This window comes from Bradysia coprophila (genome assembly GCF_014529535.1).
Source record: "Bradysia coprophila strain Holo2 chromosome IV unlocalized genomic scaffold, BU_Bcop_v1 contig_144, whole genome shotgun sequence".
NCBI lineage: Eukaryota > Metazoa > Arthropoda > Insecta > Diptera > Sciaridae > Bradysia > Bradysia coprophila.
This window is the reverse complement of record NW_023503373.1, coordinates 1,326,351-1,396,359: the sequence shown is the minus strand read 5'-3', so window position 1 is coordinate 1,396,359 and position 70,009 is coordinate 1,326,351. Positions and strand designations below refer to the sequence as shown.

The 70,009-nt window shown below is 35.3% G+C and overlaps 8 protein-coding genes and 1 long non-coding RNA gene across 15 annotated transcripts in view; 7 read left to right on the top strand and 2 right to left on the bottom strand.

Annotated features, from left to right (window-relative positions):
- LOC119071408 (pickpocket protein 28-like) overlaps positions 1-4,090 on the top strand; it is a 10,836-nt gene extending 6,746 nt beyond the window's left edge. Inside the window, exons 3-11 of the mRNA XM_037176287.1 lie at positions 2,052-2,194; positions 2,258-2,369; positions 2,422-2,530; positions 2,594-2,739; positions 2,796-3,078; positions 3,147-3,214; positions 3,299-3,397; positions 3,460-3,735; positions 3,796-4,090. Of these exons, the coding sequence (XP_037032182.1) occupies positions 2,052-2,194; positions 2,258-2,369; positions 2,422-2,530; positions 2,594-2,739; positions 2,796-3,078; positions 3,147-3,214; positions 3,299-3,397; positions 3,460-3,735; positions 3,796-4,090 (1,531 nt within the window). The remainder of the gene's footprint in view (positions 1-2,051; positions 2,195-2,257; positions 2,370-2,421; positions 2,531-2,593; positions 2,740-2,795; positions 3,079-3,146; positions 3,215-3,298; positions 3,398-3,459; positions 3,736-3,795) is intronic.
- A 5,722-nt stretch (positions 4,091-9,812) lies between these two features.
- On the top strand, positions 9,813-12,155 carry LOC119071407 (pickpocket protein 28-like). The gene is made up of 10 exons (XM_037176286.1): positions 9,813-9,898; positions 9,953-10,095; positions 10,164-10,275; positions 10,350-10,458; positions 10,523-10,671; positions 10,727-11,009; positions 11,067-11,134; positions 11,204-11,302; positions 11,364-11,636; positions 11,700-12,155. The coding sequence occupies exons 1-10, from the start codon at positions 9,813-9,815 to the stop codon at positions 11,980-11,982; spliced, it is 1,605 nt and encodes a 534-aa protein (XP_037032181.1). The 3' UTR covers positions 11,983-12,155.
- Positions 12,156-12,321: 166 nt separating this feature from the next.
- Positions 12,322-24,767, top strand: LOC119071358. Its single transcript, XR_005086625.1, has 3 exons — positions 12,322-12,331; positions 15,199-15,205; positions 24,643-24,767. It is a non-coding gene; the product is annotated as an uncharacterized LOC119071358 (long non-coding RNA).
- On the top strand, positions 16,904-24,300 carry LOC119071183 (pickpocket protein 28-like). The gene is made up of 12 exons (XM_037175953.1): positions 16,904-17,468; positions 20,536-20,641; positions 20,696-20,787; positions 20,842-20,984; positions 21,053-21,164; positions 21,224-21,332; positions 21,404-21,552; positions 21,608-21,890; positions 21,952-22,019; positions 23,436-23,534; positions 23,594-23,866; positions 23,930-24,300. Exons 1-12 carry the CDS (start codon positions 17,338-17,340, stop codon positions 24,210-24,212), a joined length of 1,848 nt encoding a protein of 615 aa, XP_037031848.1. The 5' UTR covers positions 16,904-17,337; the 3' UTR covers positions 24,213-24,300.
- Positions 24,768-25,916: 1,149 nt separating the features above from the next.
- On the top strand, positions 25,917-29,731 carry LOC119071406 (pickpocket protein 28-like). The gene is made up of 9 exons (XM_037176284.1): positions 25,917-26,157; positions 26,213-26,355; positions 26,425-26,527; positions 28,269-28,377; positions 28,448-28,590; positions 28,646-28,928; positions 29,144-29,211; positions 29,294-29,392; positions 29,452-29,731. The coding sequence occupies exons 1-9, from the start codon at positions 26,072-26,074 to the stop codon at positions 29,729-29,731; spliced, it is 1,314 nt and encodes a 437-aa protein (XP_037032179.1). The 5' UTR covers positions 25,917-26,071.
- Positions 29,732-37,839: 8,108 nt separating this feature from the next.
- LOC119071325 lies at positions 37,840-38,699 on the top strand. Its single transcript, XM_037176210.1, has 2 exons — positions 37,840-38,116; positions 38,196-38,699. Exons 1-2 carry the CDS (start codon positions 37,970-37,972, stop codon positions 38,583-38,585), a joined length of 537 nt encoding a protein of 178 aa, XP_037032105.1. The 5' UTR covers positions 37,840-37,969; the 3' UTR covers positions 38,586-38,699.
- Positions 38,700-44,012: 5,313 nt separating this feature from the next.
- On the top strand, positions 44,013-46,582 carry LOC119071191 (pickpocket protein 28-like). The gene is made up of 8 exons (XM_037175965.1): positions 44,013-44,197; positions 44,399-44,498; positions 44,562-44,653; positions 44,715-44,969; positions 45,032-45,289; positions 45,349-45,696; positions 45,764-46,129; positions 46,192-46,582. The coding sequence occupies exons 1-8, from the start codon at positions 44,175-44,177 to the stop codon at positions 46,472-46,474; spliced, it is 1,725 nt and encodes a 574-aa protein (XP_037031860.1). The 5' UTR covers positions 44,013-44,174; the 3' UTR covers positions 46,475-46,582.
- A 1,445-nt stretch (positions 46,583-48,027) lies between these two features.
- On the bottom strand, positions 48,028-50,139 carry LOC119071294. Of its 2 annotated transcripts, XM_037176167.1 has the most exons (6): positions 49,983-50,136; positions 49,866-49,919; positions 49,266-49,351; positions 49,058-49,196; positions 48,957-48,993; positions 48,028-48,715 (listed from the first exon to the last, which is right to left on the bottom strand). In XM_037176167.1, the coding sequence occupies exons 1-6, from the start codon at positions 50,041-50,043 to the stop codon at positions 48,322-48,324; spliced, it is 771 nt and encodes a 256-aa protein (XP_037032062.1). In that variant the 5' UTR covers positions 50,044-50,136; the 3' UTR covers positions 48,028-48,321. The 2 variants fall into 2 exon arrangements, with proteins under 2 accessions (XP_037032062.1, XP_037032063.1); XM_037176168.1 differs by lacking the exon at positions 49,866-49,919 and having other exon boundaries at positions 49,983-50,139.
- Positions 50,140-55,940: 5,801 nt separating this feature from the next.
- Positions 55,941-69,795, bottom strand: LOC119071174 (non-canonical poly(A) RNA polymerase protein Trf4-1-like). Of its 6 annotated transcripts, none has more exons than XM_037175942.1 (7): positions 69,666-69,795; positions 68,060-68,860; positions 58,340-58,818; positions 58,117-58,277; positions 57,480-58,058; positions 57,100-57,411; positions 56,569-56,997 (listed from the first exon to the last, which is right to left on the bottom strand). In XM_037175942.1, the coding sequence occupies exons 2-7, from the start codon at positions 68,419-68,421 to the stop codon at positions 56,956-56,958; spliced, it is 1,935 nt and encodes a 644-aa protein (XP_037031837.1). In that variant the 5' UTR covers positions 68,422-68,860; positions 69,666-69,795; the 3' UTR covers positions 56,569-56,955. The 6 variants fall into 6 exon arrangements, with proteins under 6 accessions (XP_037031832.1, XP_037031834.1, XP_037031833.1 ...); XM_037175941.1 differs by having other exon boundaries at positions 69,629-69,725; XM_037175940.1 differs by lacking the exon at positions 69,666-69,795 and adding an exon at positions 69,300-69,569.
- Between the last annotated feature and the right edge of the window lie 214 nt (positions 69,796-70,009).

Genomic DNA, 70,009 nt, shown 5'->3' with positions numbered 1-70,009 from the left:
TAAACTATAACGAAACACGGAACAACTATAGTTTCAGGTGAAGCCAACCGTTGAACGACGTGGAAATCGCAATGTAGATCCCAATACGCTTGAATTGACAGTATGCAACGCTCTTCAAGCATGAGTGGTACTCTATATAAAGTACTGAAACGGGGCAGAAGCATGAGTGGTACTCTAAATAGAGTACTGAAACGGGATAGTGTATCAAACAAATTTTGGCGCAATAGAATTTTTTCATGCATTCATTCATTCATTCATTCATACAGGGAATAAATAATTTCGGTGTGCTAACTCGCCTAGCTGGGTAATAGAGGTTTTACCACGTCAAATAGAGTAGCATTTTTATACGAATATAACCTTTACGTGTTACGACATGTTTCATTTTTATTTACATTGCCTAATCACGTAAAGCATTGTACTTAATTGAATATTGAATAACACCCCACTTATCAAATACACAACTTGGAACCTCGGAAGTAATATACTATTAGGAGCGTTAATAATGGTAATTTTGCTGTGACATAAAGAAAAAAAAGGAAATATTCGCTAACTTCGATTAAAGCAGTACTTCATTTTTTTCTATTACCATGCTAGGTGCTTTGGGTGTACTAAAAGAAACTATTAGATCCTTTAAATTGAAATAAGTAAAATAGTCGCTATGGAATGAGATGTTGAAACCCCATCTAACAAAAAAGCGAAAACTAAAAACGAAAGCAAGAAAAATAAATTCACCATAGCAGCCGGAAGTGGTCCAAAAACAAATCAGCTAATGCGTCGTCACCTATCTTTAGCAGTGATATGCTACTGCAATGTGCAAAATATCAGTATAAAATATTTGGAGGCTGATGGCATCACAATAGGTTTTGCACTTTTGTCATTATTTCTTCATATGAGTTCCAACACACAATATATTTAAGTGTACACATAAATGTATCAAAATTTGGAGGATTCTTGACGTCTGTCATTCGAGTGATAAGGCTGTAGGAAAAGGGATGGACTACCTCTTGTTTCTTCAAGGATTTCTTTATTACTGACGAATAAATATTCCAGACACAAAGTTGCTTACTACGATCCATAAAACTTATTTCAATGATCAGTTGCTTTGACCATTCCAACAAAGGCTAGAAGCAGTGCCATCAGTATTGTTGTATTGTATTGTTGTCATGTTCGTAGAAAAATGTTTGCGCTGCCAGGTTCTAGGCGTAACATATTAGTATTAAAATATCCTTGACAATGTCATTTCACCAACTCTTATAAAAAGCGTGATATTCTTTGAAATTTTTCAGTCACTTTCGCACTTAACAGATGACTGGATAATTATAATAAAACTTTTACTGTGGGGAATATCACCAGCAATTGACTCATTGGACGGTTTGGTTTAGTGTTGTACTGTGCAATAATTACAGTTACTACTTCTCTTCATAAAAGTTTCTTAGTTTATGTTTTAGGCTGTTTTGTCTCTCGAAGTTTTATGAAATTACAAAGTTATGAGAGCGATTCTTACTTGGAGTGAATTGAAAGTTACTGTTTAGTTAGAAAAATGGAAGTGACTGTGGAAACTGAATTCGAATTATTATTATTCGAATTCGCCTCGCTCGTTTGATAACATCACATCTAATGACAAATACTGCCACTTTTCGCAACTAGTTGCATAATAGTATGTTACGTCACTGTTTGTAAATATTTGTTTAGGCAAGTGTGAGCGAGTGTGAGCGAGTGTAAACGAGCCGAAGGCGAGTGGAGTAATCACACGTGCCTAAACAAGCATTTACAAGCAGTGACGTAACACATTTTACATGTTTGTGGACGGTAAGTGCATTTTCCCTGTCACAAGCAGTGATGTAAAGTGCACTTTACCGTGCATAAGCATGTAAATTACTATTATGCCTCAACCGTTTATCAGGCTAAAATGAGACTATTCGAAGAGTATTGTCGTTCAAATGCGGTTCATGGTGTCAGATATTTTACCGATAAAAAGCGTCATTGGATAGAAAGGTGTCTACAGTTTTGCCTATGGAATTATTTGACCAATAATTACGATTAAAATGCAGGGTTTGGTGGATGTTAGCATTTGCATTGGCTCTGCTTTGTTGTGGTTACTCAATTCAAAGTGTCTATATTAAGTGGTATAGAAGTCCCATTATTGCAAGTTTTGGTGAGAGATTAACACGAGTATGGGAAATACCATTTCCAGGTATAATTATGACCTTTACATTTTCTTGTGTCCATTTTAGTTTCATATATCTACTACTTTCAGCTGTGACAATCTGCCCCGAAACTAAAGCCAATATGTCACAACTAAATTTTACTCATGTATATCACCAAATAGCAGCCACGCAGAAGCCTCCATTTAACATTACTGACGAGGAGTACGTAAAGTTATATTTATCGTACAGAAATTTTGTGAAATTCTTAATTCAGGGACGAATTAATGGCGGCTGTGGTTCAAATTTGTGAATCACATTTAACAGAACATTTCGATTTCGGTACAAATTTTACGAATAGCTCGATAACAGACTTACTAAGAGATGTAAGCACGTGTGGCCTCTGCTCTAAGAATGCTATAAAAGATCGTGTTAATAATTTGTTTCAGACTGCTCCTAGTTCTTTCGACACATTGTATATCTGCAAATTCAGAAACTTGGTTGACTACTGCCAGAACTTTGAAGAAATTATGACCGAAGAAGGGCTATGCTTTACTTTCAACACACTGAATGGTTCGGAGCTATTTACTGAAGAGTAAAGATGAAATTTAGGAAATTGATTGACAAATAACCAACTGAATTTTTGTGTAGCCTAAGTCCCGATTACACGCGAATCGACCACAATATGTCTGCAATTTTTTGGAACCTAGAAGATGGATATGACACTTCGTTCGAAATAGACCCACAAACATATCCGTACCGCATATTTGGTTCTGGTCAACAATTCGGTCTTTTCGTTCTGTTGGCATTGTACGAACAAAATTTGGAATATATCTGTCGTGGTCCGGTACAAGGATTCAAAATTGTATTACACACACCCGGTGAAGTCCCGCAGGTGTCGAAACACTATTTCAGGGTGACGTTGCATCAGGAGGTATTCTCAATGTCAATTCCAATTAGTTAATACATGCAATACCAAATTTAAATAAAATCCATGATTAGGTGTTGGTGTCAGTAAAGCCAAACATGATAACTACATCGGAAGAACTGAGACATTATGAACCGAACAGGTAAGGCAATAAGATGGTTTTAAGTAGCTACGAATTTCAAATGAAAGTCAGGAAGTGGAATAAGAGAGTCCCTTTGGTTTTTAGGCGACAGTGCTACTTTGCATCGGAACGAAAGCTGCGCTTTTTGAAAGTGTACACTCAAAGAAACTGCGAGTTGGAATGTCTAGCGAACTTCACATTGCAGTATGAAAAGATTTCCTTCACTTAAACAATTCACTTGGTTAATTTCTTTATCATTTGTTTAGGGCATGTGGATGTGTGAAATTCTCCATGCCAAGGGATAAGGATACACCAATCTGCGGAGCTGCGAAAATCGCTTGTTACAATGCAGCAGAAGACAAATTGTTAAAGGAACAATTTACGGAAGGATTGACCCTTGAGCCTGGCGCTGAAAGAGTGAAAGCCTGCAATTGTTTACCTGCTTGCACTTCGATAACATATGATGCGGAAATTTCACAAGGTTCATTTGATTGGGTGTCTTGGTTTAATGCTTACAGCAGTCCTTTGGACGAATTTCCAGGGTAAAAGTACTTCCATAAATTGTCTGAAGTGACTCGCGTAACATATCATTCCACCTTTAGTTTGCAACCCGCTCGATTGTCGATCTTTTTCAAAGAAAGTCAGTTCATCGCATCGAAACGTATGTATGGCCCAACTGAATTGTATGGTCCAATTGATTTTCTGGCGAATTGCGGTGGTTTGCTTGGACTTTTCATGGGTGCGTCATTTTTGAGCATTGTCGAGCTGCTGTACTTTGTCTCATTGCGATTGTTTTGTAATTTACGTTCGCGCATGAATCGAAAGAAAGAAATTGCTGATTCAGCGGGACCAGGAATCGTTGTCGTAAAGCCAAATTCCGACGATAACGAGGAGTAGATAAAATACACCACACAATTTTCTTCACATTTTTTTGTCTGTCGAGTTTCAGAATAAAATTACACTTTAGATGTTATCTTCCCGAATTTTTTTTTACAGTGCTATGAAAAAATTATCATGGCTGGAGCGGCAGTCGTGCTCGCGCGTTTCCATAAAAAAGCAAACGAAGTAGCTTTGGGCGTACCACTATGTACACGCGAAAATTTTACTTTCGCCAAGCTGTCCTATGTCATTGCAAATTGATTTTTAAAATATTCTCACTTGAAATACAAAACGAACGTATTATAATCAAAATAGTATATCAAAATCGGTGGTCAGGAATCAGAGATATTGCATTGGAATGTTCTTGTGGATATGGTAGTAGTGTGCTAGCTGTGAGCTCCCATTATGGATTTTGGGATTCGAGTTGATTTCTCTGGTATTTCTCAACTTTCATTCTTTTTTATTCTTTTTTGATGTTTTAGGGTTAGTAGCGCAGCCCTTGTGTTTCAACTTCTAAAAAAAAAGTTATATCGCTAGTGCTAAGCTTCGATACTCAAAAAATTGACTTCGCGTTAGACAAATAGTGACACAACAATTACAGATTTTTCTGATCTCGTTCTCCTATTCTTTTTTAACAGAACACAAGAAAATATTTGAGAACGAGATCACCAGAATCATGTGCAATTTGTGTCTCGCTATTTTTTTTCGAATTTTGAATTGATTTGTAAACTGAACTCAAAATAAGGTTTCATATTCGGTGTGGTTTGAGAGTTTTTCTTGTTCCACAAGACCCACAGCGCTTTCAAAGCTAATACAATAAGTATGTCCTGTTGCCCTCTCATTCAATTTAGTTCGAAGCCATCAATTTCATTTGAGACATTATGTACACATTTTTCAGTTGAATAATTACTGTACCAACTACATAAATACCGAACGATTTAAATGCAAAGTGATACAAGTCAGGTTCTGTTTTCAATTGATCAATTAGTTTTGGTCTTTCTGTTAGAAATTATTACTCATTGCGTTAGGTAGGCTCTAAATGTTTGGCTCTCAGTACCGGACTGGCTCGAAAAAGCCCATCGGGGGCTCCATGCAACTCAATTTAAAAAGGCCCACAAATTAAAAATTCTCATACAAAAATCCAAAAGGCCCATCGGGAATTCCCCGAATTCACCATATGGCCAGTCCGGGCCTGGGCTCTACTTTACACACATCGAGTAGTTTTCTATCTTAGTTCTTGGCGTACGAAATTTATTCTACAAATCGAGTACATTGAGGATTTTAAATAGTCTACGGCCTACACAATATGAAAATATAATGACATTTTGGTGGACAAAACACCGAAGCCATTATCGAAAGTACCAGCTTGTTTGAACTAATTGGGTGTACAATTTAATTTTTGCGTAACGAAGCTGATATCATTCATTTTAGAAGTTGTATTATCTACCAAGACTGTGTCACACTTTTCTCGTAGAGATTTTGTTGGGATATTAGTGTAGCAAAAAATAGCTATTTTCATAATAAGGTAGTAAATGGGATTGTTTTGCGCATTAGATGTGAAATTGCCGATACGAGCGAAGCGAGTTCGGCAACACATCGTGTGCTTAAAACCCCCATTTACTACCGTGTTAGGAACAAGGTTTTATCTCCTGTAATGTCATGATCACCATAAAAAACAAATTTAAAAAATCAAACATGACGCCCTCACTCATTCATATTCCCCACAAATAAAACACACATCTAGTATACTGTCAAGAATTTGTCAATTTTCAGTGAATAAATGAGAAATTATCGAAGTTTTCCGTGAATAAATGTGAAATTATCGAAGTTAGCCGTGCGCAAATGAGAAATTATCGAAATTTTCAGTTAATAAACGTACCTTCTGTGAATGACGTGTTTAAATCTAGCCCATTTTGATTCTAAAAGTGGCACTCAAATTGTGAATTTATGACATTACAGGAGATAAAAACATTTTAAAGCCAGTAGCACACCAATTCTAAAATTAATTGATCGAAAAATGTAACAAAATGTTGCATTAACTCACTAATTCCTCAGTCCTCAAAAATTACTTCATTATTACTCTCATTTTCTTGTTTATTTACTTATTTGCTTCTATTAACTAACTTCGTTCCGGTCGAGTTTTATATAATATAATAAACCGTGATTGAGATTTTTTATTATATCTAATAGGTTGTGATTTTATATAATCTATCCTGCATAATTTACATTTTATGTTCGAAAAATAGGTCCCGCCTGTTGGGTGGGTCAGATCCCTTGACTCTCTGAACCTGAGCTTCTTAATAGATTTTTTAATTAATAATTGAATTCTGTTTAGTTTTACTGAAAATCTTCGTGAAGTTACAAAACGATATTAATTTTTGATTCACAACTTTAATTTCTGTTTCTGGTCTGGTTTTATGCTCATATTAGACCGTTATTGTCTATAAAATGATGAATGTCTTCAATAAAAATTAAACTGGTGTGAATTGCGGCCCTCGCTTCGCTCTGGTCGCAAACTTCACACTCGTTATTTTTTTGTGGTTTAATCGCTTTTGTTAACAAGACAAAATAAAATAACAAGAAACAATTATTGAAAATTCGTATAGCAACAGCAGCTACATCGTTAGACCAATACAATGTATCGTGAAACCTAACCTCAGGAATTCTGTATCAAACTTTTTTTTTAAATCGGTTCAAAATAACCCCAGTTACGGTGTGAAGAAAGAGCACACTGACAAAAAATATTTTTTCACATTACCTGTGACAGATAATCTTTCCAAAAAGATTACCTGCAGATGGTAATGTTACGAAAAGTTAGCTGACACTGGTAATGTTACAGAAATAAATTATCTGTGACTGGTAACGTGCCCCAAAGCTTCCTGTTAGTATATCTGTGAAGCATTACCTGTGACAGATAATGTGTCCGTCAAATATTAACTGTGGCAGGTAATGTACATTATCTGTGGTGGGTAACCTACATTAGCTGTGACTGGTTTGTTTTAGCTTATATCCACAATAAAACTATGAAATGTTACGAACTGAATGGCTCAGTGACAACGCACTAGACTCATGATCTGAGGGTCCCCAGATCGAATCCAGCGCGTGCAACTTTTTTTTATTATCAAATTAACTGTCGAAGTTAAGCTTTTACATTACCGGTCACAGCTAATTTTATAAAAGATTACCTGTCACAGATAATGTTATGAAAATACATTACCTGGGGACGTACATTACCTGTGATTGCTGTTTATTTTTCTGTCAGTGCAGATATAGCTTTTTCTGAGAACTCCTTCCAGATGGTTGAACCAATACCACCCATTTTCGACCTTGACCTGAGGCTTTCAATGCTACATCGAATAAAAAAAGTTTTTGAAAATCGGTTGAACTTTGCTCCAGTTATCGTGTTAATAAAGAGCAGAAAAGGCGTCTTCTGAGAACCACTCCCACATTGTTAAACCGATACCACCCATTTTCGAACTTCACCTGAGGATTTCAATACTTCATCGAATAAAAAAAAGTTTTTGAAAATCCGTTGAGATTTACTCAAGTTATCGTGTTAACAAATATCACAAAATTGTTACATTTAACGTTTTTTCATCACATTTCCATACATCTTTAATCATAGTGAACGTGTTACCTACGGTGTATTTGTTTCTGTAAAACCCATGACTTACAGTCAAGGGAATAAATGTTTGTGTTGCCTGTTGTTAACTAACATATTATATTAGTATTCATATCCTCTTGGGAATATGATTTTATCAACCCTTATAAATAGCATGGCCAATTTTTTCCATGTTTCACTGAAACATTGTTTCAGTCACTTTCGCATACTACACCTGACTAGATAATTTGCTTGCAAATGAAACTTTTGCATACCACACATCACCGGCTATTGATTTATTATTCAATTTAATTTAAATTAGTGTTGTACTGTGCAATAATTAAAAGTGTTATCTTCTCATCTATCGAGATGAATGACAGAAAACACAGCAGGTAAGATACAAACTGTTCCATTTTACAACAGTTTCTTAGTTTATTGTTTAGTTTCTCGGAGCTTTATGAAAAATTATAAGGTTTCAAGTGCACTCTGATTGATTGAAAGTTCGCCCCTAGAGTTCGACAAAGATTTCTATCTGTTTTTTTCTTCTTTTTGCTAATCTTTAGCAAGAAACATAGAAGTGACTGTGGAAATTGAATACGAATTATTATTATTCACAATTGGTATCTAGTGGCCTGTATCAAAGAGAGTTCACCATTATGTTTCAGTTGAATAAAATTATATCATTGCTGATGTCATTGACAAAAATAGACTTTATAAATTTTGGGACGTTGATACAGAGCTACCTTGTTTCAACTCTGAAAAGAAAACCTCATAGTCTGTTATGGAACACAAATTATGGTTTGAAAAAGTTGTGAATACAAAATGAATCTAACGTTGAAGAACTGATAAAAATCTCAGTGCCCAGCGTGAATGTACGTTTGCAAGGCGCCGTGACGCAATTCCACACTACAAAAAATTAAAAAAAAGGAAATTATTAGGGACTAAGGAACATATACTGACAATTACATTACCTGGTTTTTTCGGTTCCTTCGCTTCATAGAGGTTTTTCATGTTCTAACATGTTGTTTAGATGTAATGTGTGTTGCATGAAAAACAATGTATTATATCTAATGGAGCTGCCTAGGATCCAAAGATATCAAAGTGCGAAAATAATGTAATGTGGATTGCATACTGAGCTACTTTTCCGACTAGAATTCAATTCTAAAAAGTTGTTGACCGTCTAAACTTCAAAATTCATCAGCAAATATTATTTATGTGTCACTGTCAGAAAGAAATACTAAATAATGTTGGACAATATCAAGAACTGCGGAAATTCTGGCTTAAATCTCAACATCGTCATAAGGCCCGCCACCCAACATTCGAAAGGCACTGAAATAAGCTATCCAAAAAGCCACCATTAATTTATGAGATCGGTTTCGAGAGTGTGAGGTGAACTTAAAGTTTAGGAATTTTCCGGGTCACTTTTCGGGAAAATCTTTGCATCGACAACGTTTTGTTTCACATAAGAAACAGTTGTTCCACGAAACATTAGTATTTAATCAGACTTTCAAGAAACAAATTTCGAAGAAAGTTGTCAAGTCCGGTAGACATTTGACTTTTTCATAGAAACCGTTTTTCCAAACGGGAAAGTGATTTTCCAATTTTTAGAATAAAAAAAATAGTTTAAGTTATGCAAAGTCATATGAGATAAAGAAAAACTTAAAAAATAAAACTTAAATCGAGTGGATTGACACAGGGACCTGGAATAAAGCCGTCAATAAAGCTAAACGTAATATGTAAGCATCTGTCAGCCAGACAGTTATTTGAATAGATGTTAGCATTATAGAAAGATTAAACTTTTACTTCATTTGTTTTAACATTCATTTCATAAGTGTTTAATATTATGAATAAAAGAGAACATTTTGCTTACTATTCGAACATGGTTAAGGATACTCTTGTTAATACCCTCAAGATTACATTCAGTACTATTTAACTTCTTTAATAAAGAAAACTGATTCTTTTGATGATAAAAATTTAAGGAAGGACCTGGAGCCACCTCTCGAAACAGACGGTCAATCAGTGGAACTGAGTCACGGACCACATGCGAACGAACGATTTAAATATGGAAAATACGTTAAGGTAAAAGCCATATGACATCAGTAAAAAAAAAATTATGCCTCAAGCGTTTATCAGGGTGCAATGGGACTATTCGAAGAGTATTGTCGTTCAAGTACGGTTCATGGTGTTAGATATTTTACCGAGAAAAAGCGTCATTGGATGGAAAGGTCTAAAGTTTTGCCTATGGAATTATTTGACCAATAATTACGATTTAAATTTAGGGTTTGGTGGATGTTAGCCATTGCATTGGCTCTGTTTTATTGTGGATACTCAATTCAAAATGTCTACATTAAGTGGGATCAAAGTCCGGTTATTGTCAGTTTTGCTGAGAAATCGACACCAATATGGGAAATACCATTTCCAGGTATAATTTTGAGCTTTACATTTTCTTGGCTTACTTTTGTTTTCAAATGTACAATCTACTCATTTCAGCTGTAACGATCTGTCCAGAAACAAAAGCTGATACTTCACAACTAAATTTTACTGATGTTTTTCATAAAATGAAATCAGCGGGGAAGCCGCCATACAACATTACTGACAAAGAGTATGTAAACTTTACATTATAAAGTTCAAAAAACTGTTTCCTTAGATAACCTCTATAACATTCTTTCAATTTAGGGACGAGTTAATGGCGGCTGTGATTCAAATTTGTGACTCTTATTTAACAGGCTACTTCGAAGTCGGTGCAAATTTTACGGACAGCTCGATAACAGATTTACTAAGAGATGTAAGCACATCTCACGACTGCTAGAATCATGCAGTTAAAGATAGTGTTGTTAATTCGCTTTCAGACGGCTCCTAGTTCTAACGACACATTGTTTGTCTGCAAAATTCGAGACATATATGAAGACTGCCAACCATACTTTCACGAAATCATGACCGAAGACGGGCTATGTTTTACGTTCAACACACTGAATGGTTCGGAGCTATTTACCGAAGAGTAAAGGTGGAATTTAGGAAGTTGATCGACAAATAATCAAATGATCTTTGTGTAGCCTAAGTCCTGATTACACGCGAATCGACCACAACATGTCTGCAAATTTTTGGAATCTGGAAGATGGATATGACTCATCTGTCGAAATAGATTCGCAGACATATCCGTATCGCATATTTGGTTCTGGTGCACAAGATGGTATTTTCGTTCTGATGCATCTGTTGAAAGAACATTTAGAATATATGTGTCGTGGTGCGGTACAAGGTTTCAAAATTTCATTACACACACCCGGTGAAATACCACAGATGTCGAAACATTATTTTAGAGTGCCATTGCTGCAAGAGGTATTCTCAATGTCAATTTTGATTCAAAACTTAATTTTCAAAACAATGAATGATAAGGTATTGGTGTCAGTGAAACCAAACATGATAACTACTTCGGAAGGACTAAGACATTATGAACCAAATAGGTAAGGAAATAAAAGAATGTTGAAAGTGGAAATGGATAACAAAAAAGCCAACTTACCTTTCGTTTTTAGGCGACAGTGCTACTTTGCATCGGAGCGAAAGCTTCGCTTTTTGAAAGTGTACACTCAAAGAAACTGCGAGTTGGAATGTCTAGCGAACTTCACATTGAAGTATGAAAAGATTTATTTTATTAAAACAAATCACTTAATTGAATTTTTTTCATTTATTTAGGGCATGTGGATGTGTAAAATTCTCCATGCCGAGGGACAAGGATACACCAATCTGCGGGGCTGCGAAAATGAATTGTTACTTAAAAGCAGGAAGCAATTTGTTAAAGGAACAATTTGCGAAAAGATTGACTCTTGAACCTGGCGCTGAAAGTGTAACAGGCTGCAATTGCTTACCAGCTTGCACTTCGATTACATATGATGCAGAGATTTCACAGGCTCCATTTGATTGGAAATCTCTGACTATTGCTTACAAACTTGATAAGGACTTTCCTGAGTAAAAATATTTGCATAAATTTCAATTTTTGACTCGCGTATAACATTTCTTTTCCACCATTAGTGTACATTCGTCCCAGTTGTGGATATATTTCAAAGAAAATCAGTTCATCACCTCGAAACGTTCTGAATTGTTTGGTCCAACTGATTTTCTGGCTAGTTGCGGTGGTTTGCTTGGACTTTTTATGGGTGCATCATTTTTGAGCATTGTAGAATTGTTGTACTTTCTGTCATTACGATTGTGGTGTAATTTACGTTCGCGCATGCATCGAAAACGGAAAAACAAAATTGACGATTCAGCAATACCAGGAATCGTTCGGCCAAATGGAGATGATAAGGAGGAGTAGATAAAATACGAATTAGAACATAATTCTCTTCCAATATTTTTGTCTTAAATTTTCGAGTTAAAAAAAAAATAATAATAAGTTGCAATTTCCGCGTTGTAGGCGCTTCCCATATGATAACGTACATCATTAATTCAGCTGAAATACCCCGTAAAATTTGAGTTCATTACAATGCAAATTGCAAAAAATTACTTCATTTACACACCAACCAAGGCTGTATACTGTATACACAACAGTACAGCCTTGATAACACTCAATGAAAGAAAAATATCCTTTCACTGATCATGCAACACAATGACATACTCCGTAGAATGGATGTCGATGATTAGTGATGTTTTCGTGTAAAATGTCAGTGATTGAGTTGTGAGCATATTATTGTCAATTATGGAATAAACATACTTATCTATCTACTTTATTTTTTCTCGAGAAATCGTGGAATGCTCTTGTGGATGTGGTGGTATAGTGTTAGCGATAAACTCCCATTATGTTTCCTCATTTCCCAACCATCTTTGTTTTTTTTAATGTTTTAGGGTTAGTAGCCAGCACTGATATCGCTCGATTTTAGCTTCGATACTCAAAAAATTGACTTCACACATTTTTCCTTTACAAAAATAGCAGATTATTCTGATTTCTCCTATTAAAAGAACATAAGAAGTTATTTGAGCACGATGTTACATTAACTCACCAATTCCTCAGTCCTGTACATTTACTTCATTCTTACTCTCATTTTCTTGTTTATTTACCAATTCATTTAAGGTAAAAACTCATGGTTCGACAAAATTTTGATATTCTGAGTTTGAACTCAATTTTTTCTGTTTCTTTGAAGTAGTATGTCCAGAGCGTGTTCGGAATCATAGGAACAACCAATTCTCTATTAAAATAGCCTAATTATTTTTATTTATTGTAAACTTGTTTTTTGAAAAGATCGTTTTTTTGCTGGTTGCGCCTAGCAGCCTTTTTTTTCGCTATATTGAATAAATCTAAGGACATCAAAAAAAAAGCCTAATTACGTTAATTTTAATGTTAATTTCAGTTAATTATTAAAGTTTTAATACAAAACTGGCTTCGGCACTTTGGATCACGGTTTGACAGTGTGGAGAAAAACCGTAGTTCGACACGTTACTTTCTATGGAAGATTCAATGAATTTGAATTACTAAATTGGTACAAAATTTATTATTTATCATTTAGTTTCGATCTGAAAACACATTATTATATCGTTGTATATGATGAAAACCTGTTTGAAACACTTATTTAAAGCAAAAATCGCCTCCACACGGAAAAAATGAAGAATTTCTACTCAATTCACAGATACACCCGATGAACTTATTTTAGAAATTTTTCTTTGTTTTCAACGTTTTATTCAATCCACAAATACAAAACATATGAAATCACATTGAAACATACTCAATAATTGACGCTGTCGGCAAGTCGGCCACTTCTGTCACTTCACCGAACAATATTCAAAAATTTAATTTCCTAACACATGACGATAACAATTTCCACAATCTATATGTGGATTGAGACACTGTGGTATGTAAGTTAAGTGAATAAAAATTTCTAAGCTAAAATTGAGTGCTGTACATTTTTTACTCAGTAAATGGTTCACTAAGGCTTCTTTCACTAATTTCTACCATCAAAATGCAAAAACACTCAAATTTTGAATAAAATCATGTAGTTTGAGACACAAGAAGTAGTGTCGAACCGTCGAAGCATGATTTGTATAGCCAAAATTTCACAAAAATAATCATTTTTAGCCCTTACCTTTGTTTAAAAACATAAAAATAAGCATTGACGATCACATAAACGTGTTTCCAAGTTTTAAATTATTATTTTTTGTTCGATAAATCGTTAATCCAGTCCTAGAAATTCCACCCAAAAAGTCACTGTTTACACAGGTCAACATTTTCGGCTCTTTAAAATATGAAAACATATTCCATTTTGATAAGTTACGAATCATTTGATTAGGAAAATAATTGAGTTTATTGGAAAAAATCTCAGTTTGCACAAATTTATTGATATTCATACACTTTTTGCATCCAAAAAGTACGTATCTCAAAGTGTCGGAAAACGAGCCATTTTTCAACTGTCGAACCATGGTTTTTTACCTTATTATCAAAACGAAAAAAAAGGACTGCTCGCATACGGCGCGATCTTTTCAATCAACAAATATTACAAGAAATAGAATATAGTCGGGTGCGAGATGTCGTTTGGCTCATATTGGATGTGAAAACCAATTTTATCGTTGATTATTGTAGATTGAGCGACAAGGAATTCGGCATCCCATGTTAGCAAGTCGCCGACGCCATAGTGTGGCCTGTAGAGCCAATGCCGCTCAAAATCCAAAAATGGCTCTACAAAATCCCATTCTTGACCGATTTCACTAAACTAAACTGATTTAAATTCTCTGGTCGGTGCTTGACCCTACAAAAATATAAAAATAAGTCTAAATTTGTAGATGCGCTGTTAATCAAGTCAGTTATGCAAAAACGGGTATAATTCAGGCATATGGGCGTGTAAGAGCTCAAATTTCTGTATGAAACATTAGTATTACAGTATTACTTCGGTAATAATCAATCAGAGACATTCCGACAATATACATCATTGTCGTTTTTACCTATTTTAACTCTAATAGAAAGATGTAATCAAATTTGAGGAAGTTTATTGTACATTATGATGGTTCAAAGTTGACAGACCCCCATTATTATATAGAAAATGTACATTTTTTCACTTCGACTGCACCGATTTTTTCAAATTAAGTTGATTTTGTTTGTTTCAGTCTATTTCATCCTCTACAAGGCTTTGCAAAGCTTTTTTCAAAAAAAATCTGTGAAAATTTCAAAGAAGCCTGACAAACCCATTCAATCTATTGTGCGGTACTCAAAAGTATTCGGAAAAGAAAAAGTAATGATGCAGTTTGACTAGTTTTGGCAAGCTACATATGCCGCTAGGTGTGGATTTTCAAGTTGTTAAAATCGACCCACCCTACATATACGCTTCAACAATACGTTCGGTATAATTGTGTGACTCTATAGCCGAATGGCTATAGTCGCTGCTTTGTGTTCAAAAACCTTTTGGTGTCGGGGGTTCGATTTCTGGTCAATGCAAGATTTTTATTTATAAAAATTTTGCCTTCGTTAAAGGTAATAGGTTCTTAGCGTGCGAGAAAAATTTAATATCGCACTGCGTGCGAAAAAAAGTTAATATCGCACTGTGTCCAGAAATACAGTGAAATAAATACCTTCAAAACGACATTAAATGGATGCATGGAAAGGTGATGATTATGGACCGGAATTGCGAAAATTGATTTAAAGAATGTCTTGGCCAGAAATATGTCACTAAGTTTGATTCTTCTTAATAGTGCGTTTGAATTGGACTTAATTAAAAGTGTGATGTAACTTAATTTTTTTCTTTAAATATTATTGTTCCTCGTGTTAAATAGAATCTTTTTAGCAAAAAAAAAAAAAACGTTGGTCATAGTCATTTGTGTACCTGTTTTGGACGATTGATTTAAGGCAATTTCGCGGATTGTAGGCCGAACGAAGTGAGGTCTACAAGCGAAAGTGCCTTAAATCAGCCGTCCCAAACAGGTGCACATGTGAGTTTTCATGCAGAGGGCCGGAAACCCGAGAAAATTCGAAAAATTGCCCTCATTTTCGGCCCCGAAGCATGAAATAGACTTTTTCATGCTTCGGGGCCGAAAATGAGGGCAATTTTTCGAATTTTCTCGGGTTTCCGGCCCTCTGCATGAAAACTTACATGTGTACCTGTTTTGGACGGTTGATTTAAGGCACTTTCGCTTGTAAGCCTCACTTCGTTCGGCCTACAATCCGCGAAATCGCCTAAAATCAATCGTCCAAAACAGGTACACAAATGACTATTTCGAGTTAGAACACTTCGAAGTGCTATTTAAGAGTTTGTCCTGTATTTTGAGATCGGAAACAATTTCCTACGTTTGTTTTGTTATTGTGTCGCATAGTGGACATTATTACCTTTGCAATGATACCAGACTTCAATTTTTTTTAAAGAATGGAAAATGCAAATTTTCTAAAAAAAAAAACAAAAAATTTGAAGTTGGGCTTGTATGGCTTGTAAACAATCGGTGTGATATTGCTAGAGACGGTAGCAAGAAATCTGGAAAATAAGGAAAATTCCTTGTCCCCCTCAACCTACAAAAATCAACAATAAAATTGCTTTTCACATCCAATATGAGCGAGGCCACTTTTTTTGACAACTCGCACTCGACTAATATTCGATATTTTTAACGTTGCGAATTGGCAACTGGCCATTAGAATAACCATATGAGTAAATGTTAAGTAAGTGCATTAAGACGAATGAAGGAACCTCGCCCAGCCGTGGATTTGAACACGGATCATATTTACTAATTTGCTTCTATTAAATAACGTCGTTCTAGTTTACATTCACTTCATAAGTTTGGTTAATATACATATAATACAATAAACCGTGAACCAGAACTGTGATTGAGATTTTTTATTACATCGCATCTATCCAGCATAGTTTACATTTTATGTTTGAAAATAAATGTTTGTGCTGCCTGTTGTTAACTAACGGATTAGTATTCATATCCTCTTGGGAATATGATTTTATCAACCCTTAGCCATGTTTCAGACACTTTCGCATTCTACACCTGACTGGATAATTTGCTTGCAAATGAAACTTTTACATAACCACACAACACCGGCTATTGATTTATTATTCAATTTAATTTAAAGTAGTGTTGTACTGTGCAATAATTAAAAGTGTTATCTTACCCAGTCATCGAGATGAGTGACAGAAAACAAAGCTGGTAAGATACAAACTGTTCCCTTTCACAGAAATTTCTTAGTTTATTGTTTAGTTTCTCGGAGCTTTATGAAAAATTATAAAGTTTCAAGTGCGCACTGATTGATTGAAAGTTCGCCCCAAGAGTTCGACAAAGATTTCATTACTTTTTTTTCGGTAATCTTTAGCAAGAAAAATAGAAGTGGAAATGAATACGAATTATTATTATTCACAATTGGTTTCGTATTGGCCTGTATCAAAGAGAGTTCACCATTATGTTTCAGTTGAATAAAATTATATCATTGCTGATGTCATTGACAAAAATAGACTTTATAAATTTTGGGACATTGATATAGCGCTACCTTGTTTCAACTCAGAAAAGAAAACCTTACACAGTCTGTTATAGAACAAAAATTATGGTTTGAAAAAGTTGTAGATCTTTACATATAAAACCCAACGTCGGTGAACTACGACGTCGCTCGGGGCATCTCGGGACACCTCTGATCAACGTAGCTGACGTCCAGTAATGCCTGCATCCATGTGTCTGAAACCGCCGTCCAACGGCCTTGCAGATAGCCATGGATGGGAAGTTGGCCATGTATGTGAAATCGTCGTCCACCTCTATGACGGTGGCCCTACCTCTCGGACTGGCAGATGACCATTTACGGATAACCGTCGTTGAACGGCAAAGTGGCTCATTTCTAGGGTGGTGAGTTGTCCACTTAAGTGGAACATTTTTCAGAATATTGTCACATAAAATCTATTTATTTAAGAACCTATTTATTGCACATTAATTCAACGGACTATAGTCCCAGCTGAACACATAAAATTATAAAAAATACAGGTACATACACAAATCTAATGTCTCTTACACAACATAAAAACGGTCAAAGACTAAACAAAGCAAATTCAATATCACAAGTTAATATTATATCACATTTTCAGAGTGTTGTATCGAATTGAACACTCTGCACATGTTGTTCAACGGCTCATAGTTCCCGTACAACGTCCTGTGTTTCGCTAATCGACAAATCCTGTTGTTCCGTTACGTAGCACCCTCCGTTGTTCGTTGAGCATTAGTATTGAGCGCAATTGCGTAGCATTTATCTTTTACGTCAGCAAGTCAAAGGCGAAAAGCCACTATTTTGGTTGAATTTTCTGATAATTATTATCAGAACGAGTGATCAGAACAAAGATAAAAGAATGAGCAAACCCCCTTCTAGATCGATGGACATTTTTTCAAATTTTTCTAAACAAAATCGCGTACACCTCGTAAAATAGAGCGTACACCTCGTATGTACTTTATGGAGAGCCCCTTCTTATTATCGAGTTATGAACAAGATTCGCAAGACCCATGTGAAGAGAATGTATATGTAAAATCATAGAAGTTCAGCATAAACAAATGGGAAATTTTCAGGTCATAAATGAACTTTCTTGGAAAGACGCGGAGGAGAATATAAACCTTTGAGTAATCCCAAATCGAAAAATGCATTCAAAAGAACCGACTATCGTCGAATAGTTGATTTTAGTATCAGTACGGTTTTAGGTAGCTGACCTTTACGAGGTTGGTGTCCATACTGATTGAAACCAGCTGGCACAGTACTGTATCAATAGTAGTTAAATTCAATGAAAGTATATATACTCTATAGGTATGGTCTAATGTTAATGTCAATAAAGAACCCTGATGATGACTGCATGGCAGTTGAAACCTTGGTAGGTTAAATAAAAACAATTAGCACAATTTAAAACATAGTGTTTTATTGACCCGGTTTTTCGTTTAAAATCAAAAAGTACCGAATTCCGAAATTGGGCTGTGATTTCGCGCCCCTTCGTTTAGTTATATATTCCAGTTACTCTAATTAAGAAAAGTATAACGAAATGAAAGAAAAACCAAAGAATCTAATGTTAAAATTTGTTTGGAGCGGAGGAAATAGCGATTTCATAAAAAGAAACTCACCGCTCAATGATTAATTACCTCAAAGCGTATAATCACCGAAAACTTAACATTCACATTACCATTGGACATAGCAAGATTTAATGCACTTCTACACAAAGAATCGAAAAAGTTTACTCGATCTTGTGAATCAATCGTTCATGAAAACGATCTAATTCAACGAATTTCTTTGGCAATTCATAGGGGAAATGCCAGTTGTGTCATAAGTATCCTTCACGGAATTTTTTTTTTGAGAGCGTTAGCTGTGCAGAACTATTTTACAAGACAGCTGAATATTATGATCATATAGGCAGTCAATTTTCAGCATAAATTAGCTTCAGCTGTTTTTCAGCTGATCCATACAAACAATCACAACCGTTTATACGTCTTTATACGGTTTTACCACTATCATGCGCGTGCGTGTAGCAGCTTCAACCGTATGAACAAGGAAAACCAGTTTTGATTGTATGTGTGGATCAGTTGAAAAACAGCTGAAGCAAATTTATGCTGAAAATTGACTGCCTTTGACTGTAGTAAATAATGTTGGAAAATATCAGGAACCTTGGAAATCCTGGTTTACTCCAGACATCCAGAAAACGGCATAAGGCCCGCCACGCAATATTCCAAAGGCAATCCAAAAAGTCATAATTTCATGAGATCGGTTTCGACGGTGTGAGGTGAACTTAAATTTAAGCCTTTTCCGGGTCACTTTTTGGAAAAATCTCAATATGAACAACGTTTGTTTCATATAAAAAAATTGTTCCACTAAACTTTAGTATTTAATTCTTTCAAGAAGTTTTTTTTTTGAAAAAAGTGATTTTCCAATTTTTAGAAAAAAAAATGTTCCCTATTTTTTCATGCAAAATGACATGAGATAAAGAAAAAATGAAAAAATAAAACTTAAATCGAGCGGATTAACACAAGAACCTGGAGTCCAGGTCCTGGATTATTTCCGTCAAAAAAACTAAAAGTTGCCTGCACTCATATGTCAGCCAGACAGTTATTTGAATAGATGTTAGCATTATAGAGAGATTAAACTTTTCAACATTCATCTCATAAGTGTTTAATATTATGAATAAAAGAGGATATTTTGCTTACTATTCTGACATGGTTAAGAGAGAGAAACATTTATTTAACATAAAAGGTGCTGCTTACATAACATAAGTTACTTAATTACACAGCATATTGATCAATCCAGTGGATATCGTCAAACAAACAAAAAGTCGAATTCAATTAATCTTTTCACAAAGCTCAAAGGTGGCTACTTCATGAGCCATAAATATGATTACTAATTATATAAATAGTCTTTGTCAAAACACTTTCGGACAACTGCTTGAGGAGCGAATTGTCTAATTTCACTTCACGGAAAAATTCAATAACGCCATCACCGAACGTTCCGCGACAGACCGTGAACGCACCAGTCTCTCTCGCCGAATGATTGCACGTATTTTTCAGTGTAAAATGGAATGCATTTGCGGTAGATTTTTTCTTTTTCGTCCTTGACAGCTTGATCCTGGTTGATGTCGTTCGTTTCATATCGAATCGTTGGATCTATGATATAAGCTTTCTTAGACTTCGGGTGGAAGCCAATAATGTCACTGAATCGACTTCTTCCGTCTGTATCGACAGCATACACTTCTTCGTAGCACGTGAATCCTATCGTTCTCAGCAGGTTGGCAATAAAATGTTTGATACTATGATGTCTTGACGTAATTAGCAGGTTATTCGACGAGCATATTGTTAATAGGGTTAATACTATTGTTAATACGCTTAAGATTACATTTAGTATTATTTGAGTTCAGTAATAAAGATAACTGATTTTTTTGACGATACAAAATTTAAGGAAGGGCCTGGAGCCACCTCTCGAAACAGACGGTCAATCAGTGGAATTGAGTCACGAACCACGAGCGGCTGCGAACGAACGATTTAAATGCGGAAAATATGTGAAGGTAAAAGCTTTATGACATCTGTAAAAAAATGATTAAACCTCAACCGTTAATCAGGCTGCAATCGGACTATTCGAAGAGTATTGTTGTTCAAGTACGGTTCATGGTGTAAGATATTTTACCGAGAAAAAGCGTCATTGGATGGAAAGGTCTAAAGTTTTGCCTATGGAATTATTTGACCAATATTTACGATTTCAATTTAGGGTTTGGTGGATGTTAGCCATTGCATTGGCTCTGTTTTATTGTGGATACTCAATTCAAAAGGTCTATATTAGATGGGATCAAAGTCCGGTTATTGTAAGTTTTGCTGAGAGATCGACACCAATATGGGAAATACCATTTCCAGGTATAATTACGAGCTTTACATTTTCTTGGTTTACTTTTAATTTCAAATACACTATCTACTCCTTTCAGCTGTAACGATCTGTCCAGAAACAAAAGCTAATACTTCACAACTAAATTTTACTGACGTATTTAACAAAATGGTATACGCGAGGAAGCCGCCATATAACATTACTGACAAAGAGTATATAAAGTTCAAAAACCGTGGTCTTAGAGAAGCTCTGTAACTTTCTTTAAATTCAGGGACGAATTAATGGCGGCTGTGATTCAAATTTGCGACTCTTATTTAGCAGGCTCCTTCGAAGTCGGTACAAATTTTACAGACAGCTCGATAACAGATTTACTAAGAGATGTAAGCACATCTCACGACTGCTCGAAGAATGCATTAAAATGTAAAAGATCGTTTCGTTAATTCGCTTTCAGACGGCTCCTAGTTCTAACAACACATTGCCTGTCTGCAAAATTCGAGACATATATGAAGACTGTCAACCATATTTTCACGAAATCATGACCGAAGACGGGCTATGTTTTACGTTCAACACACTGAATGGTTCGGAGCTGTTTACCGAAGAGTAAAGGTGTAATTTAGGAAGTTGATCGACAAATAATCGAATGATCTTTGTGTAGCCTGAGTCCTGATTACACGCGAATAAACCACAACATGTCTGCAAATTTTTGGAATCTGGAAGATGGATATGAATCGTCTGCCGAAATAGACTCGCAGACATATCCGTATCGCATATTTGGCTCTGGTGCACAAGATGGTATTTTCGTTCAGATGGTTCTGTTGAAAGAACATTTAGAATATATGTGTCGTGGTGCGGTACAAGGTTTCAAAATTTCATTACACACACCCGGTGAAATACCACAGATGTCGAAATATTATTTTAGAGTGCCATTGCTGCAGGAGGTATTCTCAATGACAATTTTAATTCAATACTTAATTTTCAAAACCACTATTCTATGATTAGGTATTGGTGTCAGTGAAACCAAATATGATAACTACTTCGGAAGGACTGAGAGATTACGAACCAAATAGGTAAGGAAATAAGGTTAAGGGACGAAGTCAAATATACAGAAACATACTCCGAATATTTCTGTATATCTTATAACTCTGTATAAGTTTGACAGGTTTGACAACTGCCACCTGGAAGATAATGATATTTTTACGCGACAAATTTTGATCAAACAAAATGCCAGTGTGTAGCGCGTGAACTCAGTAGTGTGGCAATGCAATTAGTTTTTCAATCGGACCAATATTTACCGAGCGATAAGACTTTGGATATAGTACATTTCGTACCTAGGACTAAAAGTCTTTTTTGGCGTGTGAGAAGTTTCCAGACAGAGAGCCGAAGGCGAGGTCTGGAATCGAATACGCTAAAAAAGCCTTTTAGTCCGTGGTACGAATAGTATTTTTCATATTGGACGGGTCCTAGGTATGAAATAGTATATTTCGTACCAAGGACTAAAAGTCTTCTTTAGCGTGTGAGAGGTTTCCAGACAGAGCCGAAGGCGAATAGTATTTTTCATACCTAGGACACGAAAAGTGCGACTTCGTCGCGGTTTTTCTCCGTCGGATGTGAAAAATATTATTCGTACCACGTACTCACACGCTAAAAAAGAATTTTAGTCCTAGGTACGAAATGTCACTCGCCAAACCATGAAAACACTGAATATTACGAGTCAAAAGTTATCGGAAACCACACGTTTTTAGTTCTCTCTCAGCATACCTTGCAAACAGGTCTAGGGATTCAGACGATGTTTTGCTTAATGGTGGAGTTTGTTTATGTTATTCGTCAAAGAGAGAAATTTGATACGAAGGCGGAGCTTACTCTCCGTATCAACAAGTAGTGTGATGCACATCGAACGATCAACTCGTTCGGCTTTGTATCGCGTATTTTCGGTTTCGTCTTTATTTTTATTCTTCTTCTATACATTTAAGTTTAACCTTGAACGATGTGTAACAATGTGATAGAAATGCATTGTATTTGGTTTTGTTGTTTGTGAAATTCATGGTGTAACGAGTGTAAAATTTTGGGCATCACAGGATTGAAACCACTCAATCACGATATGTGTGTGAATTCGTATCCCACGAGAATTGTTTTTGCATACATATGTATGTTTCGTCGAGACGAAGTCGAGAAAAAATTATTCTCTCGGTATACGAATTCACACATATACTGTAATTTCGTGGTTTCAATCCAAGTGATGCAAATAACTATTTCAGATCGCATGCTTCACACCTGCATTTTGTTTGATCAAAATTCGTAGCGTAAAAAATATCAATTTCTTCCAGGTGGCAGTTGTCAAACTTATACAGAGTTATAAGATAGACGAGATTATATTTCTGTATGTTTAACTTCGTGAATTCCCTTATTGTTTTAAGTATCTTGGAATTTCAAATGACGAAAGTGGAAATGGATAACAAAAAAGCCAACCTACCTTTCGTTTTTAGGCGACAGTGCTACTTTGCATCGGAGCGAAAGCTGCGATTTTTGAAAGTGTACACTCAAAGAAACTGCGAGTTGGAATGTCTAGCGAACTTCACATTGAAGTATGAAAAGATTTCTTTTATTAGGACAAATCATTTGGTTGATCCTTTCGTTAATTCAGGACATGTGGATGTGTAAAATTCTCCATGCCGAGGGACAAGGATACACCAATCTGCGGAGCTGCGAAAATGAAGTGTTACCTAAAAGCAGGAAGCAATTTGTTAAAGGAACAATTTGCGAAACGATTGACTCTTGAACCTGGCGCTGAAAGTGTAACAGGCTGCAATTGCTTACCAGCTTGCACTTCGATTACATATGATGCAGAGATTTCTCAGGCTCCATTTGATTGGAAATCTCTGACTATCGCTTACAAACTTGATGAGGACTTTCCTGAGTAAAAATATTTGCATAAATTTCAATTTTTGACTCGCGTATAACATTTCTTTTCCACCATTAGTGTACATTCATCCCAGTTGTGGATATATTTCAAAGAAAATCAGTTCATCACCTCGAAACGTTCTGAATTGTTTGGTCCAACTGATTTTCTGGCTAGTTGCGGTGGTTTGCTTGGACTTTTTATGGGTGCATCATTTTTGAGCATTGTCGAATTGCTTTACTTTTTGTCATTACGATTGTGGTGTAATTTACGTTCGCGCATGCTTCGAAAACGGAAAAACAAAATTGACGATTCAGCAATACCAGGAATCGTTCGGCCAAACCTAGATGATAAGGAGGAGTAGATAAAATACGAATTAGAACATAATTCTCTTCCAATATTTTTGTCTTAAATTTTCGAGTTAAAAAAAATAAAAGTTGCAATTTCCACATTATAGGCGCTCCTTATTTTTTTTTTTGCAAATTTGTCTGCATCAAGAGCAGTTTATTTTCATGAAAATTCTTTTTTTTTTCTTATATTCATTTATTATTTAAACACGACAGAGGTGAAGATTGTGGATTCGTCTCCCACCCGTGCACCAATTTTTCATTTCAAATTACATGTCCACGATCACACTACAACACATTACACTGACTCATTTGGTACTTTGATGGTCCGTTGTAAGAACCGCAACGTTAAAAGTGTAACGTACAGCCATAGACAATAGTTATTTATGCAAGTTTTAGTGGTAGTTTTTGTCACTAGATGTGATGTTTTCAAACGAGCGAAGCGAGACATAAAAACACAAACAAATCCGATTCATTCACTTTCTTCGTACACTATACCTTATTTTTTGAGCTCTTTCGATTAAAAATACAAAACTCATCATTTGTCGTCTAATTTTATTGGAAATCGCATCGAAAATCAAACATAGCGGGAACTTTCAGAAATCGTACTTGACGTAATGATTGTTGTAATTTGGTAGAAATTTCAAAATGCGCTTTTCGGCATTTTACTGTTTTTACAGCAAATTTTGTTGATTTGATAAATTTATGTTTTGTTTCGGAACGCAAATACAAATCTTCCGCAGTATTTGGCACAAAATGTTATTCTATTTATCTATACATCCCGCGTAAGACTATATTCATAAGCCGCTTGATTAAATTTTCATCTAGTACGATGGGTCATGTTTACTCTTTGACAGCCAATCACCGAATAAAGTTTGCCCTGCATGACAATTTAACTAATATAGTATCAAGCGGATCGTCTCATACAATTTTGACATTTAACTACACTCGCAGAATTTTGAAAACCGACACATTTTCTGTTTTGTGATTTCTGTTTTTTTGTGAATTTTGCATGCATTTTTATATGGAGAAATCAGAAACTCAAGTAAAACACAGAAACAGAAAATGTGTCGGTTTTCAAAATTCCGTGCGTGTACATATCTCAAAATCAGTGATCCCAACACATAAAATTTTAGCCCACGTTTTTCTTCTATATGTCGCACAGTGTTCCAAAACGTTACTGCCACATTCATAAATCTATTTTTGACATCAATACGTCACTTTGCGACCCCTTTATGTACCGAATTACCCTACAGTAACAGTAGACTTTCGAAAAACCAAGAAAAAATTTTCTTGGTTTTTTGGGTTTTGGAACCCATTTTCCCCGTGAGGGGATTGTAAATTTTCCTTGTTAATTATAAAAATCTTAAGGACGTTGCAACTTGCATTGAGACACCTCAAGCACACTTCTTATGGTATTTTTCTCGGTCCTCAATAAGGAATGTGTCACGCCTCCAACTAATACTGTTATTATAGCGCTCCTCAGACGTGGTTACTTTCTCACTAATCGGAATTTTTCTTAGAGTTTATGTTGGTATATACCACTGCGGGGACCAAAAAAAGGGCGGTTTGACCGTTAAAGACATTTGTTCTGGTGCCTGTTTAAAGTACGTTGTCTGTACGTAATTCTACTTTTGTTCATTCAGAATAACAGGACGTTTTACTTTCTACCATTATTAGGGATAATTAGGGTTAATCTGGTTTAGATTCCTTTCTGTCCTAAACTCTGTGAGTTCTCTAATAAGAACCTGATCCTTTTGACCTTTTGAAACAAACAGTCCGTCAGTCACACCTAGTAATTTAACACATACGGATACCAAAAAAGATATTAAATACACAAAACAATTATTATACCTCAACCGATAATCAGGCCGCAATGGGACTATTCGAAGAGTATTGTGGTTCAAGTACTGTTCATGGTGTTAGATATTTTACCGAAAAAAGGCGTCATTGGATAGAAAGGTGTGTGTTTCCAGTTTTAATTTTTATTTGACCTGCAATTACGATTTAAATGTAGGGTGTGGTGGATATTAGCCTTTGCGTTGGCTTTGCTTTATTGTGGATACTCAATTCGAAAAGTCTATATAAAGTGGGATGAAAGTCCAGTTATTGTGGCTTTTGCTGAGAAATCAACACCGGTATGGAAAATCCCATTTCCAGGTATGATTGAGAAGCTTTACAATTTTTGGTGATACTCTTAGTTTCAATTGCACTATCCACGCCTTCTAGCTGTGACGATCTGTCCCGAAACAAAAGCTGAGGTGACTAAACTAAACCTCACTGACGTCTTTCAAAGAACGAGATATGACCCAAATGACATTACTGCCGAGGAGTATATATAAAGCTACAAAATATTTCTTACAGAAATTTTCTATATGGCATCTATTTTTTTGTCAGCAAATTTATTCTTTTAGTAGCAAAATTATTTATTTCATCAGCAAATTTATTCTTTTTTTCTGCAAATTTATTTTTTTTAGCAGCAAATTTAATCTTTTTTATCAGCAAATTTAGTGTTTTGTATCAGCAAAATTAATCTTATTTTCAGCAAACTTATTAGTACTCGAACAGCATATTTATTGCTTTCTGAGCAGCAATATTACTGACTTTAAGCAGCACAAATAATTCTTTTGCAGCAAATCCTTAGCAGCAAATTTATTACTTTGTAGTCAGCAAATTTATTGTTTTGTAATATGTACTTTTAATGCCTTCGAACAGCAAAATTGATACCTCGAAGTTATTGCTTTTTGTCAGCAAATTTATTAGTGTTTCAATTGCAAATTTATTTTTTATTAGTAGGAAAATTACTATCTTCAATCAGCATATGTCCCGCAGTAGGACATATAAAATTATATCACTAACACCACTAACACGAAAACGTCAACTAAACAAGCGACGAAGTAGTCCGTTGCCTTTATTGCAAAAAACGTTATACACAACTCGGTGATAGATCTTTTAGGCACACGAGCATTTATCACTCGATTTGAATGGGGCTTCGTAATTTCGCCATGCGTAATTTCTAGGATACAAACCTTTCATAATAATTTCACTTTAACTAAGTTTACGGGTCGCTCGGCGTGTTAAAACGCTCTTTATAAGCAATGAATTACACAGACTAATTATTAGACGATGCGAGAGAAAAAAAATTAACTCCTAAGCTACCGACACCGTTCCGGCGCCCGGCTCGCATTGCGGCCCTCCGCTTCGCTCCGGGGCAATGGGCCGGATCGCTCGGCGTGTTAAAACGCTTTTTAAGTGCAATGAAAATTGGTATCCATTTCGTAAAAAGAAATGAATTGTCCGTGTAGTGTCAATAACTATTTACGTTGACGTTAGACGTGAAATAGTAATTTCTGCAGCTAGTGCGAAAAGTTTTAGTGTGTGTCACTAGATGTAATGTTATCAAACGTGCGAAGCGAGCGAAGCATGTGACAAAAACTACCACTTTCACAACGTGTTGCACACAACGTTTTCTGCAACCAGCTGCGAAAAATGAACTTTTGAAAATTGTTACACTGCGACTATATATCTCAATAGCCGAATGGTTAGAGGTCTTGCTCGATAAGCATTGGGTTTTGGTGTCCATTTCACCACTAGTGACGAAAAGCATATATGAAAATCCATTTCACCAAAAAAAGCTAAAATAAACAATTAATTTTGCTTATGACAAGAAATAAATCTGCTGACAAAAGTAGAATAAATTTGCTGTTGCAAATCAATAGAATTGCTGTTAAAAAATAGCTAAAATAAACAATTAATTTTGCTGATGACGAATAAATAAATTTGTTGACAAAAGTATTAACTTTGCTGATAGAAATAAATAAATTTGCTGCTAAAAAATAGTTAAAAAAATATTTAATTTTGCAGATTGCAAAAAAATAAATGTGCTGACAAAATAAGATTAAATTTGTTGCTTCAAAAAAATAAATTTGCAGACGAAGAATTAAATTTGGTCACAATAGCAATAAATTTGCTGAACTAAAAGAATAAATTTGCTGATAAAGAAAATAATTTTGCTGCAAAAAAAGAATAATTTTGCTGACAAAAAAAGATTTCCCTTTTCTATATTTTTTTAGGGCCAAATTAATAGCGGCTGTGGTTCACATTTGTGATCCCTATTTATCACGCCGGTTCACAAACATTTCAGATTTTGCAAATAGCTCCATAACAGATTTACTACGTGATGTAAGGTCGTCTGACTACTGTTGAAATAATACTGTAACGAATCTTGTTGTTATTTGGTGTTTGTTTTTAGGTAGCTCCTAGTTCTGGCGACACAATCCATGGCTGCGAATTTGGAAAAACAGAAAATGAATGCTTCTTTGAAGAAGTAGTGACCGAAGACGGGCTTTGTTTTACTTTCAACGCATTGAATGGTTCGGAGCTGTTTACCAAAGAGTAAAGGTAGAATTTAGGAAGTTGATCGAAAAATAACCGAATGCTCTTTGTGTAGCCTAAGTCATGATTACACGCGAATAAACCACAACATGTCTGCAAGCTTTTGGAATTTGGAAGATGGATATGATTCCTCGATCGAAGCATATTCACGTACATATCCGTTCCGCGTATTTGGTTCTGGCACACAAGAGGGTATTTACGTTCACTTAAACCAGTTCGAAAAAAATTTAGAAATACGTTGTCGTGGTGCGGTGCAAGGTTTCAAAATTGCATTGCATACACCCGGTGAAGTCCCGCAAGTGTCTAAACATTACTTTAGAGTGCCGTTGCTGCAAGAGGTATTCTCAATGTCAATTTTTTGCTTCATGCGATTAATTAACGCACTTCAAGCAAAAGTGATGATAGGCGACAGCTGCCAAATAGAGCACTATTTTGCATGAAATGTTTTTTTTTTCAGTGTTTCACAGTTGTGTGACACTCATGCTTCTAAACACTCATCCTTGAAGTGCGTTGGCTCGATGTTTAATTTTCAAAACAACTTTTCTATGATCAGGTATTGGTGTCAGTAAAACCAAACATGATAACTACATCGGAAGGTCTGAGAGATTATGAACCAAATAGGTAAGGCAATATAAATCGAATGAAAATTGAGTTTCAAACGATAAGTGTGGAAAATGAAGAGACATTATTTTTCGGCTCATAGGAGACAGTGCTTCTTTTCTTTGGAACGAAAATTACGCTTTTTGAAGGTGTACACTCAAAGAAATTGTGAATTGGAATGTCTAGCGAACTTCACATTGCAGTATGAAAAGATTTCCTTCACTAAAACAAATCGTTTCATTGATTTCTTCATTGATTTAGTGCATGTGGATGCGTAAAATTCTCCATGCCCAGGGACAAGGATACGCCAATATGCGGAATTGCGAAAATAGATTGTTACAATGAAGCAGAAAACAATTTGACAAAGCAACAATTTGTGGAAGAATCGACTCTTGAACCTGGCGCTGAAAGAGTTACAAGCTGTAATTGTTTACCGGCTTGCACTTCGATAATTTATGATGCAGAAATTTCACAAGCTCCATATGATTGGGAGTCTTTAAATATCGCTGACAACTGGCTTTTGGCTCTTTTGCCAAAGTAAAAATAACTTTATTTAATTAACAAAACAATTTTCTTCAAATACCTTTGTCTAGAATTCTCGAGTTTCAAAATAAAGTTTTCAATTTTCTGAAAAGATTTTTTTAAATGACGCAATTAAATCTGCTAACACGTTTTCTGGTCGATTTTCTATATCTTTTTTCAAGAACGATAATATAGATGTTTATTCGATATATCTGTTTTCTGCAGATAAAATAGCGTATGCACGCCTTCGGCTTCCAAATCGTCAAAATAAACATTTTAGACAGAGGCGGTGCATAATTTACTATAAGAGGTATTGCCCCTTAACTGAAATTAACATCTGACCGTTTTGAAGTTGTCCGGCTTTGCTCGGGACTATTTATATGAGAAAATAATTTCACTTGACTTGACTAACCAAAACGTGCCAAAGCGATGCCATGAGAACATTGGACGGGAGGACTTTGGCTTTTTTTTTAATAAATCCGTTTATTATCATTTGATTGTGTGTTAGGCCCTAATCCCCTTTTTTCGTTCTCCTTGATTACATTCAAAGCACACATCATTAAAGCGTCTTCACTCTCTCGGCTACCCTCATATGTGTTCTGAATGATATCAGTGTAGGGCACACCACTCTGGTCTATACTATTTCCTTATATACCACAGAGTACGTTCTGTGTTAACAAACTCAACCACCGTCGCACGATCTATGTGGTCGGACTAGTTACTTTATCAGTTTTTATCAATTACCTTTTCCATTTGACTTTACCTTTTCTCATTCTGTTACAGCTCGGGTTCTAAAATTCGAAAAATAAAAATCGTCAAATCAGGAGACTTTTGAAGATTTAAAAAAAAAAACTTCATAAAATCTTTGTCCTAAAAATCTCAAAATTCCCATAGAGATTTTTCGGATTTTTGCAAGCTACTAAAGTGAGTATCCCCTCGTGTTACGCTCTGTACATTTTTAAATCCTGACATAGTCGTTTTGTCTCAGATATCCTCCTTCACCATTCATTTTTTCATTTGTGTCCTTGGTTTCTCGCAGTGAGTACGTCCGTTCCTTTCGTCGATTGATTTCATTCACAGTTGTGTCCGAATTTCATGATAATGCCAATGCAGGTTGACTCGAGTTCCAGCATTGTCAGATAGGAATAGTTTCTCTCAATTTGTTATTCGCATTCTTAGCATGGCTCATCGATTAGCTTATCAACATGTCATTCACATACAAAAGAGAAAGAATGATGAGAAATTGAAATGCAAATTCGGGTTCTCACTCAGCCTCATCGTTTAGACATTCGAAAATTCAGTCCCCATGCATTAGCTGATCCTCATTGGGATGGCAACTTCTCATTTCCGTTTACTGAACGGTCAATTTTAAAAGAGTGGGCACAACAACACACTAGTCTGCTAGTGAATTTAACTTCAAAAAGGATGATTTCTCAGGGCTAAATTGTTATTTGAATTCTGTCAACTGGGATCAGCTGATGTAATTCTGTCAACTGGGATCAGCTGATGTTAAACGTGTCTGACGTAGACGTTACTGTTGACCTCCTCTATGAAACGCTGCTAGCCGGCTTCGAAAAATACGTACCGCTTAAGAAGAAAGTGACGATTGACGAACCGCCGTGGTACAATCAGCGTCTGAAGAACTTGAAAAAAAAGGACGAGCAAAGCTACACGGAAAACTCATATATGCACCCCAGACGAAGAAATCGGGAACAGCTTCACGATTATAGAACATTAGTTGTGTGCTGCATATTGATCTGAGGATCATACAATGCCCGCCTAATGAATATTGTTGTTGTGTGCTGGATATTATTTTTCAGCGTGCAGGTCTTAGCTGTATGCCTGTTTTATAATATAAAATGACGCCATTTTTTTCAATTCAATAAACAACCTAATTTATCGTTTAATAGAAGAAATTGATTTAATTAACTTTATCAATTTTATTTGCGTTAGCAAAAAAAAAAACAAAAAAACTTTTTCAATCTTTTTTTTTATTTTCAATTTTATTATTATTATTTGTTATTAGCCGTAGATTTATATTTAAATTCATCATATTAAATTGCTAACAGAATTTTTTTTTTTTTGCTTACGTTTTTTCCGGTCACCCACCCAAGTACGGACCGCGACCATCGATGCTTAACCTCAGTTTCTGACTGCGCTATACTGCTTGCATATAGTGGCAGTCTTATTTCGAACCGTTGTTACTTTGCTTTATGCAGCACACAGGCATATTTATACCTGCATGCTGAATATTGACTAAATGAATAAAGTCGTCCGTATTTAAAATGGGTTATGCAACAACATTTAATTGAATTTATTTTCTATGAAATGTAGTACTTCTCCCCACTAAGCAATGTCATCGGATATTATTATTTTAATTCTGAGCCTGGTTCTGAATTAGAGGTTTTTTCAATCGTTCTACAAAAAAACTGTTCACATTAAGAGGCATAATTGTTCCTCCTCAGACACACTCCAACATGATTCTTCTTAACAATTGATACTTGCTCCATCCAACGATCACAACTCAAAACAACTAGGAAATTCGGAAAAGCGCAATAATTTAAATTTGAACACACAAAATTTTGACTAAAATATGTAGATTTTCTGTTACTTATTTAGTGAAATCAATTTCTACAATGTATGCACTGGTAATCAGCGTATAATAAAGGCTGAAATCGTTTAAATTATCAAAAATTTATTTTATTATTTAGATCAAAAATTTGGCTGCCCATATGTCCCCTTTACTGAAAGTAGCATTTTAATCGAAATGACATCATTTTTGAAATCATTTTTCGGAAATGATTCGATTTAGTGTGACGCCATTTTATTATATTTTGATAATGCTTAAACCTATTGCAGTTTGTTTTTTAACATTTGTGAAACTTAAAGATTTATTTTAAAAATTTGTGACCGCAATTCTAACCGAATCAGTGGCAGCTTTTCATATAATACGCTCTTGTGTTGTGATATTTTTGGTGTTGTCAGGAAAGTGAGCAGTTTTGTGAAAATTTTAGCTCAAAACAGAGATACTTTAATTTCATTATTTTATCAAAATTTTATTAATTTCTGGAAAATGTAAGACCGCAATTCCAACGGCGAAAGTCCATATTACCTTTCTGAAGCATATTCGAATCATTTTATATGACTTCCTAAGAGATACATCGACAGTTTTCGGGTCGTTTTTTCGGGTTTTGTGGTAGGAAAAAGTGCCGATGCCTCTTAATAGTGAGCATCTATTACGCGAATTAATAAATTAAGATTGGCTCACCTAGTTTGTGTATATTACGTACGTGGAAGCACGGGGTTTCAGGGGGTTTCGAACATTTAGTTTTTTCATGTTGCAGATATTGCAGTGTCAAATTCTGTCCAAGATGTGACATACTTGCAAGGTATTGGTCTTTTTCACAAAGTATAATCAGCGTAACCTTCGTAAAAAGAATCTTGAATCTGACAAGAGCACGTGTGCCAACGTGTAAAAAACAAATGTTCAAAACCCCCTGCGATCCTCTTGTCAAACGGACAGTAAATCAATTCCATCATTTATTGCTGAATACCACCAACTATTTCTGTTAACATTTCAAAAGCGTTTAACACCGAAAATGGATTTAAAAGTTCGTTCGTCAAAATTTCTATTGAAATACATAAATGTAACATTATCATTGCATATTAATTCGGTAAAAATAGAAATAAATTTAAATGGAGGAATAAAATTAGATTTGATAATCATCTTTATGCGTATGTTCTTGAGATCTTCCTTTTATTTCATTAAAACAATAAATTTATTGTTGCATAGTCCGTTCTAAATACAGACGACTTTATTCATTTAGTCAATATTCAGCATGCAGGTATAGTTCGATAGTACCATTTAGTCAATATTCGGCATGCAGGTAAAGTTAAGTAATACATCCCACAACTAATTTGAAGATATAATTCAGCACACAGCAAATATATACCTGTGAACCTCACAATATTCCTACGAGCTGAATAATATTGTTGCCGGAACTATATTTTGAAAATATTCATATTACATGTTTATTGTAATACAACACACGGGAACATTATTCAGTCTGAAGCACACAACAAATGTCGAATTTGCCGAATTTTCCGTGTAGAAAACGTTTTAGTTTTGAGACTGACCCCGTGGAGAAGTCTAGGTTAGAGATGGTTTTCCTTTCACTGAGTAAAGAATTTCGCACTGTACGAGATTTAGCCTTTAGCAGATATCTGTCTAACACTGAGGATATGTTGATATCAGATCCGAAAAGATTTTGGTCCTACAAAGGGGTAGGGTAGTCTCGCACACCACACAATTCATGGTGTGCGAGACTCACCTCTAAATAGTGAATCTCGCACAATCATGACTTTTCGTTATATGTCGTAAAAGGACGCATACTATTTTGAAAACCGACACATTTTCTGTTCATGTGTTTTACTTGAGTTTCTGATTTCTCCATATAAAAATACATGCAAAATTCACAAAAAAAAAACACAAAACAGAAAATGTGTCGGTTTTCAAAAATCCGCGAGTGTATGTGAAATCGCGCAAGAAAACTGTAGGCTATCCCATAGAGGTAGACTACCAATATATGATTTTTCATTTTAATTTGTCAGTTTGTTCGGTTTGTTCTATTGAGAGGGCCCTTGGGCTATCTTGGGCTATCCTTCCATGATGCGCAGAGGTGATAAAAAGTCTTTTACTCCTATCGAAACGTGCAATCTCCTCGCTGAGTTCTTTGAAAGTGTCTACGTCGTTGACAGCGAAAATGAATCGGACTTATCTCGTAAATTTTACCCCATTGATAAACGTGTTTTTGTTGGTTCGATTTGTTTGACAGCTGATGGTGTCTTGAGCCAGTTAAGCGGTATTGATACCAGCAAAGGTGAAGGGCCTGATAACATCGCACCCATTCTTTTAAAAAACTGTGCTGAAAGTCTGTGTTCTCTTCTCCTCCGTATTTTTAACTCGTCTCTGTCAACTGGGAAGTTTCCTACTAGATGGAAATCGTCGTATGTGACACCGATTTTTAAAAGTGGGTCTAGAAGTGACGTTGAAAACTGCAGAGGCGTTGCTATTTTGCCGACTATCGGAAAGTTGTTTGAAGCTATTGTGACCAACGTTTTAACCGAGAAGTTTAATCGAGTGATTTCAAAGTCTCAGCATGGTTTTATGAAACGCAGGTCTACGTCGACGAATTTAGTTGAATTTGTGAGTCATGCCACTAAAGTGATGGAGTCCAAACATCAACTAGATATCATTTACGAGCGACGAAAACCACAGACTTCCACCGTATATCGACAGGTGTGAATCGATCAATGTTGAACCGCTACCTCGACGTAGAGTTAATGCGTGTGTTCTATTCGCTTCTGATCTTCTAAACGGAAATCTTGACGCCCCTCAGATAGCTAGGACCTAGGAAGATTGTGTTAAATCCTCACCCTACTCGTGCTGATGATTTTCTTGTTGTTGATGATCACAGGACAAAGTATGGATATCATGAACCGATAAATAACATGTGCAAAGAATTTAACCGTTTCTCACAGCTTTGGCTCCAGGGCATAACGCGTGAATCATTCAAAGCAACTGTAAAGATGTTGAAGATTCCAATCAAATTGAACGGTAAGACCAAGATATCATGATTTACACTGATTTAATCTTGCAATTATGCAATTATGAACCAATGGTCTTCTCTCTAATCCTTATCGATTAGTCTAATCTGGTCTCACGACTTCTAAATATTAAACTCCAAGTCTCATCGACTTGTGCAAAACCAATCTTATTCCTCCTTTCACAAAAAGAATCGCGAAGGCGTTATCCGGTCTTAGACACACACAACTCGCGCATAGAAAGAAACGATAGAGCTAAATCGTGAGTAAGGCAAAGCCCAGTTTGGGATCCATCCAAATAATGGTTTAGTCGGAGACTTCAAACATGGCACTTCATAACCAAGGTGACCCAACTGGATGGATCCCATGCTAGGTTGCAGTGGGAAGATGAACCAACTGCTTGAGCTCGGTTGCTAGGAATCTCGCGCCGCGTTATTCACAATAATTCACTTTTTGACACATTTTGTATAAGGAAGATGTCACTTTGTGAATTATTGTGAATGACGCGGCGCGAGATTCCTTAACACCTTAAGCTCATGCCGTGCACACAATTTTTCACCTAACTAGACAGGTTTCAATCTTAAGAGCAGATAATTTCACGCGAAAATAGTTATTTGCATCACTTGGATTGAAACCACGAAATTACAGCATACGTGTGAATTCGTATACCGAGAGAATAATTTTCGCATAAGTATGTATGTTTCGTCGAGAAGAATCATATACGTATGCAAAAATTATTCTCGTAGTATACGAATTCACACGTATACTGTGATTGAGTGGTTTCAATCCTTTCATGCACACAATTTTACGCGCATGTTCGTCACACCATGAAATACACAAACAACAAAACCAATAGTATATTTCAACATACCCCAATACACACAAGATCGAGTGTGTATTGGGGTATTTTGAAAGATATTTTTCTGTAATAGTGAGAGTGCACCAACATTCCTTCCCAGCCGTTACTTTCCTTCTCGACCGTTTACTTTCCCTACCGACCGATTCATATCATAGCTCACCAATACACTCTCACGTATACAGAAAATATAATACACACCGTTCAAGGTTGAGCTTGAATGTATAGAAGAAGAATGAGAATAAAAACGAAACCGAAAATACGCGATATAAAGCCGAACGAGTTGATCGTTCGATATGTATCACACTACTCTTTGATACAGAGAGTAAGCTCCGCCTTCCTATCAAATTTCTCTCTTTGACGAATAACATAAACAAACTCCACCATTAAGTAAAACATCGCCTGTATCCCTAGACCTGTTTGCAAGGTATGCTGAGAGAGAACTAAAAAAGTGTGGTTTCCGACAACTTTTGACTCGTGATATTCAGTGTTTTCATGGTTTGGCGAGTGTAAAAATAATTTTCTTCCTGAAGTACCAAAACCGTCACATTCACTCACCAAATTTAGTACCGAAAGAGCAACATTCTCCGACACTTTTTTCTCTCAATTTTCATTCCCGCTTATGTCATTTTCGATCCTATCTTTATTTTTTCCCAGATGTGTCATGTACTATAACAAATGAAAATGCTACACATGTGATATTAAATGCGATCTCGCATCAGATTTTGTGATATCGCATGCGATCTATCATTATATTTTGTTATATCGAATGCCATCTCGCATGTGATATTGTGATATCGCATGAGATTTTGTGATATCGCATACGATCTCGCATGTGGTATAGAGATCGCAGCTGAATATGGCGTGCAAATCTGTTGTTATGTTTTGTTCGGAATGTGACTTTGGTACTCCAGGAAGAAAAATAGTATACATACCACGGATCGAAAAGGTGTGTTTTAGACCACGGTGGTGAAAACGTCCTTGGTCTCCGCTCCGCTTCGCGTCGCTCCATCCCTGGACGTTTTCACCACCTGGGTCTAAAACACACCTTTTCGATCCTTGGTATGTAACATACTATTTTTTCCAAAAATGCAAGGGCCCTCTCAATAGAGCAAACTGACAAATTAAAATGAAAAATCGTATATTTAAATGTGTGTGTGACAGCTTCGTGTACAGACAGTAAGAGGGACTCTTAATGTCAAAAGTAAAGGGAATCAAAATGTCAAAAAAATACTAAGGTTGACGTTTTCGTTTTATTGGTGTGTGTGATATAATTTTTCAATAAATTTCGAGTCTACCTCTATGCAAAAATGTTTCCAAAAATAACGCATGAAAGCGAAAAATTTTTCCCGTGCTCTTCCTAACTTTTCCTTATACAGACAATGCCAAGTTTCAAGTCTCTAGGCCTTTCCGTCTGGGCTTCTATAGAGAGACAAACCAACAAACATTAAACTTTAATGTTAAAGTTTATTCCCTCGCCCCCTGGAATTCTAAGTGAACTTTTCATAAAAATAATTATGAAAATATTATTCAAGTTATTAATGTTTTGTGAAGCTGTGCACATTTTCGAAAATTCACTTACAGTCTATATAGTGAGTCTGAACGGTCTGAACGAGCATCTGACTTTTTTCTCCTGGGACCAGTTGATTGTCATGGGCGCTCGAGCAAAACTGACTGACAACAAAATAATACTTAACCTACTTACCAATATGATTTAAGACTAGATAGTTGCAAAGACTACGTTTCTTCGGATAAAAATATTCAAACTTCTTCTGAAAAGTACTGATAAAATCAAAAATGGGAGCTTCTGAATCTCGTTACGTGCTGATATACAATAGAATCAAAAATGAAAACATATTGTGCATCCTTGAATTTACCGATCAGAAAAGAGGGCCATTAGAAGCCAAAAAATGGCTCAAATACGATCGGTATGGTGATTCACCGGTACGATAAATTAAAGTTTTCATAAAATCATGGAAAATGTCAGAAACATTGTAAAAATTTTTTGAACTCGTAAATGTAGATGACAGTTCGAGTCGATGAGGATCAGTGGCCAGGATGGTCTTGGATGCCAGTGACTTATGGAGTGGGGACAGGATTCCCAGAATTAACTATCACAATCATCCGTGGAACAAATTACATTCGGTTCAACAGAAATGACGATATAGATCCGCATTATGATGGACGCAATTTTACCAACAAAATCGGAGAATTTGTGATGTTTGTGTACAACGATGGACTCAGAGTGGGACCAGAGCCAAAAGGATGGTTTTTCGGGAGAGGAACTGAAAATCGGAAACTCTATCCCTGGAAGCCAGTAAAACATTGTGTCACTATCCAACCTGTTGGATCGGATCGAACTCGTACTGACTACGTTCTTGATGACGAGAATAATGTTGTCGTCGAAAATTGATTTAAATTCATTGAGAAAATCACAATCGAATTTGCTTTAATATTGTTATTGCTACTAAGTTGAATTAATTTTTGAGTTTTCCAATAATAAACCACCAGGACCACTTCTCTAACACTTCTTCTAACATTTATGTAGCCGTCTGCTACTGCGAGACACAAACTTGGGTCGAAATTGGGCGAATTTTATTAAATTGTGAAAACTTCCGACCAAGATGGCTTCAAGAGGAATAATTTTTTCCACAGGTTTGTAGCTGGATAGCCCGCTTACCTTAGTGTTGTTTGTGTCGATCTTAGAAATTTTTGAAAGTCTGAAAAAATGTTAGACACTGTCCGATTTTAGGACTCATAATTTTATAACCAATGTCTGTTCGGTTGATAGAAAGCTGGTGTAGGGTAATCTGGTACACGGTGCTAAAACAACGCATTTTTCAACTACGTAAAAGGTGAACTCGCAAGCGATTTTTCGATACCAAAATTTTGTAAAAGGAGTCATTCAATCGATTGTAGGGCTAAAAAGCACTTAGTTGAAGAGTGCGTACTTCTGACACCGTGTGCCAGATTCCCCGATACCAGAGAGCTGCCTTGACTAAATAATTAAGGATGCTATTGTTGATGTGGTTAAGATTCCATTCTGTACTAAATTGTTAGTTCTTTCTGATTACTTTGACGAATCAAAATTTAAGGACGGATCCCGAACCATCTCATCAAACAAGACCGATGGACTAGGTCTCACCTAGTGATTTAACATTTGCATATAACAACAAAAAATTAAATACACAAAACCACATGTACATGCACATGTACATTCGTACGATTTCAGTAAGAAATAGCTATTTATCTACTGTAATGTGAAAATATTCATAATTGGACCTGCTTAGGCCTGAAAAAAGGGTTTAATCGTGCATCTTAGAAAATCGTTGTAACGATGATTGTAGGTTGTTTGGTTGTTCCATATCGATTCCTGATTCTAAATTGATGTGAGGCCAAGACGGCAGCTCAATGGTTCTCTGGTGAGCGGCCGTTACGTCCCTTTTTTTCTATGATTTTTCATTCGTAAGCGAGAAGAGATATCAATCCACTTCCAAAGGATAAGTTATAGAGAAAAGTCTGAAATTTATTTTTTGACATTTGAATCCAAAATGGCGGAAAAAATTTGGCAAAGTCGAAAAATATTTTTTTCTCAAAGGAAAATCTCTGAAACCGATTAGAGGTGTGCTCCGCCGCCGGCACCAAAAAATGACATCAGCCGCCGCCAGCCGCCGACAGTTTCCATCGGCTGGAGAAAAGAATAAATTAAGTGCCTAATTCAACTAAATATCACGATTTTAAATTTCTTTGAACTAAGCTCAGCTTTTATTTGAACGGTAGCAATCGCAAATCTTTGCTCTTAGCACAAAATGTCATTGAAAAGCATAATTTATTGTTTAATTACATGGATTATATTCCATCGATATAAAACGGTTGGATGAGTGTTGTAAAGCGCGTGGAATAATATGAAGTTTGCAATTTTCACGTATTATTGACGTAAAACATTCGATTTATAAGTCGATTGTCAACACAATTTAAATATGGAAATATTACTTGTAATTTGATCGTTTCACGTCGACTAAATTAAAAACGCAATCTGCCTCAATGCCATATTACAAGTAATACTAATATCTTGTGTTGAAATTTGTAGTTTTTGTAGTTTTGCGCGTGAAAATGTTTCCTGAGTTACGTATTTCCGCCATCATAATATTTATAATGAACCTTTCCGCTGTAAAGTTTTCACAAGCGGTCGTGTATGTATTCTTAAAGCTGATTATGAAAGACTGTTGATTGGGGCAAAAGACTCTACTTTTTACCGCACTCGTCAAATTCAATGAAATTTCCTAAAATTAATTAGATTCTTATAGTTCTGAATATTTTGTACTATCTGTAACAAAATGTCCAGACCTACATCTATGACTCTTTTGCGTTACTAAGAGATGGAGATGGAGATGGAGATAAACTCGACGAATACTATTAAAGTAATTAGGAAATACTATTGGCTGTTAACAATGAACTTTAGAAGTTTTGTTGTTCTTTCGACTATAAGATTAAAGATTATGTCTAACTATCTGTAAAAACATTGAATTTTGTATGTGTTTTTAGAATTTAAAAAAAAATTATTTGAAATCTATCGTTTTCGGCGCGGCGCCGCCGACACATTTACACTCGGCTAGCCGCAGCCGAGAATTTTTGACCGGTACACACCTCTAAAACCGATAGAATAAATAAATAAATAAATTTCACCAAAAAAAATTTAGACTTTTCTCTATAACTTATCCTTTGGAAGTGGATTGATATCTCTTATCGCTTACGAATGAAAAATCATAGAAAAAAAGGGACATAACGGCCTCTCACCAGAGAACAATTGAGCTGCCGTCTTGGCCCCACATCAGTTTAGAATCAGAAATCGATACGGAACAATTTGCAGGTCCACTACAGTGGTCAGTATCTAAATGAAGTAAAATTAACTCATTAAGACTTTGAAACTTCGATTTTAGTCCCATCGTTAATCCAAAATGATCCAAAGACGGCACGGAACACGGCACAATTATAATAATTTTACGTGAAAACAAACTAAAAAATGCGTTTGGAGTCGATTCAAATACTCGCTTTATTTATTTTAAAATTATGCCAATTATGCAATTGGCATAATTTTAAAATAAATAAAGCGAGTATTTGAATCGACTCCAAACGCATTTTTTAGTTTGTTTTCACGTAAAAGTAAAATTACACATTGACAGATCCGTTGTAGTGATTCAGCAGTGTCAGAAGTCGGTAGCGTTCAGCAAAATGGTAAGATTGCTTACTTACTTAGGATAGCACTACAATCTCCTATTGGTTTAAGCCTCCTCCAGCAATCTTCTCAAATCGGACCTGTTCTGGGCCAACGTTCTCCAGTTGCTCACTCTTAGTACCGTTCTCCAGTCGCTCACTGTTATTCAGATCAGACTCCATTGCATCTTTCCATCTCGCTCTCGGATGATGATGATGATGATGATGATAGGGATAAAGATCAGACTCAATTGCATCTTTCCGTCTCGTTCTCGGTCTTGCTGGTCGGCGACTACCATCGGGATTTATATTTAGCAGTTTCAGTGGTACACGTTCCTCATGCATTCTTTGTACATGACCGAGCCATCTTAATCGCGAGGGGTGACGCACTTCCATTTAATCCATTTAATCCATTAAATCCATTAAATCCATTTAATCCATTTAATCCAAAAAAAATTTTTTAGTTTTACCGAAATAATTAGGCTACCGACCTCGTTTAAGTACTCGTGAGGTATAGGAAATTTTTTTTTGTGAAAAATGGTATTAAATTTATTTAATCCATTTAATCCATTTAATCCATTTAATCCACTTTACACCAAAAACTCCTAAAAGTGGATTTTTTCGCTTTTTAACATTGTAGTATGAGTTGTAGTACGTGGTTCGATCAAAATCAACAATTTTTAAGACTTTTACAGTATTTGGTAAAATGAACTTTTTTCCTATTTAATCCATTTAATCCAATTTTTATTCCATTTAATCCATTAAATCCATTTAATCCATTTAATCCATTTAATCCATTTAATACCATTTAATCCATTTAATCCATTTAATCTAGAAGTGAGTTACCCCTCGGTTAATCGATTGATTTTGATGAATTTGACGATATCGGGCTTCTTGCAAAGCTGATACAGCTCATGGTTGTTTTTTTTTTCTGCAATTGCCATTCACATTTACACCTCCAAAAACTGATCGAAGAATTCTCCTTTCAAAAATCAAAAGTGTCTGTTCGTCACTTCGTGACATGCACCAAGCTTCTGATCCATATGCTACAACTGGTCGAATCAGCGATCTGTACAATTCGCACTTAAGGTTGCGGTTGAGTGTTTTTGACCGGATGAGTTTTTGAAGACTGTAGCAACTCATGTTACCAAGTGTTACCCTTCTACGTATTTCCTCTCCGATCCTATTATCACTATTGACCAGCGACCCAAGGTAAATGAAGCTGTTGACAGTCTCGAAGTGTTTTCCATTCACCTCCAGCGTGTGGTCTGCCATCAGACAATGAAGTTGTCATATATTTGGTTTTTCTCTCACTGACCTTTAGACCGAACTCAGTACCCTTATTTTTAATTTTCGTGAAATTCTCTTTAACGTACAGGTCATCAGCATATCCAAACAACTGGCTGAACTTTCTGAAGACGTCGCTCTCTCTTTTATCTCCTTCTCAAGAACAATGTTGAAGAATAGAGCTGCGATGGACTGCCTTGTCTAAGTTCTTCCAAGGCTTCAAAGGTGTCAGATAAGATGATGATAAGATGCAGTAGATAAAATACGAATTAAAACAACTTTCGAGTTTCAAAATAATATATGCAATTTCCATGTTCTCCAAAGAGATTTTTTTCAAATTTGTATCTTACACTCACGGAATTTTGTAAACTGACACATTTTCTGTTTTGTGGTTTTTTGTGAATTTTGCATGTATTTTTATACGTAGAAATCAAAAACTCAAGTAAAACACAGAAACAGAAAACGTGTCGGTTTTCAAAATTCCGAGCGTGTAGCAAAAACCATCCATTCAATGTGAGAAATCAATAGGCATCAGTTTGAAATGATTTGATGTGATTTTTCATATTTCTCCATATTCAACAATTATCCAATCAAACGAACTTTTCAAATGTATACTAATTTTATCATTTCGCAGACTCCAAGTCATAAACATAATATTTACTGACACAATACAATGCAACATATGATATGCATTATTTCGCTGATAAGAATGTTGTTACCCACAAAGTTCCTGGCAGGTTTACGGAACTGTTACACACCATTTGTTACACAACTGTTACACAACATCTATGTAGAAAATTGATATAATTGAATAACATCAGTTTTTCTATAACATCTACAAAACTGACTGCTAGTGCTGGTTTAAAATTTTTTTCTGCAAATGTCTGATGTTGTTTGAGGAATGCGTGTCCAGAAGAAAATATGAGTCCCAATTAAATATGCTTCTACTTTCAGCCTTGCTTCTGCGAGTCTGCGAGCGGTAGAATTTCGCCTGATTATTTAGAAGCAGGTGCGTACACTCACCTCAAAATAGTTAGGAATAAGTTCATGTAGTTGGTTGTTTTTCTTAAATTCCTATAGTCTTATTTCCCACAACATCTTTCGCACGTACACTCTAGTAACGCATGTAAGCAATAAACTTGAGTATAAAGAGAATCTTACTAACACGTGCAACGTGTGGGACTAAGAAAAACCGAGAGTCACATGAATATTGCCACAACTCTGCTAGCAGTGCTATGATATTGCTGAATATTTTGAGGTGAGTCGTGGGTGTATCTCAGGGAAAAAAAGGTTTTGATTGGTCGGTAGTGGAACAATTCTATTTATTTGAGTGAAATGTTTAATATGCTGTTGGTTGATTGATTTAATTACCGTACTTACATGAAAACGCTCCAAAAACACAACTCAATCGATCGAAAACCATACAATTCGTTAGTCAGAATTACTTATTGAGTCTTTTTTTGGGTAGTGTTTTTCGCAAATCCGTGGATGAATAGTGAAAATGTTTAAGTTATTTCGTAGCAGGTCAGTAAATAATTCGCAATTACAACGACTTGATCCTGACAATAATCACAAATATTTACTTTTTCAATTTTGTTAATGTTCCGTCTACGGACGAACAAACGTCATCACGCAAAGAAATTGGTCTGATTCTTTTCTTTACTCTAAAAACTTTAGGATCTTCATCATGATCGATTTAATCAATTAGGCCATTTCATTTTCCAGGACGCTTTTGTTGGACATTCCTTCGATTAATTATGCCGAAGAATCGTCAGCTAAAAGTCATGAGAATACTTCAGAACCTTCAAAATACAAAGGCGGACAGGTGATTTTTCTTGCAACAAAAAATCGAAAATTTTTGGGTTAAATTCCACAATATTTGAATTAGGTGGCCTGTGAAGCATTCCAAGAGTATTGTTCGTACAGTACAATACACGGTACCAAATATTTAGGAGAGACTCAACGGCATTGGTTGGAAAAGTAAGAAATTTGTCAGAATAATTATTTCGCCCCAGACTAACATTTCATTGAACTTAATCAGAATATGGTGGATCGTAGCATTCTCTTGTGCTTTATTTGGCTGTGGAACGCTCATCTTTCAACTGTACATTAAATGGGAACAAAGTCCGGTCATCGTTAGCTTCTCCGAAAAAAGCACTCCAATTTATGAAATACCTTTCCCCTCTGTAACAATCTGCCCGGAAACGAAGGCTAAGAAGAATATGATAGACTTCACAGAAACCTATCATAAAATGCTTGCCGGAAGTCGTCCATCATATGGCATCAGTGATAAAGAGTTACATTTATTTTTGATTAGCTCGAAAGGTATCGCAGTAATTCTTGTTCTAACCATTTCAGACTTAAGTACATGGAGGCCGTATCCCAAGTATGTGACTCCCACTTAACTGATAAATTCAAAATCGGAGGAAATGTCACCGATAACAGTATTATAGAATTGTTAAAACGAATGGCGCCATCGTTTAAAGATACGATGATGTTATGCAAATTTCGGAACAAGCTGGAATACTGCGATGACTATTTTGAAGAGGTGTTGACAGATGAGGGTCTTTGTTTTACATTCAACATGATAAACTCGAAAGAACTATACCGAGAAGGGTTCGTATCTTCAATGCACCAACAATTTTTACATCTTTCCTTACTGTCCTTCACTGCAGAATCAGTAATGATTTCCTGCAACGCAACCGTAATGTGGCGTCTAGTTGGGATCTGACATCCGGCTACGATCAATCTGTCGCCAATGAACCACAAATTTATCCTTACCGAGTATTAGCGGCTGGGTCGAGAGGCGGGCTGTTTGTGTTATTGCGGTTGTACGAAGAAAATTTGGATTACATTTGTAAAGGACCCGTTCAAGGATTTAAAATATTATTGCATCCACCCGGCGAGTCGCCACAGCTTTCGCGACAATATTTTCGTGTACCTCTGCTTCAAGAGGTGTTAGTATCAGTCAAACCGAATATGATGCAAACTTCCGACGGGTTACGTAGATATAATCCGGACAGGTGCGTACTGTAACAGTGAGCATGCTTTGAATGGAAATTGTAATTAAAAGTGACGTCATATTTCCAGGAGGCAGTGCTTTTTCAATTCGGAAAGATATCTTCGGTTCTTCAAAGTCTACACACAGCACAACTGTGAATTGGAGTGTTTAGCCAATTACACTCTGAAAACATGCGGATGTGTCCGATTTTCTATGCCAAGAGATGACGATACGCCAATATGTGGATCGTCGAAAATCGCGTGCTATGATGCGGCTGAAGATGAATTACTGTATGAGCAATATATGCTAGGAATCGCCGTAAACACAGACTCTCAACATGAATGCAATTGCTTGCCGTCTTGCACGTCTATACGATATGATGCAGAAATATCGCAGGCGACATTTGATTGGAATCGCTTAAAAATCGCGTATAAGTCCACGGATGAACAGAATGGGTGAGAAATTTGTTTGGATTTCCTTTAACCAAATCTTTACCAGCCGAAAATGTTATTTACAGAATGCAACCGGCACGCCTCGCAATATTTTTCAGAGAGAATCAGTTCATCACATCGAAGCGCTCCGAATTGTATGGTCCAGTCGATTTTGTGGCGAACAGCGGGGGACTGCTCGGCTTATTCATGGGAATCTCTTTGCTGAGCATTGTCGAGATAATTTACCATTTTACGCTGAGGCTGTGTTGTAATTTAAGAAAACGCGGATCAAACAAATCCGCAACGAAAATCAGTTTAAGACTCTTGCCCGACAACTCTCTCGATGTTAGCGATGAGAAGAAAAACTAATGGAAAGGTAATTTTGTTATTTTGTCTTTGTCTTTGTTAAGCATGAAATTGTATCAATTTGTCGTTAAGTTCGAAGTTAGAAGAGATTATAGTGAGATTGTTACTTAACTGAATGGTGTTTGAAGACTTATTTCGTGGTGGGTATATTCATACAGATTGTTTGACTCTGCATTGTTTGAGAACTGATGTGTTGGGAGGGTATGGTCTCATTTAAGTGTGTAATATTTACGTCACTTGATGAAAGTTGAAGTCATAGATCTCATGGTCACTCGTAGCACTTTTGCTTAAAAAATAGGTGGTATCAACGTACTTCAAGCATGAGGAGTACTGAAACTTGACAGTGTGCCACACAACTGTTAAACACCATTTCATGCAAAAATGTACTCTGTGTCAACTATGATTACTATGAAGTGCGTTGGCGGTATTCATTAGTGACGCCTGTTTTTTTCCTATCGTTTCAAGTAACTTCACTCCCTTGCCCTCATTTTTCCTATAGCTTATAACATTAGAGTCATATTTTTGCTTAATCTCCACCATCAACGCACTTCAAGCATGAGCGTTACTCTAAATAGAATACTGAAACTTGACAGTGTGACATATAACTGTAAAAAACCATTTCATACAAAATAGTACTCTACTTGGCAGCTGTCGATCATGATTTATTTTGCTTGAAGTGCGATGTCCCGTGCCAAAAAGACGACGTCTTTATTGAATGATGTCATAACATAGTTGGTCTTAGCATAAAAATTGCAGGAACAAAACTTCATCCAATAGGAATGATTCTAAAACAGTTCCAAACAACTTGCATTTAAATTCTGTAAATTCTGTATTCCGTTGCCGTAGTTTCTCCCATGACATCCATAATTTTTCGACCAATTTTCGACAGAAATGTTTACCTTGTTCGTATAACGATTGTTCGATTCTTCTTTTCGGTCAATTCTATCTACAGATTTCTCTTCAACGTTGTGCCTCTTTCCGCAATTAAATTTGCAGCTTTGGAGAAACGAGCTTTTCTGCTTAAAAATTTATGTAAACTATTTCTAGCAACTATTTTCGTTATATTTACTCACATTTTCACTTAAAATTTTCCGTCGAATCGTTGGTTGAGTTATATCTCTCGAGCATTCAATTCGTAAGAGCTCTTGTCTTATGATACAAAATCTATTACTTCATAAGTTTACACCACTTTATTCAGACTTATCGCTTATTTTTTGTCGTCACTGTCGATGACAGAGAACTTCCTGTTCAATAAGAAACTTCTAACTGCTAGAATATTATGAAAATGGACATGTGACTCCATTTTCTCAAATAGTAACTCTTTTCTCTCATGATGCAATTGTACACTACTGTTTCCCTGGCTGCTAGGAATCTCAGTACGGCGTGATTCGAAATTATACATTTTGTACAGATAAAATGTCCTTTTGGGAATCATTGTGAATCCTGTCGGCAACACTTCACCGTTTCAACCATAGCGGAAATTCAGAATGTGCTCGATGCGTTGTTGCTACTTCTGGCATACACACATACATACATCCTTAAACCTGTACCACCCATTTCCTATAACCAATAGTTCGTCATTTATTTTCTCAATTAACAGGTAATTCTCAAAAATTAGTTAATTTTTTATAATGAATCAACATCAGTAAAAACAACATTAAACACACGCCAAGGTCAATCGATTCATTAAACAAGTTGCGAACGTTCAAGAGATGATCACATCAAATTTACATTCAAACAACGAAAAACAAAACAAAAAATCCAAAGATAAATCTGAATTACTCGCACACGTTAGCCGTGTTTTTTGTTGTTGATTAAACATTCATACGAACGGAATAAAAAAAAAAGTTCTAAAACTTCCCGGTTTTATGTGAAGTTATTTGCACTTGTCCATTCGGATAAACGATACCTGAGGTTTCTGAATGCACACCATTATTATTCGATTGGGTGAACACAACATTACCATTCGGCGATGGATGCGAAACGCTCGAAGTTTGGGAAACGAAAGTATTCCCGTTATTATAATTGACACCTCCTGAACTCGGTGTATTTATTCGATTCGGAAAAACGCCACCAGTCTGCGTTTGAGACGATGTGAAAATAGGTGCATTATATCCGTTTCCGGCAAATGTTCCTGTATGTATTTGAGATGATGAATATTGTGGTTGATTATTGTTGATTGGAAATTGACCATCATCATAATAGTCATCATCATCATCGCCATTGAAACGATTATTGATCGATCTAGAATGTTAGATGGAAGAAAAAGAAGGGAAATGGATGGTGTTTCTACAGTACGAATTTATTTATCTATTTCCTTTGTTAGATTACAACATTTTACAGTGAAATCCATGCAAACTATTCCATTGAAATGATAATTCTTTTTGATAATCAAAACGATTATTGGTTAGCAAATTAGGTGGTAATTTTTGAGTCGCATATATTTCTCAAGGTGAACGAATATACTCAGTACTATTTTGCTTACCCAAAGACGGCAGGGTAGTAACCTTGAGACGAGGAGCCTAGCGAAAAGTATCAGAAACGTAAGTCGTTGCATAGGTCAAATAAGAAATGGAATTTAAATACCTCCAGGTGAAACAATCGATGAACTAGATTGGTGGAAAGAAATCGGACCACCATTTGAGCTAACACTGCTACTTGACGATGAAGAACTCGATGAAAATTGAGCCGATCGTCTGCGTCTTAAACTACGCAGCAATAATTCCTGTTCATTATATAGGGAAAAAATAATGAGCAAAACAAACAAAACACAACACAGCCAATAAAAACTTACATGCGATGGTGAAATCTTGGACAGTTCAGATTGATGGCCATCAGCGTGGATAACATAATAACCTTTAGGTACATAATAGCCTGATTCTGTGAAAATAAATAATTATTTAGTCGATTTGATTGCATGATTTGCAACGTTTTGCCGTACAGAGAGAGTGTGTTCACCTCTCCGTTCCATACGCACATTCTTGATCATCTTTGCATGCCACATTAATAGTTCTACATTTAAATGAATTATTACTGCAATTATGGCTCGTTTTATGAATAGTTCTTAAATGTTCGCAATTAAAGAGATAAATTTAGACGGAATGCGATCGAGTGAAAAGGGTTTGTTTAACGAACAAAAGCCTGAGGACCATAAAATCTTAGTTTTGCAGTTTCATTTAATTATAGACGAGGAAGCCTTTTAGCTAGTATTTGACACAAAATCTTTTACTTCATTAGTTTAAACATACATTTTGCTATTAACATATGCTTTTGTTTATCATCGTTGTCGATAACAGATGAGTAATCTGATCGGATAATTGGAAGTAGATTTGTTTTTAGTGATAAACAAAAACGTTTGGTCAGAACCGGTTTGGAATGAACTTAATTAACATACGCATGTGTTTGATGGTACTGAGCATCGTCATTGTTATTTTCGTAGTGTTTTTCACTATAATTTTAGAACATCGAATCGGATCAAATCAACGTTAGTGCACTATAGACATATTCTCACCTGATGCATTCACTAAAACTACTGCAAAACAGATCAAAGCAATTAGACTTAAATGATTCATTTTTAACCCAAAAGAAATATTTCCTCCGTCGATATATTGAAGATGGTTCTTATTTGCTATTTCACTTACAACTAAAGGCAGAATAAAGAATAAACGAAGAACATCACCTCTGAAATTATAAGAAATATCCCCCACCTCTATTACGAATCATACATTCTTAAGTTTTTACCTTGTGCATTCATTGTGAGATTCATTGACTCAATCGTTGGCTTTACTGTTGTTTTTTTTATATACAATGTCATGGTGAGGTGAAATGGAAAGATCTTCTTGCAAAATAGAGATTTAGCAACTTACATCATCGATTATTGTCGTATAATTCTTTCCTGGTAGAAACACGTTTCGGAACTTGTGTGATGATGTAAGTCTTTCTAAATACATTTTTGGAAAAAAAATCAACCTTCCTGGTATTAGATATAATTGTCAATTCGCTTAACCTCTTTAACGAAATTGTAAGCAACAAAAAATGAAATAAAAAAACTTTTTAGAGAAATCTGCAGCAATGTTACATACGGCTTATAGATAACGATGACAAAAATAACGACAAGCTCTGAGTAATGTTGTTCATTATAGTGAAATGAATGTTAAAATTTGAAGTACAAGATTTGAAACCAATCGATTAAAAATAATTTGATCTATGGAAGTAACAGACCCGATAGTAATACTGGTCATATGCTTGCCGTATGTAACAGGTTAATGGAAAGCTGTTATCGGCTATACAACGACTATAATAAGCGGTGAGCTCTAGTTCACATTTGGTCCTAAAATTTTGCATCAAACACAAGACAATGCTTCAAACATAAGGCGTCAGATTTGATGATTCCATCGCAATGATCTTGTCTCTTTTGGAAGGTTAATTAAATTCGCGACAATGAAAGTGTTTAGAAACCAATAACCAATTGTCGTGTAACCTTTTACAGACTATATCGTCTATTATCGACAACAACAAACAATGAGTTCTACCTAACTGTGCATATGATTTCCGTATGGTGAAAGTGTATAATATTTCCTACAGGTAGAGAAAGGATGGACTCTATACATCGTAAACCGAATCTTCTACCTATCTAAAATTAAGGTCAGGATGTTTAAGAAATTTACAAGTTGAAAACTTACAGTCGAAGTCAGTGAAATTTAGGCATGAATTTGCTTCAGCCGGTTTTCAGCTCATCCACTCATACAAACAAAACTGCTCATGCGTCTTTATGCAGTTTTAGCTCCACCACGCACGTGTGATTATGTTATGTTAATTAAAGTGGTATGAGCAGACGTATGAGTGGAGAGGAAGCAAATGCATGCCTAAATTTCAGTGACGTCGACTGTAAGTTTTTTTTACAAAATAATTTAAACCGACTGTCTACCTTGAATGTCTTGTTAATTCTTTTAACAAGGAGCGTTCGACCATCAGCGGAAAAAACGATAAAATTTCGTCGATTATGGGTAAGACTTCCGCTAAAGTCGCTCCAACAATCTGCAGTGAAACTTATCCAAGGATGTTTTTCCATAGTATGGTACTACTGAGACTAGGCTATCTTACCATGCATACCATGTCATGGACTTGTGTCACTGCAAGTCCCGAGTCCCTGGGGAAAATCACCTATTTTTTCACCTAAAATCATTGATATCACCAACAGGTCAACATGGACCTGGTAGTGTGTATACTCAAAATGCGCGTCTCTTCAAGGCTAGCTAAAAAAGTTTTTTCTTTAAATTGTTTAACTCGACAAATCACAAGAAAATGATTTTGAGGCTCTTTTGGCAGACCCTTACTTCATACTTCATGACCTCGATCGTCTGCAACAAATTAAATTTCACTCGCAACAGTTCAGCCAATCGAATGAGCTATAACTCAATAATATCCGTGACCTCTTGTCCCAAAATGTCTGATTTTGTTCGATGTTTTGGCGATATCACTCTTAAGGGCTACCTAAAATATAAAATAAGGGCTATCTTAAGTCGCTAATAAAGTTATTTGTCCATGTTAAAGCACAACTTGTTTGGTGAGACTCTAGGCTAACTCAGCCATACAAATTTAGAGCGAAAAAAAATTGACCTAGGTTACAAACAAAGAAAAATTCGTCTATCTCAAAATTCCCTCTACTAATATCAATTAAAAAATTTCAGGTGCCACACATATCAGGTATGGACATTTTCAAGCTCACCTGAAACACTCAACAAAATATCACTATCAAAAACCATAAGATCTGCAGTTTTATACCTAACGAGATTCAAGTAAAGATTATAGTAGAAATACGCGAGCGGAGCGAGCTAAATTTTTCTAAAAAAAATGTATCCAAACTGGTGCTGCAGACATAGTGGAACTTGGAACTTTTTGAGCAGAATATTTCTAGCACGCCGTTTTTTCCAGTGCCTCTATTTTTCAGCGCACTGTGCGCGGTATCGAATCCCATATATGTTAATCTGTCCCCTTTCAATCCCCTGGTTTTTAAAAATCCCACAAATCCCACCGACTCGAGGGCCCGAGATCTAAAAAAGGTGATCGAAAACAAAACTTAAATCTAACTAAATTCAAGTTGTTTACGTTTACAATAAGTTCACTAATGGGAGTGTATTCGATTTCTCAGTTGATATGATTCGCACTAAAAGCACGAATGGCTAGATCATGAGTCACGGTAGCCCTCAAGTGAGAAAAAGTTTTTTCAAAGGATCAGCTCAGATATAGTGGGACGGGCTTTCTGAGTCCTATGGGGTACAATCACTCCTAACAATACTCTACTGCCGTGAACGTTGCGGAGTGGTTTTCTTGTCATACGAAAATTTCATGAAAAAACCATGGTCGGGAACATTTATTGCTGATTTTCAGAACTCTCTTCGACTATGGATGGTGGTTTCTTGTAAAACGATTACACCTTTATCGATAGAGATCTCAGCTCGGCTCGGTTAGAGTTAGAAACGCAAATGGTCGATCCTTACATTTTTTGAAAATGTCAGCTCAAGATGAAGGTCCAGCCAGAACATTACATGATCTAAAATAAACTCAGGACTAATGTTTTTTCAAGAAATTACTTTTATTAATTTTTTAAAGTTTCTTTAACTTCTTGAGTGTTTCTTCATTTCTTCTGCATTTTCAGTTCAATGTTAGTATCAAATATCAATCATTCTAAGCTTCTCCCGGCTTCATTTTAAAAAATTTCCTTGAAATCCTCTGAGTCTTTTCAAAGTTTTCTTTAATAATTTAGGAATTTTTTCAGAAATTAAGGAAATTTGTAGTGAAAATCAACCGTAAAGTCTAATTTCAATTTCATTGAAAAACTCAAACTCCACTTTTGAGCCGAACATTTTTTTCGATACGGTTAAAGGGGCCCTTCTGACAGACAAAAGGTGTCATTCTGACGGGATTCGTGGATTAGTACAAATGATGTCATCGGGTTTAGCGTTGATTAAAGTGTTTGGTAGCCAAAAACAAACTCGATGATTTTTTTTCTTTGTTTTTGTTTTTGACGAAATATTCGTCAAAAATAAAAATTTCCTTTATTTACACGTTTTAATATTGGTTTTGCCTGGGTTATAACATAATAAATAAGAAATCATTCCATGTTTGTACTAAAATCGACTTAGAATTAAGTAATAGTTAATGATTATAATTTCAATTTGCTTTTTATTTTTATTTTATTTTATTTTTTTTCATTTCTTTTGCTGCACTTTTTGTTATTGTTGATTAAGTTGATTAAGTGGATTGGATTTGATGCGAAAAAATGCTCTCTAGACTCAATGTACAAGTTTAGCAAAATGTTTTTTATTTTTATTTTTCTCCACAGCGTGTCTTAATAACATAAATTTAATTTTCTTTTTTAAAAAACAACTATGAGTATATATGCGATGATTATAGTTGATGTTAAAACAAAAAAAAACTTTTCAAAAATAATAATTCAAATAAAACTTAAATTGACGATGCTTTTCCTCTGTTTTCTCTTATCCTTATTTAATTTAATTTAATTAATTAAGAATATTGTTCGTTCTAATTTTTACACAAAAATTAATTCGATAAAAATTGTTTTGTTTGATTGGAAACACAACACACGAAATTGAAGGTGTTGTTACGATAATAAAAGTAATTAAGTTTTATGCATAAAAATATGATAACAGAACGAAATCGAACCTTATACCAGACGGCTATGCCACTTGTTATCGACATCGGTGAGAAAAACAAACAATGAGCTCTGATTGATGTATCTTATGTTTGTTTAAACAAATGAAATGAAAGATTTTGTATCAAAATGTTCAAAATGGCTTGATAAAATTAAACTATTGACATGGTTTCCGTATGTGAAAGGTCACCAGAGATAAGATGATTTAATAGTATTTTACATAAGTAGGGATGAGAAAATGAAAAGAAGAGTTTGTGTGTGAATTTTGATGATTCGAGGCTTAGCCGAGGTCAATAAACACATGAAAACGAGACTTTTCACTTTTATCCCGAGTTATGTAATGGATTTTACATGCTGAGGGCATCGAAAGTAATGTGGAAAGTACGGTTTTCGGAGCATGTAAAATATGTTTCAGTTAAACACGACGATCATCCGGCTAAAGTGGAAATTGGAGAATTCACTGTATTGTTATTGGCTAGTAACAGAATTTCGAACACAGAACCATTTCTTTAAATAAAATCTAGAATCGTGAACCCGCAACGATTCAAAGTTATACAAAAATCTTTTCGATGAAACTGGAATAATTACGTGGAAGGTTCATAGATTTTGAAGAGGTCAAAATTGGTAAAAGTCTTTCGTGTTTTACGCAAAGAAATTTCAAATTTTATGCGTCGAGATATCGCTGATGGTAAGACTCATTCAAATCATTCATAGGATGAATTAGATTATAAAATGAAAGTCAAAAGTTTGATATCGTGATAGGAATTACTTAAAAAAAAGATTGTCAAATGCACAGGGTCTCGTATAATATTGTCAAATAGAACAATTTTACGTGGTTAATTAACTGGGACTAAAATTTCAATGACCCGATTAGAAAGTTCAGAATGTTTGTGTGAGTTTTGGAAAAGGATTTACAAATTTGAACTTTTTTCGTTGCACGAGTCGTAACCCATTTTTTTCCAATTTTAAATAAATTTGTGACAAAATTTTGTATTGAACGAAATTTTTAGTTTGATTTTTTTTAGGGAATACCAAACGGTTCGGTCATACGAAAAATAGGTCTACAACTCTGGCAATGATGAAACAAAATTGAAAAATTAAAGGGAAAAAAAATCCGAATAAAACTTCTCGTCGAACGCCATTAATTATGGGTCAAAAATGCTATAATGTAATGAACTGGTTATAGTCGGGTTAGTCTTTTCATTTCAAATTAGTTACACATTTTCGGTAAAATAAAAGTCTCTGAAACTATTACTTCAATTCGTGATGAACAAAAAAAATTAATTAGCATCAATGAATCGGGACGGAATGCAAATTGTTGGGAAAAGTTTTTTTTTTGATCTGCAAATTGATGAATTCATTGAAAAAATTGTTGAGGGACAAAAATAAAAACTAAAATTTTACACTTGCGAAACAATTATAAAATTATACTCGCAGACATCCACGGTCACTTAATTAAACCTTAAATTACTAGAGCTTTTTTATTCTTTGTTTCAAGTTTTTATTTTAATTTTTTTTTTGCACCAAAATATTAATTTTTTTGCGTCGGCATTTTTATACAATTTTGAAATTCGATGCTAAGTAGTAGTAGGTAGAGCTATACAGTAAAGTAAATAAAGTTTTTGCTTTTCATTCCTCTCTACAAATTTCATTAAAAACAAAACACACAACTAACTAATGCGACTAAATAATCGAAACTAAAGAATATTTGATTTTTTTATCATTTTTGTTTGCATTTCTCTCTCTGTTGTCTTATAGTTTAAGTCTGTTTTTCTATCCTATAAAAAACTTATGTTTTACCGAACTTTGAATATCGAAATCTTATTAGAAACATTTATCAACTAATTTACGTTATGCGGTACTGTAAAATATTAATAACAAATGACTAAAATGATGAGAGATGTGTGTGTGTGTGGCTTTAAAAATAAGTTTTTTTCTTCTTCCATTCTCTGTTAATTTTAAATCTCTTTCCATTTCTCTCCATTTCCCTTCTCTTTCAGCACTGAACGACCCACAAAATATTTTCTCTCATTAGCATTGTGTGTACTAGTGGAGTCCTTTCGTGGCTAGTTACTACAAAATTCCAATCACTAGGCAGTTACATTCAAACACAATTCACTTTCCAGCTTCAGATTCAATAAAGGCCGAAACGTACGAACGATTTCGCGTTACTGATATCAACGTGCTGCGTTTTCCATTGCAATCCGATTTGTAGTGTAGGTCAGATCGTGTGTGTGTGTTCGGCCTGTGTGGTCAAAATATTTTCATTTTGTTTCATTGAGTCAAAAGCCAATCTAAGACAGACAACGATCAAACGGCGGAGTCAATTTAAAACGCTTCGTGGACGAAATTCATTATTTCAGTTTATTACAATGTTTGAAAGTTCATGTTTTATGTAACTTTGGTCAGAAAATTATTTTTATTTTTTTGGTTTTCTAAATAAAGAATTTACGATTTTTCGCGCATAGAATGCTGCATTTGATTCACATAATTGATTTCTTGCATTAGAGAGTACATTATGTTGACTAACTCTACGAACTGTTTTTTTTGTGGTTTTTTTTAATTATTTTTTAAATCTTCTCCATTGACTTGTAGTGAAGTCATAAAAACTAAATTATCAGATGATCGAACGGAAGTAAATTATTGGAAAACATCTGAAGAAATTATTTGAAATCATCTGAACCTACGATTGACTGATTAAAAGAAGATTGACGCACAATACTCTCTCACTCTCTTTCTCTCTCTCTTCCCCTCAATTTTGATCTACTTTTACTAAATTGCCAGACACACTCACTATCTATCGCATTTTTCACACATAACAAGCCGAATTTGTGGGACCGTCGTTCAAGTACTAAAAGAAGAAAAAGAAACATTAAATTTACCATCATCGACTGATTCCCTCTTTCTGCCCCATGCTACTACTCGATCCACTGCTGCTACCGTTTGCACTTACATTCGACTTCCGATCAGACTGTGACGTTTTCTTACGCTTTATTGACTTCTTTTTGTTGGTGGCATCTTTGCCCTTTTCGTAGTAACCGCTCGATGACGAATCATCTTTGCCGGTGAAATTTGCATAGCCGACTAGGCCACTGTTTCGGCGGTTTTTGTTGTTATTTTGACGAGAATATTGAGACGACACATCATTGTTGAAGTTACGATTCGTCAACGGCGATGATCGGTCACCCATTCGTGGTGCTGTGTATATTGGCTGGGTTTGATGTTTGACATGGGGAACGGGTGGATTTGTTGGACGTGGTTCGGGCTAGGTGGAAAAAAAATGCAAAACGTTATTCGGTATCAGAAATGACAACAGCTGATTGGCAATCTTACGATTTTTCGAATTTGCTGGTATGGGACAACTTCAACATCGTCATCATCGTCGTCAACCACTACCACTTCTGGGGTCATGGTGACACGGTCCATACGATTTGGTATTCGATTTTCAGATTGCCGTACATCTATGCTAGGTGATACATCTCTCGATTCATCACAGCCATCACTGTCCATACTGTCTTCTGCTGAGTCCAAGCTGGACATACTACCCTTGCGACGGAATCCCGGCTGGATCTGAGCGCTCAGGCTAGGACTAATATTTTCTGTCAGTCTTGATTCAAATTCCTTTTTCACCCATTTCCGGTATTCGATCACTTCGTCGGTGACTCGTATAATTCGACCTAATATCGACTGACGAGTACAGTCACTCATTCGATCGTTATGCAATGGCGATACGGCTTTTATTAACACAATAAATGCGTATTCAAAAGCTTGTTTCACTTGCAGTGCACCGTACGATGAACGGCCAATGTCATTGCCAGGGGTTAGTGGATCTTCTATGCAAAGTAGACTTGGTCGATGGCCATCCACCATGTCGCGTTGCAGTTCTTCTTTGGGTATGTAGCGTCCACCCATCTGCAATAATTTGACACTCAATTCACATCACAATTTTATGAATTCACATCCGCCATACCTTAATGCTGATGCCAGTCTTCATATAGTTGAACTTTTTGCCATATAACTCAACAAATTCCAATAGGAGAACACCTAAATTGGCATTGTCAAAGTTTTGCCTTTGATGAAGTTGCAAAAAGCTGATGCACATCAAGATCAATGAATATGACGATATACCGCCTGCAAAATGACAGGGAATGGTTCAATGAAACTGAGAATCTCTTACGTAAACTTAAACTCACCAGTGAACACTTCATTAAGGTCCCGCTGTAGTAGAAACTGTTTCAATACTAACACCAGCTTCGACAGAACTGGATACTTCCGTTTATAATCTTTGATAAGTTCAGCCGATTGTACACCCGACTGCATATTAAACGAAATATCAACTTTAACTTGACTCTCCCGGTCAGTCAATTTAATAATGGGCACCGAAGCCTTGTCCAAAACTCGAACGGACAACGGTTCAGCTATGCCATGGGCAACCAATTCATTTTCCAATGTTCGCAATGGCAACTTTTCCCAATTCCCTAATACTACTAAGTCGATGTCACTGGTAGGTAGATACAATCCGGTGCGAAAACTACCAAACACCTCAACGCGAGCGCTGGGCCACAGGGATAGAACGACAGATTCGATGCGAGATACCACTTGAACGCGTAGACCATGTTCGGTTGGTGTTGGTACCATGTGTGCATAGAATTGTTCGATTTCTGTATGTAGCCTGGAAAGGGAAAAAGGAAAGAAATTTATGAGAATGCTCATCCGTATCGTCAGCATTCAGTAATGACATCAATGTGAAAACTGTAAAATATGTCCTACGGTCTAGAATTCAAATAATTTTGTTTGGATAACTGGAAATATAATTTGCGTATGTAAAATGTAATAACGAAGACAATGCTTTCAGGTTACACCTATTGATTTACATATAATATCGGCGGTGTTGCTTGTCTAGTTGAAATTAATTTACTTATTAGTACGTAAGTCGATACCAGCTGAACAAATTTATCGATTTCGTAGACCTGCGATTAAATTATTTATTTTCAAAAAGAAGAAAAATAGTATTCCGCACAGTCATTTCGTCTCTGTTGTGTACAAACATTCTTGCTGATTTGAATATTTTTGAATTCAATTTCATATATTGATCGCAATTACATATTTTCAAGTAATTTTCGAAAACAAAACACATTGTCGTCAAGAAGTTCAAGGTATTTTCTGCTAAGGTGCATGCTCAGCACATTAATATTGGCATATATCGATGAAGACAATATTGCAAAGACGTCATAAAATTTTGCCTACGTCTCTACAACAACAACAAAAAAAAACCCGAGGAATGCAAGTATATTGCACAAAAGTTAAGTAGCCTATTCAAAGTCAATGAACGTTACTCACATCGGTATTTACATTTCAATCAAACTTTACATAACGCACTACATGCCCAACTAAATAAATGAGACACAATCATTAATAATAAATGACAAGTTGTACAGACAACCTAACCGGATCCTTTTAAAGAACACAGACCAGTGCTTGGGCAAACTGTAGAAACATCCATAAGGAATAATGATATGCAACAAATTAATGCAATCATTATGTTGATTGATGGCTCCGAACACAAATATATGTCGAGACTTTTCGAGATTGGCAGCTAAAATTAGCAGATTAAATGTTAAAAGCACAACGTTCGAATTAATGAAGAAAATGAAAAAAGGTGACTGCAGCATAATAACAAAACGTTCGCTGTGATTGAAGCACAGTTCTGAATAATGTGTTAAATAAAGTCAATAAAAAACAAAACAATTAATTGAACGGCACAAACATAATTAAAATAAATTGCAAAATTATCGAAACAATGCGGATATTGTGTTTATTAATCAGGGTGCCCACACCCCATTGATTCAGATTTTTTTTTAAATTTTCTGATTTTATGTAAGTGTTTTCAATATAATATACCAGAAATCATGAGGTCGATGACATATACGATTGGATAGATGTAGATTGTAGAAGTAAATCTAAGGTTTGTTAAAAAAAAAAATATATAGAAAAGAAAGAGGCATTAAGGTCATTTGAGTTACGGCTGATGTACGATGTGCATTAAAAATCATCTTCACCCTTCAACGTGTGAGAGAACTGCAAGAGTGATTTTGATTTTCGCGTGAAGTGTAATCATTACTAGTGATTGAAGTTAATAGCTGAATAATTTTGCTTTAAAGTAGCACTATCATGAAGGAGGTCGAGGTCTCAATTTGAACACTGTAAGTCAGTAAGTTTTACCGTTCATGACTTTTCATCAAAAATAACCTTGAAAGAAGGTATCACCGATTTATAGTAATTTCAAAAAGTACGATTGTCGGATTTTTTTATGAGATTGCCTATTCAGGCATGCCAAACACGTCTTTGAATGTGATGATTTGTCGATTTTATCCGCAAGAGAAGTCAAAATGTTTTTTAAAAAAAAGTCATGATCGGGAAAACTTACTGACTTACACTGTCAAAATGGAGACCTCGACCTCCAACATGCCAGTCAATACTAACGTCCTCAAACATGTCAGAGAAATCATTCAGCGATAAGTGCAACCTCGAAAATCAAAAACGTTTTTGAGGCATGCAAAAGTAAAAAGAATTTCTTCTCTTCCTGAATGCAACCAGGGGTTAGACGTTCTAAAATAAAATGTAATATTCGATCCACGCTTTTAAAATGTGGGCGCAATCTTGCGGTCCCAGAGTTTTTCAGGAGCTTCTTGGTTACCGGAGAATTGACTTATGGTGAAACAAATCAGCAAGTGAAATGATTAAATACTCTTTGCATAGTTGATATCTTTAACGAACTGTATATTAGTATAGTGAATGAATGTTTGGGTGGACGTTTCATTTAATAAAAGGCACAGAATGAATTTAATTGTTCTGTGACGGAAGATTTCTTGGAAATATTTTAGCCTTACAGTAGGGTGTATGGCTGTTATTTTTGGGATCAGTTTTATTTAAATCTTACTCGTTACGTTATTAGTAGCTCTTAACAATAATTGAAATTCAGATTTTCCTTCTGTCTATTTTCTTCCTTTGAGCCTCCGAAAATGATTGAAAATTTTTGATGACTTGAATACTCTTTCTTTGAAGTGAAGGTCAAATTTAGAGTGGGCAGCCTGTTTGATGCGATAGCAACGATAAAGAAAACTACCTGTGTAAAATGGTTGACTGTAATTTCTATTGTGTTCACGAATAAAAATTTCGTACGATTATGTGATTAAATACTTGAATAGTGCTGCTGAAAGCGAAGTAACACAACACGTTCAAGAAACGCTCTCTGTGTTTTTTGGATGATAAGAATTGTACAAATACCTTGAGCACTTTTCAGTTGATCTGGCCTTTATCGCGTAGAAAAGCATTCATACGTACGTTATGTATGTACTTAATATCAATATTATGTGAACCGTATACGAAATCTGCCTATTATGAAAAATGCATGACAGATTAAACATTTTATGAATGTAAAGTCATTGCTACGAGCACAAATATATTTTATTGAAATAAAAAACGAATTGTCCACACTTTGGTGGAATTAAATGTTCAATTTCTTTTGCTATCATATATGTTGAACCAATTAACAAGGAAACGATAAGCAACAATGTAACGACCGTGCACAACAATCTGCAGAAATGTATATTATATCGAAAGTAAAGTATAATGCCAAACGAAAACGAAGGTTCAAATTGCCGTATTTGATCTTCTCTTTAATGTATACACTCGAATCACAATTTGGCGGACATTTAATCCATAAATTTAAGCTCTAAAGACACAGTCACGATTACAATTCGACTGGCTGTAGATATACCCATAGCGTTGACGCAGAAAATGACAATAAAATACTACAAAAAAGCGAACAAATCAAAAAAATCGAAAATGTTCACAAAAAATTATCACACAATTTCCTATATCAGTTGGAGTTTACTTTTTATGTGACTCTTCTTATGTAAGGCAACAGCATTTTATCCAACAGGTATAATCATGTGCAAAGTTTATACAACGTTTTGGCGGTTGCCATGTCAATAGTAGGAACGGAAAATATATTCGAAACTTAGTAGAATACACACAGACACCCTCAAGCCACTTAAGGGTGGTATTTTGAGTGTAGTACTCAACGCTCAAAATGTCTGAGATTTCGGCAATATTTACTGGGGTCAGCTATTTGTGTCGGTAACAAGAATTAGATTGTTTGCAAACTAGTGGATGAAACGTCTAAAATTTTCTTGTTTTGAGTACTGATAGACTTCAGGCCAACATTCAATACATCGATTCTGCGTGGTCTGATATGAATAACATTTCTGGGCACGTAATTTCACTGATCAAAGTATTGTCTATTGCACCCAAAAAATAATTTGTGAGGTTCGTTGGATACAGTACAGATGCAACTAAAAATTATCTGTACGGTAAAACAAGTCATAAAAGACAATGGAAAATTCCGCAACAAACCAGTGAATGCAGTGAAAAAAAAACATTCAAAAGAGAGCAACAACTAATGGAACTGCGAAAATTCGATACTCCTAGTGACACAATTAAATCCATCAAATGTGGTACATAGAGCTTCACTTTTCACTGACAACTCTATTTTCAAATCACCGAGATGTAAAAAATGTGTAAAAGAAGAGTAAATTTTCTTTTATTGCGTGACATGTGCCTGTCTCGTCCTCATCATTTTTAATTCGCCGTCCATTCAATGTCGAAATGTATTTTTAGACCATCACATCGTAACAATTGAGTAAGTTTATATATAAGAGAAAAGAAAAATTATTTTTAAAAAACATGTGAGAATATTAGACCTATGCACAATTTACTTGATTTGAAAAGAATGCTTTCCGGCTCGCAAAAGAAACCGTATGATTCATTAGATATAATCTTTATATGGTGTGTGAGGTTTTTTTTTTGTATTGTATCTGCATGAGTGCGGGAGTAGACGTATCAAGGCAAAATTTGATATTTACTTGACGTACTCAGATAATAACCTGGACACTGGACATTCAATGATTAAGTTTTGAAAGATAAGTGAAAAGTCGATTAAATAGTAAATTAATGATAAATCGATAGCTTTACGTTTCTTTATAAAGATGTTTCGATGCCCAAAGGATTGAATCGATTAATCGATTTCAAAAATTGTTTAAGAGGCATGACCACTTATCTGAAATTATAGCCTACATTTGGGCGTTTCGACATGATTTCTAACTTAGGAATTGTTGTGGTCTGCAATTGATTCCACAAGAAATTCGTTGAACATATGAAAATCTAGATTTCATTTTCGGAATTTTTGTTAGGCACCAGTACCAGCGAGAATGAGAAGAAGAACGAAATACTAAAATGAAAGGTCTAGATTTTCATTTGTTAAACCAATTTTGTGTGAATCATTTACAAACCACAACTACTACCACCACAGAAAACATGTCGGATTTCACTTTTCCTCGCTGTATCTTTTTACAAAGATGGAGACATGGACATTCAACGTAGAGATTCAGCTTCTGTGCTCGGAACATTGCCGTCAACCCAAGCATTGGACGAGGTTTATTATCTTCTTTCGAATGAGTATAAAAAGCGATAGCACAGCACTGCTACTAGCACTAACATAGAAAATATTCGGAGGCTGATGAAATCACAGTAGGCACTGCGTTTCTATACAAAACATACAATACAATACAATACAATACAATCCTAAGCGGTAGCTCGTATCACTAAAGCCTCCAAATTTGACACTTGTCAATTCAGTGTTCATGCTAGTAGCAGATAGTTAATATTAGATAATAGGTGATAGTTAATGTTTTCCACTGATTCTCCTGAATCAGACCAGTTTCCATGTTTCCGGATAAGTAGAATAGAGTAATTTTTGTTAAGAATAGTAGCCAGTCCATGCAGGGCCTATTTTTTGAAATTTATTTGAAAATTTTTACCAAAATTTCCAAAAAATTTCTAAAAAAAATTCCAAAAATTGCGAAACTTCAAAAGTCGAATATTTTCATAATTTTGAACGGTTTCGGTATTTTCTGAGCTCAACCTTGCGTTTTAGCCGGTTTTCAATGTTTTTGTTTAGTTCTTGACACACCACGGAGGGGCTGAACAACTTTTTTTCGGCAAGTCAATGTACATGAAATTTTATTTATGATTATGAAAGGACATCACCTCACGATTACTTTAAGCCTAAATTTAAAATATTTTATCGGGAGAGTTTCCAGAAAAAATTGTTTTCTTCTGGAGCTGTACCTGTATCTGTACTTTGACAAGCTCTGGCGGGCGTCTACCTTCTCGTTCCAGCCTACGTTCATTATTTCGTCATAGGCTGAACTGTAACCATTCAAATTCAAATTAAAAATGTCTAATTCTATGATTTTCGTGATATTTTCTGAAGGGAATGCATATTTAATTATTTAATTATTTAATTTAATTAGAAAATTACTCAAAATTTTTCCGAATTTCAGCTTTTGTAAATTTTCATAAAAATATTTCGAGAAATTCGACATTGACACATATTGGGTATCACCACAGTTGTATTTTTTTAGGAACCTATGACAAATTTGGTATATTTTGAATGGTTACAGATCAGCCTATGACGAAATAATGAACTTAGGCTGGAACGAGAAGATAGACGCCCGCCAGAGCTCATCAAAGTACAGATACAGGTACAGCTCTAGAAGAAAACAATTTTTTCTGGAAACTCTCCCGATAAGATATTTTAAATTTGGGCTTAAAGTAATCGTGAGGTGAAGTCCTTTCATAATCATGAATAAAATTTCATGTATATTGACTTGCCGAAAAAAAGTTGTTCAGCCCCAGTGTGACACTCATCGAAATATAATGACATCGAGCATGATTAATTTGAGCAAGAATCAAATAAGAACTTTGAGAACCGGCTAAAATGCAAGACTAAACTCAGCAAATGCCAAAACCGTTCAAAATTATAAAAATATTCGATTTTTGAACTTTCGCAATTTTTGGAAATTTTTTAGAAATTTTTTGGAAATTTTGGTAAAAATTTCCAAATAAATTTCCAAAAATAGGCCATGGGTGGAATTTGTGTCATATACAGATACAATTTTAGGATTAATTTTAACATACAGTGAACGACATCTCAGATGTCTCACTGTCAAATTTTTCTGAGAATTTTATTGTGTCATTGCAAATTTTAAATGACATTCTCTGAAAAAAATGACAGTGAGACATTTGAGATGTCGTTCACTGTATGTTGAATTTAAAAAAAATGTTTTTCCAAAAGTACGACCTTTATTTCCGAAAAAATATTCCTCTCGCAGGCAAAAATGTATGGAGATTTTTTGAAAAATGTAAGGAGTGCACAACCAAAGCTATTTTTTTATTGAAACTAAGACATTTCTGCTGGAAATAAAGGTCGTACTTTTTGGAAAAAGGATTTTTGTACAAAAATATTATCGATAATAAAAAACGAAATGCAAAAATGTGGGCTATAATTTCAACTAGGTGTCCATGTCTCTTTACAGCCGTAGCCGCACCAATTCCTTAATCTATGACCAAATCATCGATAGGATTTGAGTGGAAAGTTTTTCCTCATTATTCATTTTACACAACAAACTTCTCAACAATTAAAGGTCATGTTTTGCAATTTCTGCAAAATTACGACGCATTACGAATAACATTCCGTCGTAGACGTATACGAAGAAAATATGTACACATTCAGCGCTCTAACCAGTGAGTATTATGGAATCGATAAACTGAAATCACAAAATTGTTGAGGAGTTTTACAAGTAATTTGATAATGAAAAATAAAATCACCGGTTAGTAATCAGTTCCAACAACAAATTGCAATATTGGGCAATAGGTTTTTTTTTACTTTCAATTCGTCGTACCCATATTTTTTTTACACTGATACCGAATGAAAAAACAAAAACAAAAAAAAAATGGAAAACGTAGAATGGTTAATTTGCACACATCAACAACGTTTCGATTCAATTTTGTGTGAACAGAAAACATTTTTTTTTCTGCTTATAATAAATAGATAGGTAGATTAAAAATAGAATAATGTGATAATAGGTTTTCGAATATGTACATAAAGCACTTTGTGTACACAAAAATCCAATTATTATTGAAGCAGAAAAAAATATTGATGAAATCTAACGTACAAGAGGAATAAGATATTTCTAGGAACATGGAATCAGCGAAAACAACAAATGTGCGTATCTGCATATTAATATACTAAATCAATAAACAAATATACAGCAAAAACAATACCAATGCCCCTATTTCAATTTGAATTTTCTTTTCGAATAGAAACATTCGTAATTAACATATGTGTGCCCCAGTAACAGTATAAGAAAGTAAAAAAAAAGTAAAATTAAGAGAGGTGTACTCTGACCCCGAATAGTTGTGTGTGAATTACTACCATGCTTAGTAACAACCTATAGAACAAATTGGTGTAGATCTGTCGCCTGAAATATTGGCTATTGCGTGGTACTATAACCGTTACGTTTCGTTTTCTCGGTGCGATCAAAAAAATTGCGAATCGGAAAATTAATGTCGGTGAAAAGTGAAAAATAAATATCGGAATCATTTGTTTACATATTTTGTGCATCCTACTCATATACTGTAAATGACGTAATCACTGCAAAGAAAAATAGCTGCTCTCTACATTAAGAAAATTCTTGAAATGTAAACAACTTTCTTGCTGATTAACGGAATGTGTTTGGAAAGGAAATAGTTAGTTTATCGCTCTTGCACGAAAAAAAGACATCGCTGAAAAGGTTATCATCATCACTACTGGTCTGGTTTAGTTATTGGTTTTTCCGATGTTTTCAAGACATCCCACTAGGAGTTGCAGTTAATCAAATTATTAAATCGGACATGAGGTATGGCAGTGTATCGGCGTACACAAGCTCGGTAAATGTGATGAACAGTTAATTTTTTACAGCACAGGCGACAAAAAAGTCATTTTATGATCTCAGTTGAAACTTCGGGAACCTCTGCTGTGAAAAACGTTAATATCGGAACAAAAATGAAAGATTTAATCTCTGGTGAATTGTGGTCCTCACTACGCTCTCACAACAATACCGTCGATATGAAATCTCTAACTTTTTATCCCTTGTTATGTAAATGACTATTTCATGCTTGCGGCTGGACAATTCGTCATGACTGTCTCAGTTTATAGCATTTTCTGACCGCAACAACGGAAAATACTAACTCTGCCAAATGTGTTGTATTGAAACTACCCGTGCCTCAAAACATCAATGACGACACATCAAAGACAACAGCAATGCACTATTGTCGTGCGGCAACTGCATAATAATATTTTGCATCAATTTCTGAGAACAATTGCGGTTTGCAAGTTCAACTAATTACAGGTCAATTTCCTTCGCAAAATTAACTGACTCACACTATTTCAAACGGCATTGAAGTCACGCTATTACGTGATACTACTGTGTAGACGTACATTCAGACCCAGAATGTAGAATTGAATGATTCTTATGAATGGAAGTACAAATTGAGTGTTTTCTTTTGCGTGACCCTTCCACTTTTACTGATAAAATAGGAGGTTCAAGAAAACAGTGTGTGTTTTGGCGAACCTTATTCATGTCTTTCCGTACATTCATATCGAGAAAACTGTCGCATGGCTATCACAAAGATAACATTTTCGGTATATGTAACATCCAATTTCATCATAACGTATCATAAGACAGACAAACATATGTGTTGTTTTCCTGAGTGTGGTTAGAAACACCGAATAAACTCACGTGCGTATCTAACACGAAGCGTATGATACCTCAGAGTGGAATATAAAAAAAATTATTATTTTTTTTACAAAAATTAAATGACTTGCCACACATGCGAATAAATTGAGTTTGTTTTGAAGAGAAAAAAATTATTTGAATTCGTCAACTGATAAGATTACCACAATCGCGTAATGTATTTTTAAATTAAAACATTTTGCTGTAGAAGTAAATGTGAATTTTTAATCTTACCCCAGAACACCGCGTCCGTAAACATGATTGTGTGGCCGCCAAGGACATCCCCCATGTATTCCCGTTAATTTATATTCATTGCGATTCATATTGTACGTACTAGCCCGATTTGAATCCAACGTACTGCCTGCTTTCCTTCTCGACGGATTGTAGTAAACGCGCTCCGTTTGTCCATTGTTACTGTTACTATTACTGTTATCCATCATAATGTTCATTTCCTTTGATGGTTTCGCATTATTATTATCTATACCGGTCACAGCCTGTGTTTGATCCATTTCTTGTATTGTCTCCCAGATGGCAAGCCACGCTTTTTTTGCGGGACCTCGTTGTTCTTCTTGAAACCACGCAATTGCTGGGTCCATTCAATTCATCCAGCGAGGCTCACGCAACGAGAATATATTTTTCGGTTGCGGAAAAATGTTTATTCCAACACTCGCGATTCGCTTTCAATTCGGAAATAAAATTCACTCCACTGTTTCGCTGTTCTTTCAATTTTTTTTTTTTTAATTTTAAACACTCCCGCAAACAAGATTCGATGGCGTTAATCGGTTAATCGAAAGCGAGTTGAAATTCAAACTGTTTTTTTACTTAATTACTTAAACTCACAACACTTGTTTTTTTCGTATTGTTGTAAACCGAATGATATCACTTATCTTTGTGTAAACTCTGTACGGTGAGTTGCGGTTGTGTGGGTTTATCGGCTCGCCGTTTTATGGTTGTGTTAGTATAGTAATTGTACCATAATCGAATTGACGTTATATTATCGTAGTATGGAGGAACCCTTTGTTTTGATATATTTTTCTATAAAAAAAATATAGAGAAAAATGGAATATATAATTAACGATGAAGTAAAACAAACGGTGAGGAAGAAAAAAAAATGTTAACACGGAATGCATAATTGTGAAAAAGATCGCACACAAAAAATCACATTATAAATTCGTATGCATTAATTATGTCAATCAGAAATTAGATATCATTAACGCTAATTTATTAAAATAGAAGCGAGAGAGAAAAAAAAAACTAAAATGTTACCGAGTTGGACAAAAACCAATCCAAAATGACCTTGATATCAATCAATTTCTTTATTCAACAGGTTGTGGTCTAAGGCCATAAATTTCTTAAACGCAAGAGTTCTAGGATGGTATAAATTGTACCACCATTTCCGTTTCAATTGCATAAAAAAAACTCTTTTTTTGTGCATAGATTTGTACCACAAAAAAAAACCAAAATGGTAAATTACATTTGAACCGTATGTCGTATGAACAGTGAAGCGTTTTGTTTGCAGAAAATGAATGAAATAAAAACTTTTAAAACTTGAAATTTGCCACAGCCGAAAGACGAACGCACATTTTCCTTCAACGCAATTTTATTTAATAATTTTACTTTAAATGCAAGAGAGAAAAAAAAATTTGTAAGAATATTTTTCGCAGTTACTACATACACATGCAACTTTATATTCGCGATAGAGGGGCGGAAAATTCCATCCTTTCTACAAAGTATTCCACAAACTCCGAATGATTTGTGAGAGTCTCGATGTTCAACAATAATTTTATTATTTTGCTGTTGTACCTTTTGTCTTATGTTTAAATTTTACTTTAAAATCAACCTTTTTTGATAAATTGAAATCACACACGACAATGGCGATGAATTCTTTGACAGATATTGTAGTGGAACGACCCAGCCGATCGGAATGGATTCAAAAAAATGATTCGATTTCGAGATTTCATTCCAAAAAAGTGCGCGCGCGTTTTCTGCGGCTGTGTTCAATTTCATTGGAAAGAATATTTTTTCGGAAAAAAGCGGCAAATTTTAAAATAGTGACATTCGCAAAAACATTCGAAAGTGTCAGGTACCAAATCTTGTACCTCTTATATAAGAGTACCTCCTTCTAAACGGTCAATTGTTAGATGCTGGGGATTGCAACATGAATACAATTCTGAAGCGATAATC

Coding starts and splice junctions, on each gene's coding strand:
- LOC119071407 (XM_037176286.1), top strand. CDS start 9,813: ATGGGACTATTCGAAGAGTATTGTCGTTCAAGTACGGTTCATGGTGTT. Junction 10,096..10,163: donor ATGGGAAATACCATTTCCAG/GTATAATTTTGA, acceptor TACTCATTTCAG/CTGTAACGATCTGTCCAGAA. Junction 11,303..11,363: donor CTAGCGAACTTCACATTGAA/GTATGAAAAGAT, acceptor TCATTTATTTAG/GGCATGTGGATGTGTAAAAT.
- LOC119071183 (XM_037175953.1), top strand. CDS start 17,338: ATGGATGGGAAGTTGGCCATGTATGTGAAATCGTCGTCCACCTCTATG. Junction 17,469..20,535: donor AGTGGCTCATTTCTAGGGTG/GTGAGTTGTCCA, acceptor ACAAAATTTAAG/GAAGGGCCTGGAGCCACCTC. Junction 20,642..20,695: donor AATGCGGAAAATATGTGAAG/GTAAAAGCTTTA, acceptor ACCGTTAATCAG/GCTGCAATCGGACTATTCGA.
- LOC119071406 (XM_037176284.1), top strand. CDS start 26,072: ATGGGACTATTCGAAGAGTATTGTGGTTCAAGTACTGTTCATGGTGTT. Junction 28,929..29,143: donor GAGTGCCGTTGCTGCAAGAG/GTATTCTCAATG, acceptor TTCTATGATCAG/GTATTGGTGTCAGTAAAACC. Junction 29,393..29,451: donor CTAGCGAACTTCACATTGCA/GTATGAAAAGAT, acceptor TCATTGATTTAG/TGCATGTGGATGCGTAAAAT.
- LOC119071325 (XM_037176210.1), top strand. CDS start 37,970: ATGGGAGCTTCTGAATCTCGTTACGTGCTGATATACAATAGAATCAAA. Junction 38,117..38,195: donor ATCGGTATGGTGATTCACCG/GTACGATAAATT, acceptor TCGTAAATGTAG/ATGACAGTTCGAGTCGATGA.
- LOC119071191 (XM_037175965.1), top strand. CDS start 44,175: ATGTTTAAGTTATTTCGTAGCAG. Junction 44,499..44,561: donor CAAAATACAAAGGCGGACAG/GTGATTTTTCTT, acceptor TATTTGAATTAG/GTGGCCTGTGAAGCATTCCA. Junction 46,130..46,191: donor TCCACGGATGAACAGAATGG/GTGAGAAATTTG, acceptor TGTTATTTACAG/AATGCAACCGGCACGCCTCG.
- LOC119071294 (XM_037176167.1), bottom strand. CDS start 50,043: ATGAATCATTTAAGTCTAATTGCTTTGATCTGTTTTGCAGTAGTTTTA. Junction 49,197..49,265: donor CCAAGATTTCACCATCGCAT/GTAAGTTTTTAT, acceptor TATAATGAACAG/GAATTATTGCTGCGTAGTTT. Junction 48,994..49,057: donor ATCGATTGTTTCACCTGGAG/GTATTTAAATTC, acceptor ACTTTTCGCTAG/GCTCCTCGTCTCAAGGTTAC.
- LOC119071174 (XM_037175937.1), bottom strand. CDS start 68,421: ATGGACCCAGCAATTGCGTGGTTTCAAGAAGAACAACGAGGTCCCGCA. Junction 58,278..58,339: donor CCTTAATGAAGTGTTCACTG/GTGAGTTTAAGT, acceptor GTCATTTTGCAG/GCGGTATATCGTCATATTCA. Junction 58,059..58,116: donor AGACTGGCATCAGCATTAAG/GTATGGCGGATG, acceptor AAATTATTGCAG/ATGGGTGGACGCTACATACC.